At 36.5% G+C, this 69,503-nt stretch overlaps 8 protein-coding genes across 13 annotated transcripts; 6 read left to right on the forward strand and 2 right to left on the reverse strand.

Moving 5' to 3' along the window:
* The first annotated feature begins 1,314 nt into the window (after nucleotides 1–1,314).
* On the forward strand, nucleotides 1,315–3,573 carry LOC116144245 (peptidyl-prolyl cis-trans isomerase FKBP15-1-like). The gene is made up of 6 exons (XM_031429703.1): nucleotides 1,315–1,458; nucleotides 1,660–1,709; nucleotides 2,016–2,078; nucleotides 2,314–2,404; nucleotides 2,545–2,649; nucleotides 3,188–3,573. The coding sequence occupies exons 1-6, from the start codon at nucleotides 1,392–1,394 to the stop codon at nucleotides 3,262–3,264; spliced, it is 453 nt and encodes a 150-aa protein (XP_031285563.1). The 5' UTR covers nucleotides 1,315–1,391; the 3' UTR covers nucleotides 3,265–3,573.
* Nucleotides 3,574–4,053: 480 nt separating this feature from the next.
* Nucleotides 4,054–6,227, forward strand: LOC116144246 (peptidyl-prolyl cis-trans isomerase FKBP15-1-like). Its single transcript, XM_031429704.1, has 6 exons — nucleotides 4,054–4,112; nucleotides 4,314–4,363; nucleotides 4,670–4,732; nucleotides 4,968–5,058; nucleotides 5,199–5,303; nucleotides 5,842–6,227. Exons 1-6 carry the CDS (start codon nucleotides 4,064–4,066, stop codon nucleotides 5,916–5,918), a joined length of 435 nt encoding a protein of 144 aa, XP_031285564.1. The 5' UTR covers nucleotides 4,054–4,063; the 3' UTR covers nucleotides 5,919–6,227.
* Nucleotides 6,228–12,758: 6,531 nt separating this feature from the next.
* LOC116144252 (peptidyl-prolyl cis-trans isomerase FKBP62-like) lies at nucleotides 12,759–16,570 on the forward strand. The gene is made up of 13 exons (XM_031429712.1): nucleotides 12,759–13,125; nucleotides 13,210–13,296; nucleotides 13,797–14,057; nucleotides 14,160–14,234; nucleotides 14,319–14,399; nucleotides 14,491–14,685; nucleotides 14,773–14,865; nucleotides 14,957–15,132; nucleotides 15,242–15,364; nucleotides 15,458–15,604; nucleotides 15,690–15,817; nucleotides 15,942–16,059; nucleotides 16,406–16,570. The coding sequence occupies exons 1-13, from the start codon at nucleotides 12,942–12,944 to the stop codon at nucleotides 16,454–16,456; spliced, it is 1,719 nt and encodes a 572-aa protein (XP_031285572.1). The 5' UTR covers nucleotides 12,759–12,941; the 3' UTR covers nucleotides 16,457–16,570.
* Nucleotides 16,571–20,601: 4,031 nt separating this feature from the next.
* LOC116144261 (probable splicing factor 3A subunit 1) lies at nucleotides 20,602–25,107 on the forward strand. 4 transcript variants are annotated; one of them, XR_004130239.1, is made up of 4 exons: nucleotides 20,602–20,827; nucleotides 21,327–23,628; nucleotides 23,746–24,636; nucleotides 24,762–25,107. XR_004130239.1 is itself a non-coding variant. In XM_031429721.1 (4 exons), the coding sequence occupies exons 3-4, from the start codon at nucleotides 21,466–21,468 to the stop codon at nucleotides 24,013–24,015; spliced, it is 2,433 nt and encodes an 810-aa protein (XP_031285581.1). In that variant the 5' UTR covers nucleotides 20,602–20,827; nucleotides 21,169–21,216; nucleotides 21,327–21,465; the 3' UTR covers nucleotides 24,016–25,107. The 4 variants fall into 4 exon arrangements, 3 of the variants coding, with proteins under 3 accessions (XP_031285581.1, XP_031285582.1, XP_031285580.1); XM_031429721.1 differs by adding an exon at nucleotides 21,169–21,216 and having other exon boundaries at nucleotides 23,746–25,107; XM_031429722.1 differs by having other exon boundaries at nucleotides 23,746–24,043; nucleotides 24,232–25,107.
* Nucleotides 25,108–25,931: 824 nt separating this feature from the next.
* Nucleotides 25,932–28,119, forward strand: LOC116144262 (40S ribosomal protein S8-like). Of its 2 annotated transcripts, none has more exons than XM_031429723.1 (5): nucleotides 25,932–26,080; nucleotides 26,224–26,296; nucleotides 26,738–27,080; nucleotides 27,534–27,712; nucleotides 27,805–28,119. In XM_031429723.1, exons 1-5 carry the CDS (start codon nucleotides 26,077–26,079, stop codon nucleotides 27,887–27,889), a joined length of 684 nt encoding a protein of 227 aa, XP_031285583.1. In that variant the 5' UTR covers nucleotides 25,932–26,076; the 3' UTR covers nucleotides 27,890–28,119. The 2 variants fall into 2 exon arrangements, with proteins under 2 accessions (XP_031285583.1, XP_031285584.1); XM_031429724.1 differs by having other exon boundaries at nucleotides 25,933–26,080; nucleotides 26,738–27,071.
* Nucleotides 28,120–28,531: 412 nt separating this feature from the next.
* Nucleotides 28,532–33,279, reverse strand: LOC116144248 (probable xyloglucan glycosyltransferase 6). Its single transcript, XM_031429706.1, has 5 exons — nucleotides 32,365–33,279; nucleotides 31,417–31,725; nucleotides 30,422–30,712; nucleotides 30,223–30,336; nucleotides 28,532–29,621 (listed from the first exon to the last, which is right to left on the reverse strand). The coding sequence occupies exons 1-5, from the start codon at nucleotides 33,076–33,078 to the stop codon at nucleotides 28,983–28,985; spliced, it is 2,067 nt and encodes a 688-aa protein (XP_031285566.1). The 5' UTR covers nucleotides 33,079–33,279; the 3' UTR covers nucleotides 28,532–28,982.
* Nucleotides 33,280–37,604: 4,325 nt separating this feature from the next.
* On the reverse strand, nucleotides 37,605–40,802 carry LOC116144161 (transcription factor bHLH62). 2 transcript variants are annotated; one of them, XM_031429619.1, is made up of 8 exons: nucleotides 39,475–40,802; nucleotides 39,121–39,351; nucleotides 38,967–39,032; nucleotides 38,800–38,868; nucleotides 38,623–38,694; nucleotides 38,290–38,514; nucleotides 38,104–38,203; nucleotides 37,605–37,994 (listed from the first exon to the last, which is right to left on the reverse strand). In XM_031429619.1, the coding sequence occupies exons 1-8, from the start codon at nucleotides 40,384–40,386 to the stop codon at nucleotides 37,957–37,959; spliced, it is 1,713 nt and encodes a 570-aa protein (XP_031285479.1). In that variant the 5' UTR covers nucleotides 40,387–40,802; the 3' UTR covers nucleotides 37,605–37,956. The 2 variants fall into 2 exon arrangements, with proteins under 2 accessions (XP_031285479.1, XP_031285478.1); XM_031429618.1 differs by having other exon boundaries at nucleotides 37,605–38,203; nucleotides 39,475–40,801.
* Nucleotides 40,803–68,099: 27,297 nt separating this feature from the next.
* Nucleotides 68,100–69,380, forward strand: LOC116144255. The gene has a single exon (XM_031429716.1). It carries the CDS (start codon nucleotides 68,502–68,504, stop codon nucleotides 69,378–69,380), a length of 879 nt encoding a protein of 292 aa, XP_031285576.1. The 5' UTR covers nucleotides 68,100–68,501.
* Nucleotides 69,381–69,503: the final 123 nt, after the last annotated feature.

Consider the following 69,503-nt stretch of genomic DNA (forward strand, 5'->3'; position numbering starts at 1 on the left):
AATCAAATGAAACGTACGTTGATTGTTATGGTGACGGGAAGTGTACAGCTCCTCGGTTGGGTGCTTTGGTTACTAGTAGCCTTATATGATGATTTTGGTTCTTGCTCGCTCTCCACCAACTATCAACTACAATCTTTCCAATTCCTTCCATCTTCAACTTGATTTTCCCGATGACTTGCTTCTTATTTTTCCTTCCTTTATTCCTCTTTCTATATAAATCTGTAAGACAAATTAATACAAGCATCTCGTATCATCTTGAATCGAAAGTTCGAAACCTTCTGTCTCATGCACGCTGCCCACGTGACTTCCTTTACCACTAGGCTCTTTTTCTCTTCCTTGCCTGCCATTTTGGCAAGAATAGCAAGATCTATCTTTAAGCATTTTAAATTTTTGTGAGAAGAAGAACAAAAAAGAAAGCAATGGAAAAATTTAGAAATTTTTGAAGAGAATAAGAACCAAAACAATATTGGAAAATTGGAATGGACATCTATATAAAGCATCTTATAAAATTTGTTTCGAGTATTATTATACTTATAAAATCTTTGTACTCTTCGAACAAGTTTATGAGCCCATATTAAAATTCCTTGAATCCTTAGCAGCAATTGGAAAAATGGTCCAAATTTATTTATTCTTATTCCGGTGGTATAAATGACAAATTCAAATCGATAGAGAAATATGATACATGGTCATCTCTGTACGTTGCCTGACTAATAAACCACTAGGTAGATCTTTCCCCATATTTAACCAAATGATACCAATCTCCTGTTATTTTAGTACTATTTTATATCCTATATAATTAGAATGATCAGAATGTTAACAGTATTGTCTTAAATTATATCAGTATACATTAAAATAAAAAACAAGCAATTTTTTATATTTTGATGCATTTTATTTACAAAATGGAAAAAAAATAATAATCTACTGATATGATAAAAAATTGATCCATTTGTAGGGCACATGTTAAAGAAACTCAATGTTAACATGTAAAGAATAAATAAGGGTTCATTTATATAAAATTTAAATACAGTTTTTTTGTTTTCGAATATAATTTTTTTATAACACGGTTTTCAAAGACAATTTTAAAAACTAGAGTAAAATTAGAAAACCATTAAAAGTCGTTTTCACAGTTTTCAACAGCTTTTAATTTTAAAACAAATTTTATATTTTATATCAAATACATTTTTAAATATTTTTGCAAAAAGTAAAAACAGAACGAAGAGCATTTCCACAAATTTTAATGGGCCAAGGCTCATGTTTTACTGGTTGACCTTTCCTCAATTGGACCATGCATTTAAGTCCACAAACCTACCACTCAGAGTCCATTCTTTATGTAACCCAGATTGATAAAATCAACGCAAAGCCAGTAAAGATTGCGAGAGAAGGACAGCAAGATGACTTTCAGCTCTGTAATGAAGACCGCTGCTGCGATTTCATTTTTGTTGGTTGTCTCCACATTAGGTATTAACTTTTTTTTTTTTTTTTTTTTGAATGATTCTGTATGCGATCATTGTTATCGGTTATTAAATTTTTGTTTTAAGTTAATATAACTTTTGTTCAGTATTTGTAGATCTGATCGTTCACCAAATAATTTTTTCTTTGAATCTAGTATTTTATCACAAATTCAGTTCCGGTAATGGGTTAATTTGTTTTCCTTTTCAGTTTCTGCCAAGAAGTCAGGCGATGTTACAGAGTTACAGATTGGTGTAAAGGTGAATCCTTTCGTATAATTAGAGACTGTAGTTTCTTTCGATTGCCGTCGTTTATACCTCAATGGCATGTTATGTTAGTTCTACATCATAGATTTTTTATGTGTTTGTGGTGATGCCACTGTTTGCCATGTAATTTCCTCGCTTGATTTTCATATCACACGAGTCTTGGATATGCTTACACTGGCATGATATTCTGAAGCATTAAAAGTTAACATGACCTGTTTGATGTTTGTGTGGATTTTGCTTTTCAGTTTCGAAATACTTTTTTGCTCAAATGACATTGTTGTTTTGCTTCTAATTTTTCAGCACAAGCCTAAATCCTGTGACATTCAGGCTCACAAAGGTGATAGAGTCAAAGTACATTATCGGGTAAGTGACTTGCATATACAGATTTCTTTCTTTTTTTGGGAGTTAATGAACCTTCAACCATTACTCTCCATAAACCACTAGGAAACAATTTGTTGAAGCAAATATGCTTTCAACTTTTTATATTAAATTATCTTTTTGAATGTTCATCCGTCAAACTTAACTGTGTAGTTGAATGAACTCATTTTAGAATCACATTGGTTTCTTGACTGAGAATAAATTTCATTTATCGCTGCAGGGAAAACTCACCGATGGAACTGTTTTTGATTCGAGTTTTGAAAGAGGTGATCCAATTGAGTTTGAGCTTGGCAGTGGCCAAGTTATCAAAGGTGTGTGCGCGCTCAAAGTTTACTCTGTTTCAGTGAATTCTTATCTTTTAATTATTTTCTTCCTTGCATATGTCAAGCTTGTTATTTGATGCATTGAAGTTACTGATCCGTCAAAAAAAAAAAAAAAAATTTCTTTGTAGGATGGGACCAAGGACTGTTGGGAATGTGTGTAGGTGAGAAGCGAAAGTTGAAAATCCCTTCAAAGATGGGCTACGGGGATCACGGTTCTCCTCCTAAAATTCCAGGTAATACTTTTACTTCATCCGTTTGTTTCTAAATCTCTTGCCGGTCATTGCAATTAATAATATTATTGTGTGTCCTTGTAAGTGCGGTGATTGGAAGATTTTCATTTCTATGTATGGCTAAGTAACGAATAGTCGAATACCCTACTTTAATGAAATATGGTATGCTTTTTAACTTTATTTCGGAGAATTGTCACTTCCTGTGCGGTTCCCATGCTCATGTAGAAGTTGCGCTGCTCTAATAATATTAGAATTACAGCTACTTTAGTTAGTGCGCCAAGTGATAAATTTGATTCTGTTAGGTTACTGTATACGTAAGTCTAGAAGGATGGATTTTTGCTTTGTACTACTGTTTTAATATAAATCCATTTTAGTGCTTCTAGATGACAGTGAACAAGAGTTTTGATTTCTTACCATACTGATACTATTAATACAGTAAAAACATAATCTGGAGCATTGTTTCTTATTACATTTGATTTTATCTGGTAAATCAGAGAATGTGGTTGATAAGATGTAATAAGTGATTGTTTGAAAATCACAGGAGGAGCAACACTGGTCTTTGACACAGAGCTTGTTGCTGTGAATGGGAAGCCATCAAGCGAGGATGATGAGCTGTAGTCATCATTCAAAGGAGCAGATTTCACTTTTTGTTTTTCCCTTTACCTTCATTTTTCATATTTGGTAAGCTAAAACTAGATTGGAGTCTCTGGTTAGGCCAAACTATTGAATTATGGAGCTTGACATAGCAGAAAGTTACGTATCATGCCACATAATCTTTGTAGTTTGGATCAGAAATCTTCATTACTTAAGCAGTAAGCAATGAACTAATCAAGTTTAAGATAAATGGAATTAGACAATCAGTTCTTGTGAACAATTGCTACTTGTCTCCTAAAAGCTTAACCAAATCAAGGATTTCCGTTATATTCATTTCTCCATCTTGAATGTGCATATATTGTTTACAAATATTCAGTGTTGCATTTTAAAGCATCCCATGATGCTTTGATGTGTCTGATGGGGGTTCTTTATCAAGACCTATGATCCCATTGTGACATAATATTTGGATTTTAAGGAAGTGTTGTAATTTGTGCAGGTGGTTTGTGCACATGAGCATGCATTAAATATCCTCTCAAAGAAGTTAAGAAAAAAAGAAAGAACTTTAAAGCCGGTTGAGAAAGAAGGTGTAGTAAAATATTTTTCATGTAACGAAGAATATCTGAAACAAAATGATTGTACTTAAAAAAGCTATTGCTTACAATGTGTGCCATAACTGGCAAAACTATGCTGAAGTGAGACTGAGAAGTATGCAGTGCAGTAGAATGAGATCGGATGGATGATCCTGCTGACGTGAAGTGAATGACGTTTCCTCTTTTAATAACAATAGAATACATTTTATTCTCATTTACTTTTCAGCTCTGTAATGAAGACCGCCGCTGCGATTTCATTTTTGTTGGTTGTCTCCACATTAGGTATCAACTTTTTTTTTTTTTTTTTTTTGAATGATTCTGTATGCGATCATTGTTATCGGTTATTAAATTTTTGTTTTAAGTTAATATAACTTTTGTTCAGTATTTGTAGATCTGATCGTTCACCAAATAATTTTTTCTTTGAATCTAGTATTTTATCACAAATTCAGTTCCGGTAATGGGTTAATTTGTTTTCCTTTTCAGTTTCTGCCAAGAAGTCAGGCGATGTTACAGAGTTACAGATTGGTGTAAAGGTGAATCCTTTCGTATAATTAGAGACTGTAGTTTCTTTCGATTGCCGTCGTTTATACCTCAATGGCATGTTATGTTAGTTCTACATCATAGATTTTTTATGTGTTTGTGGTGATGCCACTGTTTGCCATGTAATTTCCTCGCTTGATTTTCATATCACACGAGTCTTGGATATGCTTACACTGGCATGATATTCTGAAGCATTAAAAGTTAACATGACCTGTTTGATGTTTGTGTGGATTTTGCTTTTCAGTTTCGAAATACTTTTTTGCTCAAATGACATTGTTGTTTTGCTTCTAATTTTTCAGCACAAGCCTAAATCCTGTGACATTCAGGCTCACAAAGGTGATAGAGTCAAAGTACATTATCGGGTAAGTGACTTGCATATACAGATTTCTTTCTTTTTTTGGGAGTTAATGAACCTTCAACCATTACTCTCCATAAACCACTAGGAAACAATTTGTTGAAGCAAATATGCTTTCAACTTTTTATATTAAATTATCTTTTTGAATGTTCATCCGTCAAACTTAACTGTGTAGTTGAATGAACTCATTTTAGAATCACATTGGTTTCTTGACTGAGAATAAATTTCATTTATCGCTGCAGGGAAAACTCACCGATGGAACTGTTTTTGATTCGAGTTTTGAAAGAGGTGATCCAATTGAGTTTGAGCTTGGCAGTGGCCAAGTTATCAAAGGTGTGTGCGCGCTCAAAGTTTACTCTGTTTCAGTGAATTCTTATCTTTTAATTATTTTCTTCCTTGCATATGTCAAGCTTGTTATTTGATGCATTGAAGTTACTGATCCGTCAAAAAAAAAAAAAAAAATTTCTTTGTAGGATGGGACCAAGGACTGTTGGGAATGTGTGTAGGTGAGAAGCGAAAGTTGAAAATCCCTTCAAAGATGGGCTACGGGGATCACGGTTCTCCTCCTAAAATTCCAGGTAATACTTTTACTTCATCCGTTTGTTTCTAAATCTCTTGCCGGTCATTGCAATTAATAATATTATTGTGTGTCCTTGTAAGTGCGGTGATTGGAAGATTTTCATTTCTATGTATGGCTAAGTAACGAATAGTCGAATACCCTACTTTAATGAAATATGGTATGCTTTTTAACTTTATTTCGGAGAATTGTCACTTCCTGTGCGGTTCCCATGCTCATGTAGAAGTTGCGCTGCTCTAATAATATTAGAATTACAGCTACTTTAGTTAGTGCGCCAAGTGATAAATTTGATTCTGTTAGGTTACTGTATACGTAAGTCTAGAAGGATGGATTTTTGCTTTGTACTACTGTTTTAATATAAATCCATTTTAGTGCTTCTAGATGACAGTGAACAAGAGTTTTGATTTCTTACCATACTGATACTATTAATACAGTAAAAACATAATCTGGAGCATTGTTTCTTATTACATTTGATTTTATCTGGTAAATCAGAGAATGTGGTTGATAAGATGTAATAAGTGATTGTTTGAAAATCACAGGAGGAGCAACACTGGTCTTTGACACAGAGCTTGTTGCTGTGAATGGGAAGCCATCAAGCGAGGATGATGAGCTGTAGTCATCATTCAAAGGAGCAGATTTCACTTTTTGTTTTTCCCTTTACCTTCATTTTTCATATTTGGTAAGCTAAAACTAGATTGGAGTCTCTGGTTAGGCCAAACTATTGAATTATGGAGCTTGACATAGCAGAAAGTTACGTATCATGCCACATAATCTTTGTAGTTTGGATCAGAAATCTTCATTACTTAAGCAGTAAGCAATGAACTAATCAAGTTTAAGATAAATGGAATTAGACAATCAGTTCTTGTGAACAATTGCTACTTGTCTCCTAAAAGCTTAACCAAATCAAGGATTTCCGTTATATTCATTTCTCCATCTTGAATGTGCATATATTGTTTACAAATATTCAGTGTTGCATTTTAAAGCATCCCATGATGCTTTGATGTGTCTGATGGGGGTTCTTTATCAAGACCTATGATCCCATTGTGACATAATATTTGGATTTTAAGGAAGTGTTGTAATTTGTGCAGGTGGTTTGTGCACATGAGCATGCATTAAATATCCTCTCAAAGAAGTTAAGAAAAAAAGAAAGAACTTTAAAGCCGGTTGAGAAATAAGGTGTAGTAAAATATTTTTCATGTAACGAAGAATATCTGAAACAAAATGATTGTACTTAAAAAAGCTATTGCTTACAATGTGTGCCATAACTGGCAAAACTATGCTGAAGTGAGACTGAGAAGTATGCAGTGCAGTAGAATGAGATCAGATGGATGATCCTGGTGACGTGAAGTGAATGACGTTTCCTCTTTTAATAACAATAGAATACATTTTATTCTCATTTACTTTTTGCTTTTCATGTGAACTTCTATACAATTTTTCGAAAACCGGACTGGACTATGAGCCGCTTAGAGATGAAACACATGGGCCGGGTTAAGTGGGTCAATCCTAATATGGCCCGCATTAGAGAGGGTTTAACCCGTATGTAACCCTCGAACGGGCCAGGTTGCTATATGGCAACCCGCCAATCCGACGGGTTGTTATTTGTTTACAATAGCTAACTCGGCGGGTTGACCCAAAAAAATAAAAAAATTAATTATTTTTTTCAAGTTTCTCCCATTTTTTTAATTCTTTTAATTAAATTATTATGATTGAATTCTTACCAATAATTTTACACAATAATATTAAACTATACTTCTAAATCATAAATATTAAAATGTATAAAACTTCGTAATATTTGACACATTGTTATTATTATTTTTTATGGTACGTAAAATATAAAAAAATTAAATACTGAAGTCTTATTCTTAAATTTCCATGTCTTGTATAAAATATAATTCATTCATATGCTAAAGTTTCATCAATTGAATGAATAAATCTAATTTTTCTTATATTACAATTTTATTGTATTAAAATTGAATTAATATTTGAAATGTTAATAAAAAAAATTAATTTAATTTAATTATTGATATTTGAAAAGTTAACTAAAAACAATTACATTTATTCATTTATAAATCATTAATTATTTATTTAAAAAGTTAACTAAATAAAAAAAAAAAAAATTTTGGGTTAACCCAGCGGGTTAGGGTTGGCGGGCTAGGTTGGGCCAGCCATTACCCCAAAAATGGCGGGCCTAACCCGGCCTACCTTTGTTGGTGGGCGGGTTAGGACCAACCCGCCAAAAGAAGTAACCCGCCGCGGGTCGGGCTGGGCGGGTTACTTTTCCAACTCTAGACCCGCCCGCTCAAGGGTCCGGTTTTTTATTTGACCGGTTGGACCATATTCTTAAAAAAAAAATTGTCTCTAAATGTTTGAAATTCATAAAAAAAAAAAACCCCTAAAAATACTCCCTTAAGGTTTGAAATCTATCCAAAACACCCCTATCGCGCGAAGAGACTGGTGAGTGATGGCGGCAGCGACGATCGACGGCCAATCAAAGTTTGGATGGGGCTTTTGCTATATAGGTGCTGGCAAATCTTATGGTGGTGTTAAGGAGTTCTACCGATGCCAGAATTTGCCGGAATTAAGAAGGAAGTCCGACGGTTGCGTGAACTATACGCGAACGGCGAACGGCGAAAGGCTGGATGACGACCACTGAAATGGATGGGTTTTTTCATGAAGATGCCGTCAAGTCTAATGGTGGTATTTTCTCCCTTGAACGATGTCGAAATTCAGCGAGATTGAGTTGCGATTGGACCGTGATTTGACACTATTTCAACAATCCAACCGCAGTTCAATCCTATTTGATTAAAAATACCAGTTTTCAGAGGACACCAAACCGGAGATTCCGTCGACTCTCAGTCGAACCGATCTGATCGGACGGTCCGGTCCGATTTTCAAAACACTACTCCTGTATCAAGTAAAGAACCAGGCACATTTCTACTGTATCATCACTCATCTTCTGTCAACAATTCTTCACCTTCTCAACTCCTATAGATTTTATTTTTTTTTTTCGCATTTGGGAGTAGAGACAATGAAAATCTTCCTTTTAATAATAGTAAAATGTTTCTGGAATTATTTAGATAAATTTATGTAATTTTTTTTTTTTATATTTTAAATCAATATTATTCATGGGAAGGAATCGTCCAAAAATGAAAAAAACTTTATTGGAAATTTTAGATAAAATTAAAGATGTTAAGAGCAGCTTTCTAACTTAAATTCAAGATATTGGGACCAACCGTTCTGTTTATTTAAGATAACCTTGGGATTACGTAGATTTCATATTATAAACAAATTTAATTACAGAATATATATTTTCATAGAATGAAATTCAATGACTAACCATCATCTCATTCCTAATTCTTTTGAGATTTTATTAATTTTAGGGCCGATTGGATTCGGGGTATATAAGATAACGGGGATAATCTTCATTTATTTTGTAAGATTCCTATGTTTGGTTTGCAAGTAATAAAATATTATGATAATTTTTTATTGCAAATAGTGTTTATTGTTGGTAATATGAGGGATAATCTTATTACCTTGTTAGGGGGTGCTATTAAAACATTATTAGGATAATCTAGTTTTTCTACCCATTTTGCCTTTAATTAAAAACCATTTCGGACACAATTGTCCTCAAATGTACTAAATAACATTTACACAGCCCTTACATTTGAGAAATTAGTTAAAATACCTCAGCCACAAAAAAGTTTAAAAGTTAACAAAATACCTCCAGTCACCTAAGACCATCGTTGGCCATGACTCACCATCGCCAGTCATTGCCACAATGGTGCACGACAGACGAGATCTGACCGGTTGTGCACCGGTAAGGCATTTTTCATGACTGGAAACGGCGAGATCTGGCGTTTCTATGACAGTGAAAAGATTAGATCTTTAGCCGTGAAAATGGCATAGCCAAAGATCTAGCCTCTTCACGGCAACATCTTTGGCAAATGAAATGGCCATAGATCTGGTTGTTTTCTGACCATGAATTTGTGATCCATGACCATTTTCAGCTTTACCGGTGCACGACCAACCATATATGGCCAATCATATGCCATTCCATCGATTACCAGTGGTGGTTGGCTGTTGACAGTGACTTAAGGTGGATGAGAGTGATTTTACTATAAATTAAAATTTTTTATGGTTAAGGTGTTTTAGCAAAATTTCAAATATAAGAGATTAAAAGAAATAATTTAAAAAATAATAATAAAAACTACTATTATTAATATTTAAAAAAAAATTTAATAATTTATATAATATACTTACTTATTTATTTATTCTCTCAATCAAACATATTATTTATCCATTTATTTGAAATAACATCTCTTAAATATCCTCCGTAATGTTTTAAGTTTACTTTCCATTCATATAATGTTTCAAACGCCCTTATAAAATTTAAAGTTTTAAACTGATAAGGTACGGGTACAGGTGGCCATCAGGTTATAGACGGCAACACAATAGGAGCCCAATGAAATAATAATTAGGTTGCTATATGGCAATCTGCCAACCCGGCGGATTGCTATTTGTTTACAATAGGGTTGGCCCAAAAAAAAAAAAATTATTTTTTTCAAGTTTCTCTCATTTTTTTAATTATTTTAATTAAACTATTATGATTGAACTCTTACAAATAATTTTACACAATAATATTAAACTATACTTCTAAATCATAAATATTAAAATGTATAAAACTTCGCAATATTTAACACATTGTTATTATTATTTTTTATGGTACGTAAAATATAAAAAAATTAAATACTGAAGTCTTATTCTTAAATTTTCATGTCTTGTATAAAATATAATTCATTCTTATACTAAAGTTTCATCAATTAAATGAATAAATTTAATTTTTCTTATATTACAATTTTATTATATTAAAATTGAATTAATATTTGAAATGTTAATAAAAAAATTAATTTAATTGAATTATTGATATTTGAAAAGTTAACTAAATAAAACAAAAAATAAAATAAAAATCAAAAGTAAAAAATAAAAGAATAGGGTTAACCCGGTCCGACCCGCAGCCTAACTCGAAGGTTAAGGGTTGACGGGCCGGGTTGGGCCAGCCATTACCCCAAAAATGGCGAGCCTAACCCGGCTTGCCTTTGTTGGCGGGCGGGTTAGGACCAACCCGTCAAAAGAAGTAACCCGCCGCGGGTCGGGTCGGGTGGGTTACTTTTCCACCTCTAGACCCGCTCGCTCACCGGTTTTTGATTTGACCGGTTGGACCATATTCTTTAAAAAAAATTAGTCCCTAAATGTTTGAAATTCATCAAAAAAAAAAAAAAAACCCTAAAAGTACTCCCTTAAGGTTTGAAATCTATCCAAAACACCCCTGTTGCGCGAAGAGACTGGTGAGTGATGGCGGGAGCAACGATCGACGGCCAATCGAAGTTTGGATGGGGCTTTTGATGTATAGGTGCCGGCAAATCTTATGGTTGTGTTAAGGAGTTCTACCGATGCCATAATTTTTTGGAATTAAGAAGGAAGTCCGACGGTTGTGTGAACTATAGGTGGACGGCGAGCGATGAAAGGCTGGATGACGACCACTGAAATGGATGGCTTTTGTCATGGAGATGCCTTCAAGTCTAATGGTGGTGTTTTCTCCCTTGAACGATGTCGAAATCCAGCGAGATTGAGTTGCGATTGGACCGTGATTCAACACTATTTCGACAGTCCAACCATGGTTCAATCCTATTTGATTAAAAATACCAGTTTTCAGAGGACACCGAACCAAAGATTTCGTCAGCTCTCAATTGAACCGATCTGATTGGACGGTCCGGTCCGATTTTCAAAACACTACTCCTGTATCAAGTAAAGAACCAGGCACATTTCTACTGTATCATCACGCATCTTCTGTCAACAATTCTTCACCTTCTCAACTCCTATAGATTTTATTTTTTTTTTTCGCATTTGGGAGTAGAGACAATGAAAATCTTCCTTTTAATAATAGTAAAATGTTTCTGGAATTATTTAGATAAATTTATGTAATTTTTTTTTTTTATATTTTAAATCAATATTATTCATGGGAAGGAATCGTCCAAAAATGAAAAAAACTTTGTTGGAAATTTTAGATAAAATTAAAGATGTTAAGAACAGCTTTCTAACTTAAATTCAAGATATTGGGACTAACCGTTTTGTTCATTTAAGATAACCTTGGGATTACGTAGATTTCATATTATAAACAAATTTAATTACAGAATATATATTTTCATAGAATGAAATTCAACGACTAACCATCATCTCATTCCTAATTCTTTTGAGATTTCATTAATTTTTAGGGCGGATTGGATTCGGGGTATATAAGATAATGGGGATAATCTTCATTTATTTTGCAAGATTCATATGTTTGGTTTGCAAGTAATAAAATATTACGATAATTTTTTATTGCAAATAGTGTTTATTGTTGGTAACGTGAAGGGTAATCTTATTATCTTGTTAGGGGGTGTTATTAAAATATTATTAGGATAATCTAGTTTTTCTACCTATTTTGTCCTTAATTAAAACCATTTCGGATACAATTGTCCTCAAATGTACTAAATAACAGTTACACAACCCCTACATTTGAGAAATTAGTTAAAATACCTCAGCCACAAAAAAGTTTAAAAGTTAACAAAATACTCTCAACCACCTAAGACCACCGTTGGCCGTGACTCACCATCGCCAGTCGTCATCTTTAGTCGCCATAATGGTGCACGACACACGAGATCTGGCCGATCGTGCACCAGTAAGGCATTTTCCATGGCTGGAAACAGCGAGATCTGGCGTTTCTATGACAGTGAAAAGATTAGATCTTTAGCCGTGAAAATGGCACAGCCAAAGATCTAGCCTCTTCACGACAACATCTTTGGCTATGAAATAACCATAGATCTGATCGTTTTCTGACAATAAATTTGTGATCCATGACCATTTTCAACTTTATCGGTGCACGGCCAGCCATATGTGGCCAATCATGTACCATTCCGTGGATTATCAATGGTAGTGGTTGACTGTTGACAGTGGCTTGGGGTAGATGAGAGTGATTTTACTATAAATTAAAGTTTTATATGGTTAAGGTGTTTTAGCAAAATTTTAAATATAGGGGATTAAAAGAAATAATTTAAAAAAATAATAATAGAAAATACTATTATTAATATTTAAAAAAAAAGATAATTTAGTAATTTATATAATATATTTATCTATTTATTCTCTCAATCAAACGTATTATTTGCCAATTTATTCGAACTAATCGTACATATATCTTAAACATCCTCGTAATCTTTTAAGTTTAATTTCCATTCATATAGTGTTTCAAACGCCCTTATAAAATTTAAAGTTTTAAACTGATAAGGTACGGGTACAGGTGGCCATCAGGTTATAGACGGCAACACAATAGGAGCCCAATGAAATAATATAACAGTCTAAAAATTAAAAAAGAATAAAAATAAAAAAAGAATAATAAAGTCTGGAAGCAACCTCGCGTTTCGTGACAATTAATCTCTCTTCACTGGAAAGTAGAAACCCTCATCATAGAAGTCTCTGGAACCCGAGCTGCCTCACTCTTACCACCTTCATAAAGCCCACTCAACGCTTCATTCTCATTAACTTTAATCTCCCTTTATCTCTCTATCTAGATCTTTCCTTGTATTTTTAGCAAACTAAGAGAGCCATGGATGAAGACTTCGATATTCCAGCTGCCAATGAGATGATGGACGAGGACATGGATCTTCCTGGCGATGCTCCGATTTTGAAGGTGGGTGAAGAGAAGGAGATCGGCAACCAAGGACTCAAAAAGAAGCTCCTCAAGGAGGGTGAAGGCTGGGACACTCCTGACAACGGCGATGAAGTTGAAGGTACCTTTTTTTTTTTAAATTATTTTTCATTTTTCATTTTTCATTTTTTGTATGATTAATCTGGTGTTGTACTGTGTTATGCAGTTCATTACACTGGAACTTTGCTGGATGGCAGTAAGTTTGATTCCAGTCGTGATAGGGGCACGCCTTTCAAGTTCACGCTTGGTCAAGGTAAGAGATGAGATAATGGCTCTTTATTGTTTTAGTAACGTGTCAGCTGTTAATTTATTGATAATGAAAAGGATTGGGTATTATTTTTAATTAAGATATTGAAGATAATGTGAAGCTCTTGAGGTATAATGCTCGGCATTTTTGGTTAGTAGAGGCTTGAGAAGAAAATATCATTAAGTTGGTTTGTTTAGTCTTAAATGGCGTGACCCTAATAAATAATTCTCTTGACGATTGCGTTTAATATGATTGGAACAACTGGACAGCGTTATTTGATTGTTTTTTGTTGATTTTTTTTTTTTTTTTCAATCTTAAGAGTTTTCTGAGCGGTAGCAAAGCCCAATGGTTGAGGGATTTGAAAAAAAAAAAAAACCAAAATTTTTGTCATGTGCAAGAGGTTATGTTTTTATGATTACATTCTGATAAGTAAGCTGGTTTCGATGAAAGCAATCGTGATTACACATTGGAAGAAGTATAAATTCTTGTTAATGTTTTGTCTGCAGGAAGTGTTATCAAAGGATGGGACCTGGGTATTAAGACGATGAAGAAAGGTGAAAATGCACTTTTCACCATTCCTTCTGAGCTTGCTTATGGTGAGTCGGGTTCACCACCAACCATTCCTCCTAATGCAACACTTCAGTTCGATGTTGAATTGCTGTCTTGGACTAGTGTCAAGGACATTTGTAAGGATGGTGGGATTTTCAAAAAGATTCTCGTTGAAGGAGAGAAATGGGAGAATCCAAAGGATCTGGACGAAGTGTTAGGTATTGATATGTAATGTTGTAATTTCCTCTCGGTTTGTGATCATTGACTATAGCTTTGTTTGATAATTTGGTTGACTATGTATATGCTTATTAATATTGCAGTGAATTATGAAGCAAGACTGGAGGATGGTACAGTTGTTGCAAAAGCAGATGCTGTAGAGTTTACAGTCAAAGATGGTTAGTATCATTTGTAATTTATGACAAGGATTCCAAAATTTGTTTCATATATCATTTCTGATTCGACTATTGTTTTTGTTTCAGGTCATTTCTGTCCTGCATTGTCGAGTGCTGTTAAGACAATGAAGAAGGGAGAGAAAGTGCTTCTTACAGTGAAGCCACAATGTAGGGTTTTACCAAGTGGACCTGATTATGTTGAGATGACATGCTTTAGTGCAATTTACTGATGTTGTTGCCTTTGCCTTTATTATTTTAGATGGATTTGGAGAAAAGGGAAAACATGCTTCGGGCAATGAAGGTGCAGTTCCACCAAATGCCAATCTTCAGATTGCTTTGGAGTTAGTTTCATGGAAGACTGTGTCCGATGTAACTGATGACAGGAAGGTTATCAAGAAGATCCTGAGAGAAGGGGAGGGATATGAGCGTCCCAATGATGGATCAGTTGTTAAAGGTTGGTTTAGAAAGTGGAGATGAATATATTGTGTTTGACTATTGAGTGAGTGCAAAATTTCTGAGACTCTGATCTTTTTCTTGGCAGTGAAATTGATTGGGAAACTGCAAGATGGTACAGTGTTTTTGAAAAAGGGCCATGGTGAGGAAGAGGAACTGTTTGAGTTTAAGACAGATGAAGGTAGTAAGATCATTGGCAATCGTTTTTCTTTTCTTCAGATTTCTAGTTTCCTGTTGATAGTAATAAAAGTATGATCTGACTTTTGTGACAGAACAAGTTATTGAGGGGCTTGATAGAGCCATGATGACAATGAAGAAAAATGAGGTAGCTCTGCTGACTATAGCACCGGAGTATGCTTTTGGCTCATCTGAGTCAAAGCAGGACCTGGCTGTGGTACCTCCTAACTCAACTGTGTACTATGAGGTTGAGCTGGTGTCATTTGCCAAGGTTAGTTGATCTGTAGGCCTGGAAGTGTTTGTGCTCTGACTAAGTTATATGATTATATATATTGTGGTGATGTGTGTTTATGTATATTCACCATTATTGTTTTCTTCAGGAGAAGGAATCATGGGACATGAACACCCAGGAAAAGATTGAAGCTGCTGGTAAGAAGAAGGAAGAAGGCAATACATTGTTCAAGGCAGGCAAATATGCAAGAGCCTCAAAGAAATATGAAAAGGTATGATTTACTTAAAAAGTTGTATGACTCCTTTACAATTTGATCTATTCATTGCTAGGATCAATTCAATTTGTGTGCTCTTCTTATATGCAGGCTGTGAAGTACATTGAGTATGATTCTTCCTTCAGTGAAGAGGAGAAAAAGCAGGCAAAGGCACTGAAGGTTGCTTGCAATCTGAATGATGCTGCTTGCAAGCTAAAATTGAAAGAATACAAGCAGGCAGAAAAATTGTGCACCAAGGTTTGGATGCCCAACTAAATGTTTGCTTCTCATCCTTCTGTCTCGATTTTTTTTGCTGTTTTGATAATTTATAATGTCCATTCAGGTGCTTGAGTTGGAGAGTAGAAATGTTAAAGCCCTGTATAGAAGGGCACAGGCATACATTCATATGTCGGATTTGGATTTGGCCGAGTTTGATATCAAGAAAGCACTTGAGATTGATCCTGACAACAGGTAAATTTGAAGTCTGTGTTGATACCTTTATTTGATCATAGAGAATTAGAGATAGTTGCCTGAATCACCTCTTTCAAAGTTTATTAATTTCATCATTTTTATTATTCTGGTTTCTGGGAATCAGGGATGTCAAGCAGGAATACAAAACTTTGAAGGAGAAGCTGAAGGAATTCAACAAAAAGGAGGCCAAGTTTTACGGCAACATGTTTGCCAAGATGAGTAAATTGGGCTCTGAGTCTAATGTAAGTCTCAACTTCAGACAGAATGGATAAATAAGCAATGATAGAGTCTTCCGTCTTCTGCTTCATATAAAAAAAAGTCATGGCTGAAATCTATTTTACATGCTTTTAATAATAAGATTTAAAAGGATAGAAGTCAAGCATTAATTGGGCTTGGAGGCGGTGGGAGTTGATTTTTGTACCAATATTCGTACATCAAAACTTGTAGCCTAGGATATGGGGTTTAGGCATTCTTTGATGAATAAATTTAATGACTGGAGATCAATGTTTCACGATGACTACTTTGTTATTATTCTGGTTCTGTTCTTCTTATTACATTCTTATGGTTATCTTTTTCTGGAATTTGCAGAAAGCAGAAGCTAAGGAGGCAGAGCCCATGAGCATTGACAGCAAGGCATAAATGGAGTCAAAAAAATCTAATTTTTCTTGGTCTTTCGGCCTAGATAATAAGACCAAGAATGGAAAGTTGTGTTGGACCTTTTATTGCCTGTGAAACTGACCATAATTTTATCAATGAATTGTGTTAACAACATAAAGAAATTTGGTTGCATCTTAGATTTGATAAGTTAATATTTAAATTGAATAAATGTTATTCCTAATGTCAATTTTAATTTATCATAACGTGATTCCATTGGGATAGTGTTTAGTTATTGTTTAACTTCGTTAAATACACCAATGCAAATTGAGAATTTAACGCAATCTAAAGTTGTATATGTCTCAAATAAAATAAAATAATCTTATATGCTACCCTTTCAACTATTTGGCTAAACTATCTGATCATCGAATCATCTTGACCATCGCAAATAAAAGGAAGGCTCATGTTCCCCATTTTTTCCTGTAAAACCCTACATTTTGATTTGAAGAGTAAATACGTTATAGTAAATCAAATTAAATTTTATTCCGTGCTATAACTATAGTTCTCCTAGTCCTTATTGAATTGAGATGTAAAACTTATTTCATATCAATTGCTGTGACATAAAATGAAAGTATAATATGTGTAAACCAACAAATGAAAGTATAATGTGTGTAAACCAACAAATAAAAGGGTTTATAACATCAATTATACAGAAAAGTTTGTAAAATTAGTTTGATTACAAATTTTTTTTTTGTTTTTATGATGAGGTGTTTAATTTAGTTTACACATACTTTAATTAATCTTTCAGGACCTTGAAACTATCGGTTATATAAGAGCTCTAGAGGTTATCTCTATTAGCACCCGAGAAGAGACTCAAACTCATGACATCTTGAGTAATACATCTAAAGATAGACACGAGTCGGGTTAGGACTGGGGATCTTTGTCTCCGAGCCCGACCCCGAAGCCCAAGGGGGTTTCCCGAATTCGGCCTATCCCCAAATCAGGGATTTCGAGGAATCTTCAAATCCAGCCTACGAGGATTTTGGGGATTCCAAAAAAAAAACTTTATAATGAATCAAATGATACATATACTAACACTATTATAGTATTATATTTGTACTATATTAATATTATTAAGGGACTTTATATCCCTTTTTTTTTAGTCTCTTATCAAATTATCAAAAAATGTCTCTTATGAAATGATACATTATATCTATTTGATAAATGATAAATTATGTGTATTTAAGATTTTTTTTTTAAATTATGTGTATTTAAGATTTTTTTTTTTTAAATCTCTTATCAAATTATTATATAGAATTTAAGATAAATTATAAATAAATAACTATGATTATATTCCTAATGTCATTACCATAATTTATTATTAATTAATTTAAATGACTTAATACATATATATTATGTATTTATGATATTAACATTTACAAGTTATTTGAATAAAAAATATGTTATTATCTATCAATAATATCACATATATATTAATTTTAGTCATTTACATATATATATCAAGTAATTTATTTATGTATATTTAACTTATTATATTTAATATAAACAATTTCTCTATTATTACTCATTGTGTATGGTTTCATCGCACGATTATATTATTATAATCACATTTGAATTTGATCAATTAATAATGTGAAATAATTCATTATTAAAGTGGTAATTTCTTGATAAATGTGTTTTTCTTTTACATTAGTAAATAATTAAAATGTGTGTTTTTATATGATACAACTTATTATGTCTCTTCATCCTTATAATAAAATGTATAAATTTTTTGAATATCACATAAAGTTTCTCTTCTTTCTTCTAATTAATTGATAAATTTAATTTACAAAGATTTTAAATGTTGATTTAAGTAATTAATTTGTTCATGTATAATTTATGGTTTCATTGATTGATTTTTAACTATTCAAATTAATATAGAATAAAATGGTTAAACCTGATTAAAAATTTGAAGTAGGGCTATTAATGACAATTAGATTCTAATTAAAATGAGAAAATATAAATTGCATCAAAATAACATAATATTGTGTCATTTAAAAAATTAAATATAATATCTTTTGTATCAAATTTTAACAATATTCAAAAGCATTCACAAAATTTTATGTATAGATATGGGGCGGGGTAGGGCGGGGCTAATTCGGGGTCAGCCAGGCCAGGGACGAGGCCATCTTTGTCCCCGACTTCGAGGATTGCTTTTGCGCTCGAGTCCAACCCAGTCCACAATCAAATCAGGGAATTATAACCAATGGCGGATCCAAGAATTTCACTCGATGAGGGCAAAAAATAAACAAAAAAAATAATAAAACTAATCATATTCATATATTTTTTTTTTTCATTACGATGAGCTTCAACAAAAAGTTACAAAATACAAGTAAAGATCTTCAAAAAACACAATTTTTGTAAAAATAAAACAATTTTTCTACAATTGTCCTCGACGAGTTTCTATATTCTAAAAACGTTGGATAATTATCTCATCGTCAATCGTATCAAATACATTTTTTTCAATATAGGTGACTAAGTAATCATTCATCAATTGATCTCCCATTCGATTGCGTAACCGAATTTTCACAAGATTCATTGCCAAAAAAACCCTTTCAACGGTCGCAGTCACAACTAGTAAACAAATGCAAGTTTTACAAGCTTATACGCTAGCGGATAAAAAATGTCTTTTTTAAACCGAACTAAATTCTTAGTCAAATCACTGATTCCTTGTAACTCAACAAATTCATCACAAGAATGCACGTCAATAACGTAAGTCTCAGCATGGTTCTCAAGTACCATAAACTCAAGTGCTGAAAAATCAGATGGATAAAACTGGGCAAAACATATCAACTTATGCTTGTCAAAAGTAGATAATGAATTACTCATACAAGGAAGCAACTTAGTACTATTCTCAGTGAAACGAGTATTAAGTTTTTGAAGTTGCATATCTATCACTGTATAAAACAATTCAACTCGATAGTGATGCAAATTTGTCATGTGCTTAACTCTCCGTCGTGGCCGCCTTTGAATTGCAAACATACCATACATATTCGAAATGGCAATATCATGCTTTTGACAAAATGAAGAAATTTCACTCATCAAAGATTTTCATCATTCATTTCTCAACAATTGTAACCGTTGTTTAGAGACTTTGACTAGGATCATAGCATTTACAATGTCTTGATCTTTTCTCTGCAATGCTTGTGACAACTCATTAGTAATTGTTAATATATTTTTCATCAAATGTAAGCTAAATGCAAAATCAAAGGAAGATTAAATCTAATAGATTACATGTTTCACCCCTTTGTTCAGGATTTAAACCACCTTCTTCAATAACCTCAAGCACATCACCCACAAAGGAGAACAAAAAGGATTAAGTTTATCTACTTTCTATTGTAAAAATGCCCAGATTTCTCCCCTGCAAATCCAACAGCTTTTATTCCTTTCATTTTCACTCTCAATAAAACTTTTAAAAACTAACAGATCCCTGTGCATAAAAATAAAAATCACAAACAACATATAATAAATATATTATAATTAAAAACGAGGTTTTACAAAAACAAAATCCAAACTACCATGAGGTCGAGTTGTTTTGTTCTCAAAATCTTAAAGTTTTGTAGGAGAAAAATTTAAATTTAAAAAAAGAATTGAGTGGGGGCCATGATCCCCATTCGTCATTCATTAAATCTGCCCCTGATCCCCTTCCCATTCAGGGCAGGTCCAATGAGGGCAACGAACATGCTCATCCCTACATACTCTTGAGTATACTATGTGTAAACCAACAAATAAAGGGGTTTATCACATCAATTATTTAGAAAAGATCGTAAAATTAGTTTGATTATAATTTATTTTTTTTATGATAGGTGTCGAGCTAGCTTACGTACACTTCAAGAGTGTCTAAAATATTATTTTGAAATAAATATTACATATTACTTTTTATATTTTATATTTTTGCTCTTGAAAAATAAAAAAAAACTAAAATTTATCCTAAGATTTAAATGAAATATTAACTTTTAAGAGTATATAATATTTTTTAAGAGTATATAATATTTTCAAAGCGCATTCAAATTGTTTTTTTGTTATTGTAAATCCTAAAATGAATTGGAAATTTCCAGCCAAGTGCCTCTAGGAACAATAAAAACCATCAATTCTAATTACAAGTTGTAATTTCCATTATTTCATTTTTTCACGCCTTCTCTAGATCACCGCCATTTTATAACCTCTCTCTCCATATCGCTCTTCAAAATTATCGTCTACCTTCCCTTGCTTCTCTTAACCCTACATTATTGACTCCTCCCTTTCTCCCTCCCTCTTTCTTCGACAGCATAAATAGATCCGTTCGCAACCTATTTATTTGCGATTTTTCATGTCTTTTTCCTATTTCTTGCAAAAACCCTAGGTGAAACGCTCTAGGTAATCTCCTTCTTTTGTTCTTTTCGTTTTACTTAAAAATAATTGCTGTGGCTGAATGAAAATAGTTCTTCTTTGATGCTTATTTGGTTATTTTAGTTGTCTGTCTCTAGGGTTTAGATTTCCTGTTACGTGCTTAACGATTTCAACTGCTGAAGTGATTATTCCTTTTACTGGATGTTATTTATAGCTCAATATGTGCTTATTTCTGTAGTCTCCAAAGTATTCTAAATTAATAATACTGCTATTTTATTAGCCACACAATCCAAGTTTGAAATCTTTGAATGTCGTCTTTTGGAGTGAAAATATTGATTCTAGTTTAGTGGTCGTGTTTTTGCTTTTAGGAAGGGATTTGGCTACCTGCGCTGTGGGGAAGAGGATGCTGTGTGTTTGTATGTGACAGTTTAATAAGACCTTAAAAATGAGCTGTTTTGGGATTAATCATAGCAGATTGATACGGTCTTGACTAATATGGTTTTGTTTTGTTTTTTGTTTTTTGCAGGAAGATCTTTCTGGACTGAAGTATTCTTTGGGTGAAACCCCTTAAGATATTGCAGATTATTATTTCTATATGAAATTGTTTTGAAACTATTTGCTGTTCCAATTTAAAAAAAAAAGTTTGTAGTTTCTTCCTAGAGTAAATGTTAGGCGCATTGCCAATCCTGCCTCTTCCTGCACCTCCTTCTGATGGGGATCTTGGCCCTCTTCCCCCATCTCAAGTGACAGAGGAGAAGGAAGAGAAACCTTCAAATGAGGAGCAGAGCAAAACTAACTCAGCTCCTGTATCAGTTGCAACCCACACAAGAACAATTGGAATCATACATCCACCTCCAGATATCAGAAACATTGTTGACAAAACTGCTCAGTTTGTTGCTAAGAACGGACTGGAGTTTGAGAAGAGGATTATTGCCAACAATGCAAACAATGCAAAATTCAATTTTTTGAGTAGCTCGGATCCTTACCATGCATATTATCAACATCGGTTGACGGAATTTCGCGCACAGAATCAATCTTCTACCCAGCAATTTCCTTCTCAACCTTTAGATATTGCTGTGCCTGAATCAGCTCCATCTGCTCCCGCTGCTGATAGTAATGATGCTGATGCGAAACCAGATACTGTTGCCCAGTTTAAGCCGACCATACGTAAAGTTCTTGAGCCCCCAGAAGCAGAGCAGTATACTGTGCGGCTCCCTGAAGGGATTACTGGTGAAGAACTGGATATCATTAAGCTCACAGCCCAGTTTGTGGCTCGAAATGGAAAATCCTTCTTGACAGGATTGACTAGTAGGGAGATCAACAATCCGCAGTTCCATTTTCTGAAGCCAACACACAGTATGTTTACATTTTTTACTCAACTTGCTGATGCATATTCAAAAGTCTTGATGCCTCCAAAGGGGTTGACAGAGAAATTGAAGAAGAGCGTTGCTGACATGACAACTGTCCTTGAACGATGCTTGCATCGTCTGGAATGGGAGCGTTCACAGGAGCAGGCGAGGCAAAAGGCTGAGGATGAGATTGAGCAGGAGAGGATGCAAATGGCTATGATTGATTGGCATGATTTTGTTGTTGTTGAGACAATAGACTTTGCAGATGATGAGGATGATGACCTACCTGCTCCTATGACTCTTGAGGAGGTTATAAGGAGGAGTAAGGTAACTTCTATGGAAGAAGATGAGATTCCTGAACCTGGAAAAGAGGTAGAAATGGAAATGGATGAAGAAGAGGTGCAGCTTGTTGAAGAGGGCATGAGGGCTGCTAGTCTTGAGGAGAATGATGATGAAAAAAAAGAGACTAAGGCAAATGAGGAACCAGAACCACCTATGAGAATTGTGAAGAACTGGAAGAGACCTGAAGAGAGGATCCCTGCTGAAAGAGATCCAACAAAGTATGTTGTTTCTCCCATTACTGGCGAGCTCATTCCTATTAATGAGATGTCTGAACACATGAGAATTTCCCTTATTGATCCGAAGTACAAGGAGCAAAAAGAAAGGATGTTTGCTAAGATTCGAGAGACAACTCTTGCTCAGGATGATGAGATCTCTAGAAATATTGTGGGACTGGCACGGACACGACCTGATATCTTTGGTACCACAGAGGAAGAAGTTTCTAATGCAGTTAAGGCTGAGATTGAGAAGAAGAAAGATGAACAACCAAAGCAGGTCATATGGGATGGTCATACTGGAAGCATTGGGCGCACAGCAAATCAAGCCTTGTCTCAAAATATGAATGGAGATGATCAAAATGATGCTGCCAACAGTGACTTCAGAAACCTACCTGGTCCTGCAGCTCCTCCTCCTCGACCTGGTTTGCCTTCTTTGCGTCCTCTCCCCCCACCAGCAGGACTTGCCTTGAATCTTCCTCGTGGGCCTCCAAACACAATCCATTACCCACCTCCAACTAGTGGTGGGATGCCAGTACCTCAGCCAAGGCCATATTCCATGCAGGTGATGCCATCAATGCGCCCACCCACTCCTTCAATGCCAATGACAGGACAGCAACATGTCATGGTGAGTCGACCTCCTCCACTGCCTCCATCAATTTCTATGAATCCATCTGGTATGCCTGTACCTCCCCCACCTGGATCCCAGTTTACGCCCATGCCGGTACCCCAACCTTATGCCCATCTCCAAGTACCTCCACCTCCTTCCATGCCTATGATGCAGCCGCCGCCTTTGCCACAAGGAATGCCTCCTCCGCCACCACCAGAAGCTCCTCCTCCACTTCCTGATGAACCAGAGCCAAAGAGGCAGAAGGTTGATGATTCTATGCTTATTCCTGAAGATCAGTTTTTGGCCCAACATCCGGTGAGTATATTTTTAAATTTGTTTGTTCTCTCCTGAAGAGTTTTTTTCCTTTTTCCTTTTTAACTTACAGTTGAGGAATTTCTACTTGATCTGATTGATATTGTGTTTTTTCTGCAGGGACCTGTTCGCATCAATGTGTCTGTTCCCAATGTTGATGAAGGAAATCTCAAAGGGCAAGTCCTGGAGATTACATTGCAGTCTTTATCTGAAACTGTTGCCAGCTTGAAGGAGAAAATTTCCGGGGAGATCCAACTTCCTGCAAACAAACAGAAATTGAGTGGAAAAGCTGGTTTTCTTAAGGACAATATGTCGCTGGCATATTATAATGTTGGAGCAGGGGAAACACTTGCCCTTTCTTTGAGAGAGCGTGGCGGTAGAAAGAGATAGTGGGTTCCTTAACAGGGGTTTTTATAAGGTTTTTGTTGGAACTTCCTTGTTACTGTTAGAGTTTTACAATTTCCCTATAATATGACCGGAGTCTTTTATTCTACCTTCTATGATGTTATATGTTGGATGAAATATTGTTATTTACCTTTAGAGTAACTATTTGAGACCTCTTATTGGCGTCTTTGAAACTGATGATAAATTTGATATCTACTACAGATCCAGCTTCTTGGCATGTCTCTCAGGTGCAGTGAAAATTAGAGGAGTTCGTTTTGCTTAGGCAGAGCAAGTCATCTACTTATTCTACTATTTAATTGCTCTCTTTTGCATCTGAAGTCAATTCTCTTGAGAATCTATTATTGGCAGTCTTATTATTGTATACATTATCCATTATTAGGAGTGCCTTGGTGTTGAACATACTCGTACATGTTATTTCTTGAGTCTATTTTTAAATTTATAATTGCAAGTTTTGATCCTGGACAATGTAGTGATTTAAAGGCCTTTTATTTATTTTTCTTTTCCTGCTAGAATTCAGGTATTGTTTTGTAGGAAGCATGGGTAGCACCTGGATGTGATGAGTAGACGGTTTATTTAGTTTGTGCCAAGAATCCAAACCTTCATATGGTGCGTCTTGTGTGGAGCTTATGGCTGAATAGAATTTTATTTTGCTTCCATGTTTTGCTTCAACCAGTTTATAGGAAGTAGTGTACTGGTTGGAGTTTTCTCATGCTACTATTTTCTTACTCCAGAAGCTACTTGTTTGGACACTGCAATGGTGTATTCAACTCATCAGATGTATGACAGATTGGGTTGTTTGGTTGCTCTCCATCCATTCTGGCTTTCACCTATGACAAATTCGTGAAGCAGTTCCATAGATTTGTCATTTACTTGTTCTTTGCAGCATTGAGGGGAGTGTAGTTTCACCATGGAGGCTGCCAAGAGATCTCTGTTTACTCTCTCCTTCTATTGGGTTTTTTGTTTAAGAATGCATGCAACTATATATTTTAGGAGATTAATAAGACCAAACCAAGTGAAGTAGAAATTTGTATTTGTGAGTTTAGGTTTTTTAGATGCCTAATGTTTTAACATGTTGCATCTAATCTATGTTTTTTTTTTTTTAATTATTACTATTTATTTTTATATTATCTTATAACGATGGTTGGTAGAACACAAAATAGAAGGAACGTCACCGTGTCATGCCTTAATGCAACAGAAACCTAACATCTCAGTTGAAATTCATATGTTGACGAGAATGATCAATTATTGCTTACTCAGTAACGACTGGGAATTTGAGTGCTCAACTGAATGGATATTGGTATTCCTCGATGCTGAATTTAGAACGCAACCATGTATATTAAAATGATGAGACTTAAATCTTTTATGGAGGACAGGAAATTAGTTAAATTGAAGTAGACAAAGGTTTTGGTTACTACCAACAAAACTTCATTTCACAATCGCATCGCAGCAATAGGGGAGGGTTATAAGTACGTCATGTCTTGTATAAATTTATCGGGTTAGATTTAGAAACCGATTAATCTATAATATAACTGAAAAATATTCTATAACACATCTAAGTAGTTCTAAGTGATGAAAGAGATTTATTATTTACATTGATTTTTGTGGAAAAAGAACGGATATTAAGAGTGTCACTGTTGTTGACACTCCTTTGATTTTTATATTGTGTCATCTTCTTAAAAAATAATTTTTTTATGTAAATAACATGAATTTGAAAATATTAAAAGGTTAATTAAACATGTATGTGACAATTTATTAATTTTTTATTTTAAATTATGTTGATAATTAAAATATAGTTTACTGATATATTTACTAATCACTATCTATTTACTAAAATCGTTAAAATGGTATTTTTATTCCAATATTTTGAGCGCACGCAAAATGTATACAATTCGCTCACAGGCGGTCCTAATTTTCACAATGACGAATATACCCTCCTCCAGCTACTATATTACAATTCTTCCATTGATAAATGAGGCAACTAGGGTTTAGTGGTCGCTTAGCGAGAGGGAGAGAGTGAGTGTCAGGCAGCAGCGGCGCTTAGGCAAGATGGGTATGTTGCAGATCCTCATTCTCAATTCTTCTTCTAATTTCTCCATTTTACTGGAATATCAATACAACTCGAACATAGATTTCTCCTTTTCTTTTCGTTTGTTGAAAATGTTTTGTGACATTTTTAGTTTGTTGAATATTCAGGTATTTCCAGGGATTCTATGCACAAGAGGCGTGCCACTGGTGGCAAGAAGAAAGCCTGGAGGAAGAAGCGTAAGTAAGTACTTCTTCCGGTTTTCTCTTATATATGTTATATGTTTATTTACATATTCATGTTAACCGTTAAGGTCCGTATGTTTATGTTACAGGGTGACTTTTGGTCACTTGATTTGTGGTTAACCTTTAGTTTTACAATAAGAGATCAATGAATTTGTGGGAAAATTTATCCTTGATATTGATTTTCTTCATTATGTGTCATATTTTATGCTTTTCTTTTAGCAGATAAGCGTATATGACCAGGGCATGTACCATTTATGTCTGAGTTTAGTTTTCTGTGTAGGCTGATTTATGATTAACAGGGTTTAGAAACCGGGACCATTATATGGGTGGGCTTTCAGTAGATGATTGAGATATTGATCCCTACTGATCACTTTTCAAGATATGGCTAATTATCGTTTAATGTTTGCTTATTTATCTCATGTTTGGTTGGTTTATTAAGGTATGAACTTGGTCGTCAACCTGCTAATACCAAGCTCTCCAGCAATAAGACTGTGAGGAGGGTTCGTGTCAGAGGAGGCAATGTCAAGTGGAGGGCCCTGAGATTGGACACGGGAAACTACTCTTGGGGTAGTGAGGCTGTCACACGTAAGACCCGTATCCTTGATGTGGTTTACAATGCATCGAACAATGAACTTGTCAGGACACAAACTTTGGTGAGGAGTGCCATTGTTCAGGTGGATGCTGCTCCATTTAAGCAGTGGTACCTTCAGCACTATGGTGTCGACATTGGTAGGAAGAAGAAGGCAGCAGCTTCTAAGAAGGAAACTACAGAGGTATCTATGGTGTTTTTTTCTTCCCAAAAACTTGGAAGCTAAGATAATCATCTCCATATCTGAATGGTTTCCATATATTTGTGGTTAATGTGTGTAGGATATGTTTGCTTATATCATAGTACAAAATGAAAGATTCATGTTTTCAGTTACCTCTCTTGGATACTGAAGTACCAATTATGTTGATTTACATGTTTGTCCCGTTTTATGTTGCACTTGGTTACTTTTGAACAGCTTTTGGACCTCTTTATTTTCGGTGTTTCTGACTCGCCCGTTTGTATAATGATTTTGCTCTGTTAAGGTGATTGATTGCAAATTACTGCTTCTGGTGTTCTTTTAATGGATCAGTAACCATTCATGCTTTCAAAATCTGTGTCATTTTGTTCAACTATTTCTTTCACCTTCCATTTGTTGTAAATTTTCATCGGTTTTTCTAATGAACTGTGAGATGGTGAATAATACCAGGAGGGAGAAGGTGCAGCTGCAGCAGCAGAAGAATCTAAGAAGAGTAACCATGTTGCAAGGAAGCTTGAAAAGCGCCAGAAGGATCGTAAGCTTGATTCCCACATTGAAGAGCAATTTGGGGCTGGTAGGTTGTTAGCCTGCATTTCTTCTCGCCCAGGCCAGTGTGGCAGAGCTGATGGGTAAGTCCTCGTAGGTAACAGGGTTTGTAGAACTGACCTTGTCATGTAGTATGCCTGACTTGGTTTGTTCTTTGGTTTGTATGTATCAATAGGTACATATTGGAAGGCAAAGAGCTGGAGTTCTACATGAAGAAACTCCAGAGGAAGAAGGGCAAGGGTGCCGGAGCTGCTGCTTAGACTCAATATTACCCTGTTTCTGGTGTCATTTAGTTGATTTTGCTTGTTCTAGGTTTGGTTGGCCCTTTGAGCATTGTCATTTAAGAGGATGATATGACTTAGCATAATTAATATGAAACATTTTACTATCTAGGCATTTTCTTGATGACTCTGCCTGTCAGATGATAATTCTTTTGCGGCATTAAGAAAAGATACTATTTTGTTTTGATTAAAGTTTTGAAATTGGAATTGTCATCGTGTTTGAAATCAGAATGACTACTGGTTTTCCATCTAATAATATTAAATGATATAAATAATATTCAAAGTTATTTTCATTTGCTTAGGCACAATATTCATTTTAGCAAATTCATCTCTTGAACTACGTACATATGTAAACAGAAACAGAACATATAAAACAATGATTGTATAGAGGTTTTGTTTAGATGAGTTTAAATGAAGGCCTTCAGGTTCTAAATAAAAATATTCTAAAATCAGGTTAAAAATAAAATCACATAACAAATTAACCTCTGAATTACGATAAAAGAAAATGTTGATGTCATTCTATTGCTTGAACATTTTCTTTCTATAGATCTTGGATTCAAATAAAAAATAGTCTGAACTTTACATTTTGATCTCACTAGAACAAGATATAGTAGTGATATACCACTTCTATGGGAACATCAATTAAATTAACACTGGATAAAATAGTGCAAGTAATCGCACACAATCTGAAAACAATGATAATAAAGAATGAAAATGTAATAATTTGACAATGCTTGCCTCAGTCCACACAGGCAAGAAAGTATACAGAGTATGAACTAAACAAATCAGCCGGGTAGAAGAATCCATTCTCCCTCACTAGTTCTCGAGGTCTCTTTCTTATCTTCAGCAATTGTGAGTCAAATTTACCTTAACCAACGGCCAATCAAAATGATAGATAGTGCCAACTAAAACAATCAAATCAAGAGCCCAGACCTCTAATGGCGGGTGAGATTTTCCTTGATAGCCTATCAAATCAGGATCAACATTGAAATGAATTTCAAATCTGAGGCAGTATCTCCGGGCGTTCCAAGTTATGTTATGGGCTTTCAACACTACTTGACTAGTCGAAGGGTCAACTTACCTGCTCTCCAATCAAATCAAGACCAACAACAAGGAAAGTGATACCTTGAAATAATAGGAAGTAGAAGTGAATTCCTTGAGCAGATAACAAGCTTCGCACCGAAGCAGTTAATAAAATAAATGCAAGAGCAAGTTCCTTCCTATACAAACGATTTCTCTTTTTTACTCCAGCTTTCTTGGTTATCTCTAGTTTGTTCAGCTCATCAAGGCCTGATTCTGAGGAGGACCTAAGGAGACTACTGGAATCTACTAGAGTTTCAGATTCCTTTTCAGCGAAAGCAACAAGGTCTGCTTCTGATGATCTTCCCAACTTTTTAGTAACTATCCACTCATAAGAACTTCCAAAACGAAACAATCCTGATATCATGGCGTTGAACTTGGTAACTGACATGGTATTTTCGAATAGAAGGTAAGGGACAATAAAAGGGAATGACCGTGGTGCTGGAAGGATATTTAAGATAGACATGATTCCAGGCACATAAGAAACAACCCAAGCAGGTAATTCAGCTTCTGGTATGAACATGGTCAGTGGAAGTATGATGCAGAAGAGAGTGAATGAATAGAAGGGCAAGATAAGCTTCCGCAGGAGAAAGAAAAGAAAGATCAAATTAGCTTTCTTGGTCCAACTCACCTGAAATAAAGAAAAGCAGCATTAACAACAGGCATACATTCTTGAACTTAATTACTTTATATCAACAATTAAGGCCACCACAGTCACAAGATTAACCAGTCCATGCCTTTGAATTCTATGAGAGATAATTTTAATATAGATAACCTGATTCAATAACTGACTTCAGAATCAAATATTGGCAAGAAAAACATTTATAATAACATATTCATCCCATCATTGCACAGGTGAAAATGTAAATATGATGAAAAGGGTGTCTCATAATGTCCAGACTTCCCAAAGACTCTAGCACTCAAAGTCCTTATATTCAACTTATTTTTAGTTTCCATTTAAACACGTTCATATACAGATTTTTCTTCAAATCTACGTCAAAACTGCATGATAAAACATTCCTGGTTTATTCGTTGTAGAGAGTTAAATCTGATGTGGCCAGAAAATCCTTAGTAACCTTCTACCTAAGTAAAATCTGTTGAACTTGATAATTTTGCTAATTATCTAGGATTTCTATACCGCTAAAGTAAATTTATCTCACTAAAAATGCCAGCAGTGTTGCAAATAAATCAAATAGCCTGCATATAATCTATAATTATATGAAACTCCATACCTTTGAACGGAGTATATCAACAAAGCACAACCGGAACAACTGCATCGGACCTGAATGCCAGCGGTATTGCTGTTTCTTGTATGCCTCATAGGATTCTGGAAGCTCACAAAGGGACTACAAAAGGAGCATATTAGCCAATATTAGAAACCAATTTTCAAAATGAGAAATAGAACTCCACAAATGAAGATAAATCACATACTTTGACATCATTTAGATATACAAATTTCCATCCACAAAGATGAGCACGAACAGCAATATCCATGTCCTCCACAGTTGTTCGTTCCAACCAACCACCACATTCCTCAAGGGCTCTAATTCTCCATACACCAGCAGTTCCATTGAAACCAAAAAAATTGATGAAGATACCATTGACCTGCTGTTCAACCTCAAAATGGAATGATAAGTTTATGTTCTGCAACCTTGTAAGCAGGTTCTCGTCCTTGTTTACAAAAGCCCACCTTGTTTGGACCAATGCTATATCATCATTCCCCTTCAATAATGAAAAAAGAAATTAATATTCTCTATAACAAAATAGTAATGAGTTAAAACATAATGGAAAAATAAATCTTTTTAGACCAATACCTTAAAACATAAGGGTGCACCCAAATTACACTACACAACTTGAACCTAGGGGCCCCTACACTAGGTGTTAATTAACTCAGCCACTTGAACTAAAAGAATTTCACGATCTCAAGCAATTTATAGCTTTCTCGGTTGAGTTTGAACTAGAGTATTGCTATTTTTTCCTGAATCTAAGCCATTGCAGAGATGAAAGTTCATAAGCTATCAGGTCATTATGTGGCGCATAAATTAACAGTTGTCAACAACCAATAGTGTGTTGAAATAAAATGAACAACATGCATAGTTGCACATTATCAACCAAATTACTGCACCAAGACCAAATGGAATACACTTGATTACAAAGCACCTTTTGGCCACATCCACAATTTCCACATTATAAATAGTTCCATGACTTTGAAATCAGCAGTCAGCACAAAGCATGGCATAAATTGAAATTCCAGTTTATGCCTATTTTACATTAAAAAAAAAAAGAAAGAAAGAAAGAAAAAATATATATATAACTCAATAATCTTATCAAATCCAATATGTTCAGTGTACTTGAACACACAAACTTCAACTTTTAAAACATGCCTGAGCAAATAAAAATTTAATAGACACAGATTGTAGAGTTACCTTGAAATAAGGAATGGTTTTCTTCAAGAAATCTGGTCCTGGCTGAAAATCTGCATCAAAGATTGCCACAAATTCATAATCTTTTACATAATCACAGCCCATTGCAGATTTGAGATTCCCTGCCTTATAGCCTGTTCTTATAAGACGGTGCCTATATAAAATCCGAACACCCCTTTGTTGCCATTTCTGTACTTCTGCCTTGAGAAGGTGCTGCACATCTAAATCATCAGAATCATCAAGAACCTGTATGAGCATTCTCTCCCTTGGCCAGTCCTGGATACAAACTGCAGCAATGGATTGTTGATAAACCTGTGCATCAGTTAAAAAAAAAAAATCAGGAATTAGTACTAAAATGAGGTTAACAAAAAAAATACAAAACAAACAAGAGCAGTTTTCATAACAGTATAACTGCAAAAGTATCTATTGATGTAGAAAACAAAAGAAAGGGTCACAAATGCACAATAAATGAATTTTGAGGGGAAAAGGGCAAAAGAAGTACATTTTAATTGTAGTCAACATGTACTCGGAATTTTGAGTATATAGATGAAGCAAAATCACAGAAGTTAACTACGAGTACAAGTATGATAAATTAAGCAAACATCAATTAGTGTTTTCTCAGAAAGGTTTCTTTCATTCATTTGACCTTCTTTCTCTTTGCTTTCCACAAATACCACCTCATCACAGTCAATTCTAAAGAAGAATTTTACTATAAATGAAATTTCCCACTATTCATGTTCATGCCATTGAATACCACAACAAAGTGATGCATGTAAATTCAGTAACTATGCTAATTTATTAAAAATTAAACGGGCATCATATTAAACATTTCAACTAGCTCAACTTAACCAACACAAAACTTGCTTACAACTATAAATACACAAACTCGTAACTTAATTAAGAAACTAAATGGTTCAATGAAGTCGGGATTCGAAACCTACATCTGCTTACCTCCCTCTCATTGCACATAGGAATCTGCAACAAAACCATGGGATAATCCTCTACATTCTCTCCCTCAACATCTCCAACCGGATACTCCATCACAGCCGTCGGTTTCAGTCTCTTTAACTTGATCCAAAGACATCCCAACACCAATGCCACACGATCCACCGACTGTACCAAAAACAATACAATACACATGTTGGACAAACCCTTTAACGGTGGCCCTAAATAATCGGCTCTAATCTCCAACCATTTGGCGTACAGCAACTCCACCATTAGCTCGGCGGACCCCACAGACGGCGGACTGAAATGCCATCCCTTAAAATACGCAGCTAATTCGAAACAGAGTAATAGAATAACTACAATCAAGAACACTTTTATTACACGGTACAGCTTCGAGTGTGCTGAATCCGACGGTGCAGAATCGGAGGATTTGATTCTTCTATTGGCGGTGCGAAGGAGATAAATTAAGGAGTTTGTGATCCAGGCGAGGGAGTTACCGATTTGCTGGAATTTAATGAGATAGATCCCCGAGAGTTGTCGAGCGCTCCGAGTCCTAACTTCCTTCTCGACAGTCGGATCGGAGTTAGGGGAGCCGATTTCAACGGCAAAGAAGGGGGTGGTAGGATTGGAGACATCAGACTTATCTTGCAAGAGTTCTTGACCATTGTCTCTTTGCTTGTTCCACCATTCTTGAAACTCATAGTTTGGTGGACGAGGCATAGATTAGAAGAAATGTGATTAAATGTGACAATAAAAAGCAATTACGGGTATTTGTTGTTGTTTTGGTGTGTGTTGGTGTTAGATCTGTGTTACCAAGTATGGAAGTGTGATACGGAAGATGAAGGGCTCTGCTAAATTTAGTAAGAGTGTAACCAAATATGGTGGAGCTCTACTCTGCTTTACTTTGCCTTTGCTATGCTTATGTTATGCTATTTTTGTTGGTGAAGATGTATATTTACCAAAAAGGCCATGTTTGCTTCCTTTTTAATCTCCACTTGATGTATGTTATGTTATACCGTAGAGGTAGATCGTGGGGTATGTTGTACTTTTAATTTGTGTTTGCTTTTGCCGATTGGTTCATTGACTTATCATATGGAAAGTGTTAGGTGTAATTTGTACATTTTTTGACATAAACTCCTTTGTTCATAAATTTACACGATTCAATAATATAATAATTTAACAATAATGCACTTGCTTTAGTTCTTAATTATTAGATAAATTAAACTTATTTATTATATCACACTGACATAGACAGTGACGAAGTAGAATATTCTAATCAAAGAGATTAGCAGAAACTTTGAGGAGAGTAACAAATAATTATGAAGTTGAAAATTCTGCAAAATCAGTTCTAGTGAAATATTATGGGTTGGAGAAACCTTTTTATTCCCACTATCTTTATCTGATAGTGTTTGTTGTGGATGTGAGAAAAAGTAGTTTAAGGGCAGTTGAGCATGAGCCCAGTAACTGTCTTTCAAATGCATCTTCCAATGCCAAAAGAAACAAACTCAAAATTTATATAAGTTTCTCGAGAATCTTGTGTAAATACTAAATAGTTGGTGGGAGAAACAAGCATGTTGTTAGTCCTTACAAAATTGATGTAGGACCTTTTAGCTTCAAGAACTGACACCACCTAAACTCGTATGGCTCGAGTTAAAACCGATAAAAAGTAGAGGACAGCAGATATTAATTCGTAGGGCCTACTATGATCAAAATATGCAGGTGGCATTTGAACCTTGCCTTGATTGCTGTCTCTGGACTTGTCTATCAGATTTGGTCAAGTCTGGCCCATTAGCTAGGAGGACACTTCCTCGAAAGTGGAATCTCCTCTTTAAAATGCTTGGTTGACTTACTCACCAGTCCACCACACCAGCCCATTTGGTTATCGTTTTAATTCAATCGTTGCTGTTTTGGGCTTCCCATCTGGCATTCTCATTCGAAAGCTGATAAGAGATATTGGCTTCTCCTGTGCCTTTAAATTGGTTTCTAGATTTAATGAGATTCAAATGTTAGTGATTGTGTAGAATACAACAGCGTTCTTCTTTTAAGTGTGTATATATTTTGACTAGTTTACGCTACTGAATCAGTTTCATAAGCATAGCTTTTGATAAATGAATGAAGGAGATACACGCATATAACTAGGCTAGACAAGCAGTAGTTGGTAGATGGTTGTATCAATTTTAGAAAACAATTGAATTACCAACTTAGAAATTATTCAACTGTCCAAATCTCTTATGAAAATTATTCAACAGGAACTGTTGATTGAATTTCTCGTTTGGGCAGATTAAAAAAAGTTTCACCTACTACTCTTGGTTATTGTGTCCGTGTGATTGCATTTCCTATATTACAAACAGATGATTTGTCACTGTTTATAGTCATTTGAGTAGAGAATTCTTTGAGTTCACATCACAAGGCCCCAAAAAGTCTTGCTTTTCGTGGAAACTGCGTTGTAAGACCAGTGCTTTCCAGTCCATGTTCTTGAAAATTTAAAAACTTGCTAAAAGGTCAATGATTACTTGGGCTTGGGCTTGGGTTTGGGTTTGGGCTGAGAATTCTCACCAGCTGCATCACTCGAATTGGTTGGAAAAGAGATTCAACGAAACTCAAGTGTATCATTCTCAATCCTCTGATTGTAAAATCAAAATCTGAAAAAATTGTTGATTTTTGGTTTCTTCTAGGGAGAACGACATTTTCACACCAAGGATTGATGAAATAGCACTTTTTCACCTGTCAAAGTTTTAAAATGACACTTTCCCATCCTTTGTCAAGTTCTGTTAGTGCTTGACTGAAAAGGTAAAAATATCCTTAAATAGTTTATTTCTTAATTAGTTTATTATAAATTAAAATTTAATTAAGTTAAAATCTTTACTCGATTATTTATTAGTTCAAGTGTAAAGATACTTTTTTTCTTTGTTTATTTAATTAATTAGGAATATTGATTTTTTATATTAATTAAGAAAAATAAAAAACATTATAAATTTAATAAATTATTAAATAATAGTGATGAGATATTGATGACATTATAAATAAATATTAAGATCATTTAATTTAAACAATTTCATAACATTACTCCGAACTTTTTAGGTGGAACTAACAACTTTTTTTTTTGACTTTTTAGCTAATTAAAAATTTTTAAAGTCAAATTTTTAAAGGTACTTTCGTCTTTTTAATAAAATATTAACAGAAAATATAACAGAACCTAACGAAGGGTGTGAAAGTGTCATTTCGTCAAACCTTGGGTGGGAAAATGTAGTTCTCCCCTTCTTATATTAGAATGATTAAAAAGGTTGTTAAAATGAGTCTCTTGTTATTTTATAAAGTCAATATTAAGTAATGGGGCTTACTTTCATGATGATGATCAGTGGTTAAATCAACGGTTTAGAAAGAAGTACTGTAGCGGGACCCAGTGAAGAGGAAGAGGAATAGAATTTCTCCTATCCAGACAGTGTGTAATAAATATGAGCAATCCAAGTGATGAAGTATGACGGTGACACAAATAAAAAATTGCTGATGGTGAGAAACTTCCAAAGTGCAGAAAATAAAAAACACGCTTACAGTTGGAGAGCACGAAATTAATTAATAATGTATGGTTGGTGAAACAAATGATGGGGTTTTGTTTTCTCCCTTACTAAATTAAAGATTAAGCTTTACTATGGTGAAAGAAAAAATGACCCCAAATGAAAAAGTTAAAGGGGTGAATGAATAGTGAACCCTTTATTGAGAGGACACCTACCCTAATCATCACTATAATGCCCCTCAAAAATATAATCATGGTTGTTAAGATCTACGATCTTTACCATTCTTTTTCTGAAGGGGGGGGCTCATTTTTGGTGAGATGATCAAACGCTAGCTAAGCTGATTCGCGGGGACTCGGAAGATTTTTTTTCCTTCAATTAACAACATTGATTTCAGGATTTGAAAATGACAATTGACCTACAAAATTCCCTACCCAAAACTTGTTTCCTTGAACCATCATGCTACTGTCAGAGATAAATTAATAGTAGAATTGGAGAAAGATTTTGTTTGAATAATTTCAAAATTATATGGATTTCAATGTTCAACAGTTGTTTCCAGGTAATTAACCAAATTCAGTCAATAGTGTTAGAATATCAATTATCAAAGGTTAGGATTGAATTTGGGTAGCGGCCAAGATTACTCTGCCCACTCTTTGTTAAGTTACTGATCTTCGTACCAAAAATCTGTCAGGAAAATTAAACCAATCCAACAAGGAATCATTACAAAGAAGAAACAGCCTAAACTGTCATGATTGAAAAAACAAAAATTTAAAAAAAAAAAAAAAAAAGGAAAAAAATTAAAATATGAATCCCAAGACAGTGAGACACGTCGCAAAATGATTGGGCATTATAAAAATGGTTAGAGACAGGACTGTCACATAAACATTTTTCCATTCCACTAGTGTTATGATATTTAAATGGTAATGCAACTGCTCTAAATACACTCCACATTCAAAGAATCTTTTTTTTTTCTGGTAATTAAACAATTACTAATCTGCAGACCAATAATACAAAGGGTGAATTAAAAAATAAGTATGGCTGCAGTGCAGAAATCTTTTGTTGAACCCCAGAATCTGGATTTTTACTAACAACCTCTCACGAAAAGATTAATATAAAATATAAATTTAAAAGGGTATCTTTCCATACCTGAACTCCACTACAATAAGTCTTTTTGTTTTTTTTATAATATATTGAAAAAAAATGTATTAAAAAGTTGGGGAGTTAATAAATATGAATAAAGGTGCATAATTCATTGGGTCTAGTCAGAATCTCACCACTGCCAACCTGGGATTCTTTTTGATGCTTTTATTTGTATATTGTAATGAAACAAAATATTTAAAGTAGTAGTTACAACTTCTAATCTTAGATTGATTGATTTTGATTATGTTACAGTAAAAAGGGAACAGAAGCTTCTGTTTCTGGTTAATGTATGAAAATTACAGGAGGCCAAGATCTGCCAGAAATCATGGTTGACCCCAGCTGAAGATAATCTATGTCCTAATCACCCAAAACCAATGTCCTAATCACTTCAATTTAAGACTTTTGATATTGCAGAAAGGTCTCCAACATATACAGCTGGTTAACACCCGTGTGAATCAAATCCACCAGATTACGCGATCTAACAGTGCTAATTTGATGTGACATATTATAAAAGTTTCATAACAAATATTTGTGAAAGATCTTCTTCTTGTTGAATTCATCACAATGTTGTTCAACAATAATAATAATCAGGTAGAGATAGTGAAAGCTATTTCAATCTAATTATAATTAATTATATCTTACATGTAGAGCTGCTGCTATAAGACTTTGCATAAAAATACAGAAGCGGTTCTAGAATTTTACAGTGGATACTTGTAAGAAAAATCCACAAAAAAAAAAAAAAAAAAGAATTACCAAATCATTGAGAGAAGCTAAAAGTAAGATAAAAACAAAGACAAAAAAGAAAAGAAAAAAAATGTCCTCTTCATTAAGACCTAAGATAATGGCTCCTCGTGTTCTTGTGCGGGTCCAAATTATATTCCTTGTATATACAGCAGCCCTTGTCTTCTTCTGGACCTTGAATTTAGGACCAAAGAATGAATGGTGATTAAAGCTCAATTTTCATCTGGGTTACTTGATTTGAGCCTGCATTGGATGATTACTTATATCATCAATCACAATTTAATACTTTAATAAAAGTATTAATGGTTGTTAAGGACTTGATTTTCAGCTGAGTAGTCAGTCCTTTTATTACCATGCAAGCCCTGTGACGGCAATCGTGTTTCACGGTTCAAATTCTGTCCAAAACCCATCTGAACAATGCTTTGCAGGTCATCCTCACAGAAACTTGGAAACTGTAGAAATTTAGATATCTGAATGAGAAAAATTCCACCCCAGAAAACGAATTTTATTTGGTCACTGTTAAAATTAATTTAATTACCTGAGGGACAGTTTCAGTAAAATGGTCTAGCTGAGGTAGTTGCATATTAAGGTTTCGGCATAGTGCAGTAGTATCCACTGGGTCCACTGGGCATTGGCTCATTGTCCCATTAGAAATATTGCAATGTAGTGCTGGATTTTGCTGGGGCTGGTGCCCTAAAAAGCCTGGCGCCGAGGAATCTAATGGGAATATTGGATGTGGCAAAGGTTTGTTTGGTTGATATATCTGAAAAAAAAAAAAAACATTAATAAAATATAAACCAAGTAAATAAATAATCCAACCAAATTTTATGTAGAAAAAAAAGAAACTTGTGCCACAAGAACTTAAGCTTACATCCTTTGACATTAAGGCATCCACATTAAAATCCAGCCTGGTGTTAACAGAAGCCAACTTCATGGATAGAAACTGCCATTAAAAAAACAATTAACTATTATTAAACAAGGCAACTAACAACTTAAATGTGAACACACACTAAAGAAATTTGATTAATAAGATAAAAGGTTCATTTACCTCAACTTGACGTTGCAATGACTGCACATAGTTAATAATTTCATCAAGCATCAGGGCTTTCCCTGTTACCTGGAATGGAAATTCAAATCAAATATTAGTGAGGAAAGGAAACACAATTGATGTTCTTAAGCCTGTGTGCTCTGTTCAAATTTAGCAATTTTACTCACCTTATTGCAACCTGGGACAAGATCTTGGAGAAGTTTCATTCGCTCGCTAATCTTCTCCCTTCGGACCTGACAAAATGACATAATTAAGCAATATTAACGCAAAGCCTAATTATGGGTTAATGTTGAATTGAGAGAATTGGGTTGTAATTCTCACTCTTTCAGCAAGACTATGACTGTCAGTTGCTTGGCCCCTTCTTGCTCTAACATGAATGTAGTCCTTAGGAGGCTCCGGGGGCTTTGTATTAGCCTTGTTTTGTTTATCATCCCCTGAATTTCTTACATCTCCTTTTGTCTCGTCCTCTGCCTTAACACTGCTATTCTCATTTCCATTCCCTTCATTGGGTTTGCTTCTCTTGGAATTGTTCTTATCATTACCCTCAGTAACCTGAAAAAAAAATAGGACAAATTTTCCGGGTTCAACCAAAAGTAAAAAAGAAATAAAGTTATAAACAGTCGAAACTCAAAAGGGAAATTGATATCAATTTTTGACTTAGTAGTTGAAGAGTACCTTTGTAACTGTGTTTGGTGATGGGGATGGTGCAGGTTCCTTTCCTTTTCCCCTAGAAACAGCTTTTCTTTTCTTGGAATTGAAGTCATTTGAAGACTTTACAACAACCTCGCCATTCGGAACTTGCTCAGAAACTGAGGATTCCTCTTGAGAATTGGCCAATTCAGATCTATCCAGCAAAGGAGAATTTTTATTTCCCTGAACACCATTAACTTGAGATCCAAGTGCCTTGAGAGAAGGAGTACTTGAAACACGCGTCAGCTTGTCATTTGCTATCAATTGACTAGATCTAAAACCAATCTCAGGATTGCTGGGTCCAAACTGATTGGTTCGACCGTTGAAACTCCTGCTGCCAAAGCGTGAAAACCTTGCAGCCCTCTCCGCAAATCCAGGATCAGCAGAGAATTCCGCCACAGTGGAATTCAAAGCCATTGAGTTTCCCAAACTGGGCAACTTGTCTTTAACCAAATGATCCATTATCGGCAAATTTAACTTAGGAGGAGAATTCAAAGGAGTAGTATAACACGAAGTGTTTGTGCTGTTATTGCCATTATTCACAAAAGGAGGTAAAGAATGTGGTGAGATCTCACCGGAATTTCCAATGTTGCCCAACTTTCCTATCAATTCTCTGATCATAAAGCTCTCATTAGAGATGTTTGAATTGGAAGCTACCGGTGAAGACACCATGGAACTCAGAGCAGAGTCAAAGTGGAGACTATGATCCGTTGACTTTTCCCAGCTGGGATTGAAAAAGCACTCAGAAGACTGCTCAGAGGAGCAATTGAGGTCTGTTGCTTGAATTTCCATGGCTGAAGAGAGTGAGTGCCAAGTGGGCATTGTTGATGTGGGTGTTGGTTCAAAGTGCATTGCAGGTGCAGGAATTCCTGCATTTAGATACAACTCATTTTCCATGAAGAACAACAGTTACTACAATTAACTTACTAATAAAAGACCGTGGTTGAAAGAGTTTAACACACAGAAATGAAATAGGGGATTGTTAAATATTGCGTAATGAATAAGAGGTAGAGCAAAAAAGAGAAGGTGATTGATGTGTGGTTGGAAGGAATGAATGAATTGTGGGTTCAATATGATTGCATTTGTATTGAATAGAGAGAGAGAGAGAAAATTTTTAAGTTTGGTAAAGAAAAGCTACGCAAAAGCAAAGACAGAGAGAGAGAGAGAGAGAGAGGAGGAAGGGGAGGTGGGTTTGGGTTGTGATGGAGTTAAATAGCAGAAAAAGAAAAGGTGCTGTTTGACCTTTTAATATACAAGTAATTCATTTCTTCTCTGTCTTTCTCCGTAAAAGGCGGAAAGAGAAGTGTTGCCGGCCCTCGAACGTTAAACCACCTAATATCTCTTTCTCTTCTCTTGAAATACTGGGTCTGTTTCTTTCTCTATAGTCTCTATAATCAATGCCTTGAAAATAGATCGGGGAAGCTTTCCCATTCTTAGTATTTGGATAGGGTTGATTTATACTCAACTACCTAAAGTTTATTACCGTAATAGACTCTGAATCAAATCAAATATATAACACCCAGAGCAGAGGTGTGCTCAATGGACCGATTGTGTCCATACCCTAATTTAAGTAACTATGTTTACGCACTTTTATCTAATATTTTTGTCCATTCTCAACATGTCATATCATATCTTATCCCTGCAATTAATCCTTTTACGCTATGTAAAATTAATGATATAAACTAAACCCATCAGATTTGAGATTTAACCTAAAACCATTTCTTTTTAATGCTATGCACAGTATGGTTTCACCGAAAAAGAATTAAATGAGTGAGCTATAAGTCCAAAGTCAGTTAAACTGGAAAAATCTTATCTAATATATATGTGCGGACAGAAACATACATGCATCAAGAAAAGGCCTGCAAATTGGGCATATGATATGGGCAATCTCATCTCTCGGTATAGGCTTCACAACAGAGAGTTGGGTACCACTGAAAATGCATCAATGTCATGGATTTAATAAGGGACCAACATTGACCTGAATAAAACTTTTGAATGCATTCCTCTTGGCTCTTGCTCATTGGTTGGAAAAGTGGTTTTCCCTCCTTATTTCAATATTTTAATTATTAATTCTTCGCTTCATTGACAATGGGTTGCTTGCTCCATAGACAATATATTTTACTAGGCCTTACCGCCATCTCGGGCTTTGTACTCGTATCTCGACTCTCAATAGATTTGATTGTCCCTTGACATTATTTTTCTCATAAAATTAGAATGAGTATTAAATAAATAATTAAGAGTTTTTAGTATTAGATCTAAACTTGTATACTTTAAAAGAGTAAATGACTTTTTTCCACCTAAATACTGGTTTAATGTCACGTTCTCACTTTTCCCACCCAAATATTGGTTTAATGCCACTTTCTTACTCACATACTTTTAAAATACTATTTTACTACCCAAATTTATATTCAACTTCTGATTCTGGCATCGTTGCGACCTCATACCACCGTCATTCTCTTTCCAGACCATTACTCACCAAAACCCCTCAAACCCTAATCTTGTCAATTGTTAAGGCAAAAAAATGTCATCGGCCCCAATAGACCCAAAAACGAAGATACTTTCAACAAAGCTCGGAGCCGTAGCTCAATTCTGATTAGGCTCCCAATAGAGTTTACATAATAGGTCCGCTCAGTACACCTACCATGTTGCTCACTACTTGGCCCTAATCAGCAAAGGCCCCGATTTGTTTAGGCCTCATCATCAGCTTGTCTGGGCCCAGACCCTTTGATCCTAGGCCGCCTATTGGACTTAAGGTCTACTTGGAGCCTAGGGTTGCCTACTTACTCTGGCATTATCAGAACTCTATCGAAGAGATCCATTACTATCCTAATTCGTCTAAGATTTGTATCTTATACCTGCTGGGACTCCCTTTCTCACTAAGGTAAGGGAGTCAAAGGCTCTCGCTTTTAACAAAACCTCAACTCCTAAGGACTCATAGTCCTATTAGGACTCGAAGATCTTACATCTGCTATTTAAACAAGAGGCCAACCCTCCCACTATCATGAAACATTACACCTTCTAACCTGTAGTCCCCACCCTTGAGAATTTTGCATCACAGCTGTAGTTATAGTCTCTGACTAGACTTTTGGTAACCTTCTCTTTCCCCAACCCTCACTAAATTAGCCTCATTCAGCCTTGCTGACTTGAGCGTCAGAGTGCCTAAGGCAAATACCACCCTAGTGTTTTTCATTCGCTTCATGCTTGTTTTCTTACCTGTACAGGTACAGCGGATTGCTGGTGGCCTCAACCTCATAGGATCAGATCCTATTTTTGTAACAGTAGATTTTTTGCATCTACAGTTTGGCACCCACCATGGGGCCTCTAGCAATCATTTGTCTTTCAAACCCTGCTTCGCAAGGAAACTCCCTATGGCTGAAAATTCAAATAAGACCAATCCTGGTCTCAAGGCCAGACTCGAAGCTCTGGCTACCCTTATGCAACAACACTCAGACAAGGTGGCAGCACTGGAAGCCGAAAACGTCGCCATCCGGATGGAAAACGCCTCCATCCGGGCCGAAAATCAGTCCCTGAAAGAAAAGGTGAGTCAATTTTATGACCTTGAGCTTCAACCTTGTCAGGTACAACCCAATCGATTCCATCCATGTAGCCTCTCCAGACTCCAGATCACAGACTAACCGCCTCGGATACTAGATCGCGTCAACTCTATTCAACGCTAGTTGATGATTCAGCCCATAATCCAATTGAGCGAGGACTGCCAACATAGCCACTTTTGGTCGACCCACTCCAGGCGCGAGATCAAGACATCCAAATAACAGAAAGCCCACCGCGACAAGAGCCACCCATACTTGCCGTCCCGCCTTATCTCCAATCAACCATTCCTACCTAAACCCCACTCAACTCACCCCCGCGGGTCGAGTGGGCTCCCTCATCTTCAATCCACCCTGCTCGAGTTCATCCATCCCCACGGACCAAGTGACTCCCAAATAACCCTTTTGATAATTCATGCAGGCCAAAACACCCGATCAGTCATTGTGGGAAACACCCAACCTGAGGGAATGAATGGAGATCCAAATTACCAAGCGGCACATGATGGAACGATTCGCCAGACTACCCCACTTGACTTGACCCAACGAAATATGCCGAGTGCGAGTCATATAACAAACCAAGCCAACCAAGCCGAACTAGCGGCCTCTGCCTTGCCCATGGAGCAAATATTGGCCAAAAGATTAACCGACATATGTAATACCCAAGATATCAAAGGTATGTTCCTAACTCAAAATAGTCCTTTAGATGTTAATTTTATGTTAAAAAGCATAAAATCTAACTAAGGGCAAAATAGTCAATTCATTTGGAACGGTATGAATCAATTATCCATAGAGAGGCTTAGGGGCAAAATGGTTATTTTGCCTATGGATAAGCATTGAAAAAGTCATGGATGAGTAGGCTTCATTGCATTTAATGGCATTAATTAAGTAATAATTATGTCTAGTGTGAAATGACCAAAATGCCCTTATATGAAGAATTAAGGACTTATGAGTTATACAATTAAAATAATTGGGCCAATTGCATAATTTTGGAAAATAAATGAAATATTTTCCTATAAATGAGATGAAATTCGTTCAAGCCAAAGGAGAGAGCCTTTCTTCAACATTTCTTCCATTTTCTCTCAAATCTTCCATGAAACAAGCTTTCTTTCTCTAGGTTTTCAAGGAGTTTTGCATAATTTTTCAAGGAGAACAAGATAGGAGCCTTGGATCTTCAATTTGAAGGGTTTAAGGTAAGGATTAAAAACTTTAGTTTTGATGTGATTTGAAGATTTGAGGTAGATGTTGAGGTATAATGTTATATATGTAGGATTAAGGTGTAAAAGAAGTCAAAGGCAAAGGATTTGTTGGAGGAAGTCTTTAAAAAGGTAAGGAAGAACCTCCCATGACTTTAGGGTTTATGCTAGGGTTTGTAGATTTTTATGAAACCTTAAATTAAGGCTTTAAGGCATAGAATTAGTTGATGGCAAGTGTAGTTGAACTCATTTATTCTACTTATTGCCTTGAATTCATTATACATGAAGTTATTGCTCTTTATGTTTTATGAGTTGTTATGTTTGATTGAAGAAAATGAAGTGTGGATACTGATTGTGGCAAAAATTGTAGTATTGGAGGCCACATGGTGTTGAATGGTTGCTATTAGAAGTGTTGATGTGTTGTTTGCATTAGCTTACAATGTTATAGCAATAATGGATGATTATGGGAATGAGATTTTACACTTCCTTTAAGATGTTAAAGACTATTAAGGGGAGGTTTATTTGATCCATAAGTTAACCTATTGGTTAATGTCAATAGGAATTGATGTGGCATAGTTAATATGAAAATTCGGATTTAGTGGGCTTAGGGGTTTTGTTAACCCTGCTTCAGTATTTCGACCATAACTTGAGTTATAAAAATCGAAATGAGATGATTCTTGAAGCATTAGAAAGCTAAGACACAGACCTATAACTTTTATGTTTATGCCAAGAGCCAATTCGTTTGAGAAAAGGATGGAAAATGGCCTGAAGCATAAACTGGTTATTAAAGTTTAAGATTTAACATAATCAATTCTTATGATTATGAATTGATTATTAATGTATTATTGTAATTATGCCATGTACTAATGTTTACCCATTAGTTAGATGATCTTTGAAAGATATACATGGTCATGATGTCAATGCATGATTAATGTTATGAAATGGCATGAAGATGCAATGTAATACATGTTTTAAGATGATGTATGTGAGCAAGAGGTAATGTAAATGGGTTGATAATCCATAGATGAATTAAAAGTATTAAGCTCACCAAAATATGTATTTACATGCCATAAGATGTTAGAGATGCAAATAGACATGATAGAGATGCATATAGACATGATGGAAAACGCGTAAGCATATCCTCGTATACCGGTTGAGGAAAGATGAATATATGCTTTAGATGCTAAATAACGCGTAAGCACGCCTCCCGATGATATGAGCTCTAGATGAAATTTGAGGCTAGATGATATGAAGTGCTTAAGATGCTAAGAAAGGTCCGATCGGCTAGACGTTAAATGTTTCATATGCATTTAGTTGCATTACATGAGTTATGATGTTATTTACATCATGAGATGATTTATACTCATGTTAGATGATTTTAGATGTTATGTCATGATATGTGATGTGTGTGTACTATGTTTACATACTTATTTGTATGTGTACACATTGATGTTTATATAGCCATGGGATAAAATGATGAAAAGCATATGAATTAGTAATAAAAGGGGAAGTATCCCTAGATGTAAAAGATAAGTGATGTGTTAATAAATATGTTTAAATAAAGATCAAATAGTACATTCAGAATGAAACAGATCATTCCTTACTGAACGATTAGCACTCACCCTTTCATTGTTGATTGCTTTGCAGGTAGACTAGAAGCGAGGGATGCTAGAGACAGCGGGACTACACATGAGGGGAAATGATTTATTGTCATCTCGATGTTTTTATCTTGATATAATTAATGTAAATGATAAATATTTGTGAAATACCTTTGGAAGTTTCCACCCTATAAATATGTTTTGATCGTGTAATTTCTTAAAGTTTGTAAATTATAAGTTTGGATCCTGCGTGACATTTTATATGCATGTTTTGGATATTATTATTATTATCCTTATATAGATTTTTTCTAAATACAACTCGTTCTCCAGACATGTATCCTCGGGATTCTCATTGAGGGATATTTAGAGGATACCTGACTGGAGGGGGTTTTTACAACATAGAGGCAATGATGAGGCGTATACCTGGAGTGTCAATTCCAACCAAAAAGAGTCAACCTCACAGCCCAATTCACCCTTTGTGGATGCAATTGCGCTAGCCGAGATGCCATACAAATTCACCATCCCCAGCATGAAGTCTTATGATGGAACAATCGACCTGGATGACCACATAGTCTCATACAAGCAGTGGATGTTCGCCGCCTCAATACCCCGAATGTTGAGGGAAGCTTACATGTGTAAAAGCTTCAGCTCCAACCTCTCTGGACCAGCCCTTCAATGGTACACTAACCTTCCAAACAACTCAATCAACTCATTCGCCTAGCTCACTGACACCTTTGTTGAACAATTAGCCAGCAGCAAGAAACTCAAGAAGCTGTCAACCGACTTATACAGAGTCTACTAAAAGAGAGGGGAGTCGTTAAGAGAGTACGTCAGCAGATTCAATAAAGAAAAAATCTTCATCCCATCTTGTAATCCAGAGACAACGGTAAAAGCTTTCAGAAAGGGTCTCCTCCCAGATGGACAATTATACAAAGACCTGACAAAACTTGGCTGCACCATAATGGAAGACGCCTTAGCAAGAGTAGTGATCCAGATCAGATGGGAGGAAGACGAGGCGAACCGAATGAGGCATGCTAGATATGATTACCATTACCAAAGATGGAGTGAAAGAAGGTCAGAGTCTAGATCGTTTGAGCCCCGTTGTCAACCCTTTCCCTGCAATCCAAGCATAATAAAAAAACCATATGATCGCCAGCCGACCAGAGCCACAGATAGGTCATCCGGATCAAACCAATTTAAGATTCCAAAATACAACCTCAACGTTGAACCAACTCAGGTCGTGACAATCATGAAAGGGATAGGACTTATCGTAAAGTGGCTAGCCAATCTCAATCTTGACGTAAAGAGGGACACGATCAAGTGGTGCAAATTTCACGGCGATCATGGTCATAACACCGTCGATTGCATTGCCCTAAGATTGGAAGTTGCAGTACTATTGAAGAGAAAACATCTCTGGGACCTATTGACAGATAAAGGGAAGAATACAGTTGGCCAAAAAAGCTCGAAAGAAACATCTCCCCCTCCATAAGAACCGACACCAAATGGATTTTGCTCCATTATCTCTAGAAGGTCAGGAATTAGTGGGGTGAGTTATTCCTCCGCTAAGCATTACACTCGAGCCAGCTATCACCTAGAAGTTTGGTCCATCCATCCATCCATCCATCCATCCCTTCGGGTGCATACCAACCAAATCATTCAATTTGAAGATGATGAGCCAATCACCTTAGCCGCCCCTCATCACGATGCTCTAGTCATCTCCCTCTAAATCGTCAACGTCTTAGTTAAGAGAGTATTCATAGACGACGGATCCTCGACAAACATCCTCTTCCTTGAAGCAGTGAAAGTCATGGGACTGGATGAATCAAACATCAGCAGATGCCTAACCATCCTGGTCGGGTTCAGTTCTGACCAGAAGTACACCATCGGTGAAACCGCCTTGCTTGTCTATGCCAACAGAATCAACAAGCAAACCATCTTCCAAGTACTTAATTACCCCTCATTGTATAACGCCATCTTGGGTCAACCCTGGATCCACGACATGAGAGCTGTCCCATCCACCTTCCATTAAACTATCAGGTTTCCAACAAAGTGGGGAGTAAGAGAAATCAAGGGCAATCCTAAGGCCTCCAAAGATTGCTACAAGAACGCCTTCAAAGGCAAAGGTCATGCTTCATAGCAACTACAATCTTATCCAACCCTTCCAACTGAGCCAGATCAATCATCCACGAAAGAGTTGGATGAAGTGCAGATACATTCAAACCACCCCAATCGAAAAACTCAGATAGACTCTTGCCTCAAGCCCGAGATAAGAGAACGACTTATAGATTTCCTTAAGCAAAATCATGATTGTTTCGCCTGGTCCCATGCAGACATGATGGGCGTCAGCCCCGAGGCAATCGTCCACCACCTTCACATAAATCTGGATCACCCTCTAATAAAGTAGAGGCAAAGGAAGTTCACTCCAGAGCGCAACCGGATCATCAATGAAGAAATTGACAAGCTGTTGAGTAACAAATTGATCAGAGAAGTCCATTATCCTGACTGGCTAGCAAACGTGGTGGTCGTGAAGAAAAAGAACAGAAAATGGAGAGTCTGTATAAACTTCACAGATCTGAACAAGGCATGTCCCAAGGACTCTTTCCTACTCCCGCATATCGACATGATGGTCGATGCGATAGTAGGTCACAAACTTCTAAGTTTTATGGATGTCTTTTCAGGGTACAACCAGATTTTAATGCACTTGGATGACCAGGAAAAGACAACTTTCATCACAGAAAGGGGAACCTATTGCTACAAAGTAATGCCGTTTGGTTTTAAGAACGTTGGGGCCACCTACCAGCGGCTAGTCAACAGAATATTTGTCAAACACCTTGGAGACACCATGGAAGTATACATTGACAATATACTCGTCAAGTCCCTTATGGCCGAGCAGCACCTCAACCACCTCAGCCAAACATTCGCCGTCCTAAGGAAACATAATATGAAACTAAACCTACCCAAGTGTTCGTTCGGGGTCTCGTCAGAAAAATTCTTGGGGTACATGGTGACTTAGCGTGGGATAGAAGCCAACCCTGATCAAATCCAGACAATCCTCAACATACCATCACCAACTTACATCAAAGACGCCTAGCGCCTTGTAGGGCGAGTAGCTGTCTTGAGCCGTTTCATCTCCATATCTGCTGGCAATTGTCACCTCTTTTTTGCCACACTCAAGAAATCCAAGAAGTTTGAGTAGACCCCTGCCTGCGAGGAGGCCTTGCAACAATTAAAGAGGTACCTAACATCTCCCCCACTTCTTTCCAAGCTCGTGGTTGGGGAAAAGCTCTATACCTATCTGGCGGTCTCAAAGACAACCATCTCAGCAGTGTTAGTCTGGACAATGCGAAGTAGCTACCAGTTTACTATGTAAGTAAATCACTCCTTGATGCCGAGACACGATACAACCAATTGGAGAAATTGGCACTCGCCCTCGTCCATACATCCAGAAAGCTCAGACCATATTTTCAATGTCACTCCATAGTCGTCCCCACCTCCTTCCTACTCAAGAAGAAACTTCATAAGCCAGAGTTATTAGGCCGACACACCTAATGGAGAGTAGAGCTTAGTGAGTTTGATATATCCTTCCAACCACGCACCGCCATCAAATCCCAAGTGTTAGCAGACTTCATTACTGATTTCACTCCTAACACTACCGTCCAAGCGAAACAAGAGTTATTGTGCATGAATAGCGGGTCGTCTTCAAAGTAGACTCTCTTAGTGGACGGCTCAAGCAATGTGAATGGAAGTAGGCTCGACATTGTACTTATTACACCAGAAGGGGATATCATCCAGCGGACCATACTGTGTATGTAACGCCCCACTTGAGGTACGTAGCTAAATTATGTTGCATTGCTTGAATGTTTATTGATGTGTTCTCAATTTAGCTTGTATGTTGTTATTTTTGGTTGGTTGGCCCTTGGTTGGATTGATAGTTAGTTTGGTTGAGTGTTTGCCCTAAATTTGGTTGAAACTTGGCGAATTTTGGAGTTGCAGTCTTCGCCTAGGCGAGGAAGAATCTTTGTTACGGCGACGTAGGCTCTGTAATTCTTCGCCGCGGTGATTGAAAAAGCTTCGCCATGGCGACGGGCCGGTTGAAATGTGTAATGAAGTTTCTAGATAGTTTTTTTTTCCATAGGGGTAAATTGACCATTCTACCCCTATTTAGCAGGAAAAGTGGGGAGTGAATTATAAGGAAATTTCATGGAGAATGTGTTAGAGTTGGGGGTGTGAGTGTAAGGAATTAAAGGACAAGGATGGAAATTCCAAGAAAGACCAAGGGCAAAATGAGAATGCATGTGTAAAATATGAGCTAAAAAGGGATTAAGCTTAGGAAACCCTTCATTTTCTCTTCTCTTCTCCACCGCCATTCCCATTCACCATTTTCTCTCAACTCTTCATTCCATCTTTCAAGGATTTTAGAGGGCCTTTTTGAGTAATTTGGGGTAGAAAGATACTCTGAAGCATCTTAAGGTAAGAATTCTTACTTTAGATGTGAAGTTTTGCTTATATATGTATATTGAAGTCTTATGGTGTTATTGTGTAGAGTTATAGAGAAAAGACAAGCTACCAAAGGAAAAGAGAAGTGCTAGTGGAGTCACCCACTCATAAAGTAAGTAAATCCAACCCAAGTTGAGATTTAAGAACTCCTTTGAGTAGAGATTTGTGGATGCATGTTTATGTTATGTTATGGAGAATTGAGTTGAGATGAGTATGTATTTCATGGTTGTTGGTTGCACTTAATTTATGAGAAGTGTTGATGGGTGATGTGAGATTGTAATTTGAGATTGAGATGAAGTTGGAGGAGCTTTGCATGAATCTTTGTGGGAGTGTTTTCCTTGACAGGAATTTAGAGTTTATGAGGGAGTTTCCTCCCGTTTTGGATGGTTAAAGAGAAGAGTAGAGTTATAGATAAAGTAGAGCTTTTGTATGCATATGAGTTGTTTGATGAAATGCCTAGGAGAAGTATGAGCATGAGTAGTAAACCTTAATTCTTGCAACATTGCATATTGGCATTTCATGAGTGCATTAATAAGCATGAACCATCCATATGCATTTATTATGCATTGAGTAGAGAATTTTGAGAATAAGCTACTCTAAGAGTAAAGAGAAAGAGAGATTTAGCACTAGAGAATAAAAGAGAGAAGAATAGAGTAGGTTGTGCGATGGGGAACCCATGAGTGATGAATGAAGTCAAGCAGAGTGGAACATCGGATTCCAGCCGTGCCTCCGATTAGATAGGGCAGTGATATTCAGAGAGAGAAAGAATACACTCACGTGGCCAAGGGTTCCGAATCCATGCATAACCGAGTCCGATCGACAGAGAATGGGTAGAAGTCACGAAGAGTGGGTTGGTGCTTTGTGAACTCCACCCGGCCGTGCCTCCGGTAAGATGAGGCCGTGACATTCAAGTGAGAAAGAATGAGCAAACATGAGAAAGAATAAAGAGAGAGAATGAGTAGGGTCACGAAGAGTGGGATGAGTACCCAACCATGCCTCTGGTAAGATAAGGTTGTGACCTACAACAGAAAGTTAATAGAAATGAGCTATGAGAAAAAGAAACAGAAAGAGAAAAAGAGAGAGTAATGTAAGGAAAGAATTGAGAGATAAGTCACGGGGGAATAGAAGAGTAGAGGATTTACTTACTGAGCATTATTTGTGCTCACCCCGTTGTTTTCTTTGTGTTGCAGGATCTAGGTGAGGATGCGGTCGGATGGGCGTCGGCAAGCGAGGAGCAATAGCTACACTGTCCACTGTTTTTGATGACTTTTTGTAAATGAAGCTCTATCTTGTATAAAGAATGTTTGTATTTAATAATAACAAAAAAAAAATTGGGCCCAACTATTTATGTTATCATACATGTATATTTTATGAGTAGAAATGAGTCGTTACAGTGTAGGTTCAAGTGCACAAACAACGAAGCCGAATACAAAGCCTTTATCGTCGGACTTTCTCTGGCCAAGGAGATTGGAGTAAGAAAGCTGGAGGTAAAGTCTGATTCTCAACTTATAGTTAACCAGCTGCAAGACACTTACCAGGCCCGAGACTGGAAGATGACAACTTACTTGAACTTGGTCAAAGAAATCCAGTATGCCTTCGAAGAATTCTTTATCACCCAAGTCCCAAGAGCAGAGAACACTTATGCTGATGCCCTTGCCAACCTCGGCTCAGCCCTTCAAGGCTCCTCCCAGTCATCAATCCCACTACTATTCCTCTAATGGCCAGCCGACTGGAAGAAACATCCAATAAGCAAGTTGCCCAACCTGAAGGAGCTTAAAGAAGTAATGGATGTTGAACCAGCTAACTCCTAGATGACCCTTATAATTAGATACTTGGAACATTATGAACTTCCATCCGACAAGAACGAAACACACCGCCTGAGAGCAAAAGCTGTAAGATTTACCATATAGAAGGGCCAACTCCCCAGGAAATCATTATCTAGCCCCTATCTCAAATGCATAAGCCTAGAGAAAGCTAAGTACGTTCTCGCCGAACTCCATGAAGGCGAATGCGGGAACCATGCAGGAAGACGCAGCCTTGCCCATCGGGTGATCACCACTGATTACTAGTGGCCAACTATACACACTGACTCAACATCCTATGTGAAGAAATGTGATAGCTGCCAAAGGTTCGCCCACGTCTCACACCTTTCACCTGAACGACTCAACTTTACCCTCACATCTTGGCCATTCATGAAGTGGGGGATAGACATAGTTGGAAAACTCCCGACCGCACCCAAGCAACGAGTTTTCATGTTGGCAATCACCGATTATTTTACTAAGTGGATCAAAGCCGAAGCACTCGCCCAAGTTAGAGAACGAGAGGTAAAAGCCTTCATCTGGAAACATGTCATCTGTAGATTTGGAATATCGAGGGAAATAGTCATCGACAATGGATCTCAATTCATCAGCTCAAGCTTCAAAGACTTCTGTGACATGTGGGGGATCAAGTTTAGCTAAAACAATCATGCAAACCTTAAAGAAGCGCCTATAGAAAGCTAAGGGCGCATGGGCAAAAGAACTATCAGGGGTCCTCTGGTCCTATCGAACAACAACTCGTTCATCCATTAGCGAACCCCCTTTCTCCCTCACATATGGATCCAAGGTAGTCATCTTAGCCAAAGTATCGGTCCCCTTGACCAAACTCTAATGGTCAGATGAAGAAGCCAACAACCAGAACCTTTGTCACAACTTAGACGTAGTCGATGAACTACACACGTGAGCAAACATCCGCAATGTCATCTACCAGCAACAGGCTGCTTGACACTACAACCGTAATGTCAGAGTAAGAACTTTCAAAGAAGGCGATTGGGTCTTCCACAAAGTCTTTCAAAATACTAAGGAGATCAACTCTGGCAAGCTCGGCCCTACCTGGGAAGGACCCTACAAGATCGTCAAGGAAGTAGGAAAGAGCGCCTACATACTTAAAACCCCCGAGGGTAAGGACATCAGCAATAGTTGGAATGCAATCCACCTCAAACGCTACTATTTTTAGTCAGATTTGTCTCAGCGTCAAGTCTTTATTCTTATTTTTATTTTTTTTAAATGATGAATGGGCTTGTCCATCTCCCTCACCTTTAGTTGGCCTCGTGGCCTGAATTCAATAAAAGAACTATTTAGCGATATACTAGCATTCACCTTCAGTTTACAGTGACTCGGCCACATCACCGACTAATTCACATTCATTCAACCTCACGACCTGAACCAATAAATTATGAACAACAAAATTACACCGTCAGTTGGCTCAAACCGACACAATAATTCATCGACTTACACCTTCAGTCGTCCTAGACTAACATAACAATTCACGCAAACTCACACCTCCAATTGGCTCAGACTGATTCATCAACTTACACCTTCAGTCGGCCAAGACTGACTTAACAATTCACGCAAACTTACACCTTCAGTCGGCTCAGACCGACTCATCAACTTACATATCCAGTCGGGCAAAGACTGATTTAACAATTCACGCAAATTTACACCTTCGATCGACTCAGCCTGACCAAAAACAATTCAATGGCTTACAAGCAACACTAGCTACTCAACCACTTGGCTTTGTCCACATCACAAACACAATCAGTCAGCTCAAACTGGTTACATCGGTTCACGCACTCAAACTAGACCACGCTGACTCGATTACAAGGTTTCGCCTAGACAAGATACATCTACAAGACGATTACCTAGGTAAGAGGGTTCAACCCCCACACATACAAACAAACAATCCATCCATCCACGAAGAAAGCAATAAAATGGAAACATAAGCTGAATCATAAAAGCCCCAAACGGCTAAGTATCAGATATAAAAAGGCACATATGCCATGAAAATGCAACTCAGGCCCCAGAAATACATAAGGAAAAATAAAAATAAGCCTAAGAGGCATCATGCCCCACATCATCAGTACGAGTCATCTCACCCATCTCCAACTCGGTCACCCTATCACCGATCGCAATAGTCGTCCCCGTAACTTGGTCACCAGCATCATCGTTAACCGACCGTCCTGGTTGACTAGCGAGATCGTATACATGATCATCAACCTGCTCCTCTGTATAATCCACTCGACCAGCAACCTCCTCCTCTTCCATCTCCTGCAAGAGCTGGATGTCCTCATCCAGGTTCCAGTGGGCAGTGTTCCCAGCCTTGTATTCCAGCATCAGCTCTCCCTTAGCTCTGATGATGGCGCTGTCAGTAATGCTGAGGCACTGCTCCCTCAGCAACTTAACCTCCGCGTTCTTCTCAGCCAGCTCCTTCTTTAATTGCTCCAGCTCGGCCTTGACCTCCCTCACTCGCTGGCTCGCTACTAGCTTTCCTACTCAGCTTTCTAAGCTACCACCTCTCGGTGTCACAGATTGGCATTGGATTTAGAAACGTCTTGTATTCTCTTCTCCTGTGACACGAGGATTTCCTAAGGTGCATGCTACTTGTGAAAGCCTGCATAATAAAACCATTTGATTAGTGTTTAGTCACTACAAGTACAGTAAGATAAAAGCCCGGTTCATACCTAGAAAGAACGGGAAACACCCCAATCAGCAGACGCAACCGCGCCCATCTGATTCGATCGGCTCTCATCCGCTGGGAACAGGAACGAATCAGCCAACTTGCTCATGGAAGCAGCATCCGAATAGGTCAACGCAGAGGCTGGGATACTAAAAATAAGTATCTCAATCTCCTCATCCAAGACCACCACCTTGGATGACCTAGCTTCAGTCACGGCTAGCTATTTGGGTGGAGCCACAACCATATCCTCCACCTTCCTCTCCTCCCTAATCAGAGAATCATTTTTTCTCTTTTCATGACACCTCGCGCTCGGGACAGTTAACTTCTTCATAAGTCTCTTTGCAATTGTAAATTCCTTAATAGTTAGTGGGTTCAGGCTCGACTTAACAAACAAAATATGAGTGCAGTAGTGAATGAGCAGCACACTCTAAGTCTGCCTCAACGAAGGGAAAATGATACCTCGTTGAATTGGCCTAACTCCAGCCCACAAGTGACTCACCCTCAAATTCGCCTCGTCCAACACTACTTGTCAATCTCTCTACTCCCTAGGAATGGCAAAAACCTTTCTAGTCTGCATGTCCAAGTCGTCCCCACTCTGTCCGGCCTGATTGAAATCATGATCTGTAAAGGAAAAACAAAATAAGACTTTAGTAATCAAAGCACGAGTAAAGATTAAGTTTTTCACCAGTTGCCCGCCAGGTATACTGTATCTTGCCTTAGCCTCTCTCTCCGAAGACTGCTTTACCCTTCAAAAAGAAAAAGCATTCCTTCCAGTTCTTATCATTCGACCGAAGGTTGGTCACAAGATGGGTCCAATCATGCCTGAGAGTAACAGTGTATCTAACCTTATCTTTGTCGCTCTCCTTTAGGAAATAGGAGTACAACAACTTGTGCAGTCCGAACATCACTTGATTCTGCACGCAGAGGACCTCTAACACCATCAGCAACCTCCACCCATTCGACAAGATCTGAGTCGACGCAATCATAAAATGATTCAAAACCTCCCAGACAAGGTTGGATATCGAAAGTCTTAGCCCATCATGGAACCACTTCTCATAGACACACACCCAACCTCTTGCCTCCCAATCGACCCTCTCGTACGACTTAGGGACCCTAACCTCAACTGACTCTGGAATATGGTACATAGTCCTAATCCACCACACATCGTTCTCCTTCAGCAAGGGCGGATAGTTCTTATTAAGTATCCCGCTGCCAGGTCGACTCGGCTCGTCCTCGAAGCCACCACTGGTAGAAGGCGAACTCTCGAAACCGGAGTCTTCCCCACTCGTCCCTTGCTCGTCTGGATCATCATCACTTGGAGTAGTACCGCTCGGCCTATGAACAGCCAATTCACCCTCTTTAGTATGCCGATCGAAACATCTCCACCCTCCGGCATTACTACCATCGTTGGGGCCCTCTCGTACTCATTCCCAACCTCCACCTTTGCCCCGTTCGAGTCACCTGATTCTGACTACAACATATATTTGCTTAACTCACCTGACTCGACCAAGGCGATCTACCGTATCTCTAACAAGGTTAATTGCTCCACCCTTCGGCAAACACAATTCCACCCCCTAGCTCGGTCAGGACGATAGATCGGTACCTCCAACCTACTAGTCTAACTTGTAGTGTCAAAAACACTTACTCGCCCAAAACAACCGACTACCTAACATTCCAACCTGCTGGCCTAACCGTTAACTCCCATAATTCAACTCGATCAGGACAACCGAGTGACCTCACCCAAAAACTTCGAGTGACAATGCCTCACATTCCTCGATCCGGATGACTGAATGTCCTAGCCCCCCAATTTTCCTTGTCTGCAACCTCCACTCAACCGTTGCACGCAACCCGGTCAAGCCGACCAAGCGAGTCGAACCAAAATACCCCATATCTTGACTCTGTCTTTTATGTTTGTCAAAAACCTAAGCACTTCGAAAAATCAACCTAGCATACTTCACGCCTACCAAAAACAAATCAAAACTCAAGCAAATCACTCCAAATCTCTCTAGAAATTAAACACAAATGCAACTCCTCCAAACTAGACATACAAACAGCAATAAAACACTCCAAAACCAGAGAATCCCCTTCACAAGCAAACCTAGAAGACCTAAATCCCTTTTTTTTTTTTTTTCTATATATTCGAAACCTCCTCAAAACAACAAGAATACTACTCTAGAAACCAACCTAAAGCAACAGTAGACTCAGAAAAAAAAAAATGACTCAGAATAACTGGTTACCGTGAAGAAACGTCGGAAAATCTCTAAAGCTCTGAAAGTTCTCCCTTACAAAAGACTTGCGAAGAAACTCTTTAGTGTTTGAAATGAGAAAGATGAAATACCTAAAGACGCTTCTGGATGGCATTTAATGATTGTCCCTTCAAACAGGGTCACGTGGCAAAACCTCGTTTTGCCCTAGGTGACTCAACTTTCCAAATTCTCGCCCAAAACAGGTTAAAATCCTGACCTTACACGCGTCACTAGTTCAGGCACGCATGTACCTAGAAGTATGACGATTGCGCTTGCCTTAGTATCATTATTCGGTCAACCTAACTGGGCGAGTACACCTCCAATAAGCGTTAATGATTCATCTCATTACTTACTTGATCAAACGCCTTTGACACTTCATATCCATTCGCTCAGTTTGCCCGACCGAATGGGAAGCTCCAAACAACCAGTTCGCAACACATCATTCGGCTCGATGCACTGACTGATACAAGCTCTCATAACATTTCTCACTTAGTTCGATGCTCCGAGTTAGGGCATTTTCAAAGGGTATGTTTCACATCCTCTCACTCGGTTCGATGCACTAAGTGAGGACACCTTCACAGGATGTGCCTCACATCTTCTCACTCGGTTCGATGCATCGAACTAGGGCATCTTCACGGATATTCGCCTCTCCCCCTCACTCGGTCCGATGCACCAGGCGAGTTCTTCAAGGCCAACTCTTCTTTCTCACTCGGTTAGATACGCTGAGTGAGGGCATGTTTGTGTTTCGCCTCCACCCCCCCACTCGGCTTGGTATACCGAGTGCATCACCTACAGTAAAAGCTATACTATTCGGTTTTGCGAATAGAGAAGCAGCACATTTACATATTCAACTAGTCGATCATGAAGGACGACTAAGCACATCTTCACACAACATCTACTCTATAAGCTAAGCACTCCTTAACTTAGAGAGTGGGGGGCAAACTGGTAGGGCCAAAAAATGTCCTCGGCTCCAATAGGCCTTAAGACAAAGACACCTTCAACAAAGCTCAGAGTCGTGGCCTAATTCTGATTGGGCTCGCAATAGAGTTTGTATATTAGGTCTGCTCAGTACACCTACCCTGTTGCTCACTGCTTGGCCCCAATCAGCAAAGGCCCCTATTCGTTTAGGCCTCATCATTAGCTCGTCTGGGCCCAGGCCCTTTGATCCTAGACCGTCTACTGGACTGTCTACTTGAAGCCTAGGGTTGCCTACTTACTCCGACACTATTCGAACTCTATCGAAGAGATCCATTACTATCCTAATTCGTTTAAGATTAGTATCTTAGATTCGCTGGGACTCCTTTTCCCACTAAGGTAAGGGAGTCAAAGGCTCTCCTTTTTTACAAAACCTCAACTCCTAAGGACTCACAGTCCTATTAGGACTTGAAGATCATACAACTGCTATTTAAACAAAAAGCCAGCCCTCCCACTGGCACGAAACATTACACCTTCTAACCCCGTAGTTCTCACCCTTGAGAACTTGGCATCACAACCGTAGTTATAGTCTCCGACTTGACTTTTGGTAACCTTCTATTTCCCTAATCCTCACTAAATCAGTCTCATTTAGCCTTGCTGACTTGAGCGTCGGAATGCCTATAACAAACACCACCCTGATGTTTTTTGTTCGCTTCACGCTTGTTTTCTTGCATGTGTAGGTACAACAAATTGTTGGTGACTTCAACCTTATGGGATCAGACCCTATTTCCGTAGCGGTAGATTGTTTGCATCTACATCGACCCTATCAATCGCAGACAATCGAACGATTAGGGTTTGCGTCTCCTAAGTCGAATTCTGATCAATCTCAACCACCAAAATCCAATATTCCACCATCAAAAGACTAATCGGCATTCTCTCTTTGAAAGTCCCAATAGCCTGGACCAATTTTACTCTCTATTTGTCACTGAAATATAAATTTGGGTATTAAAGTGGTATTTCAAAAGTCTATGAATAGAAAAATGTCATTAAACTATTATTTGGGTGAAAAAAAATCAGTAACTCTTTCTTAAAATATATAACAAATAATTTTCTTTTCTTTTCTTTTTTTTTTGTAAGAAGTGTTTTCAAACTAAATTTAATTTCTGTTTTGAGTTTTTTATATATTTAAATAATGTAAACAAGTAAAGAATTATGGTCAATGAAGTTAAAACTTAAATACCGTACATATGTTATATGTGTTTATTTTATTAATATAGTCATTCACAGTGTAATGTCAAGTGGGATAATTTCAATGTAAAGTTTATTCCTTTGGAAATTATATATAATGTTTCGTCTTCCCGTAATTCCATATTCCAGGTTTAGGGTATATACACAAGAAAGCTAATTTTATATGTAGCAATGATTGGAGTCAACAATAGAGGTGGGGTGGTTAAAAGTCAAAGTAAATTAAATACAAGTATGATTTTTTATTTATTAGGCGGTTAATTTTGATCTGAGAATTAAATAATATTCTCAACGTGGTCAATCATTGCATTAAATTCCCTCTCCCCGGTTAGCCCGGATTTGGTCGGGTTCACATAACAGACCGACTATCTTATTTTTATTTATTTTCTCTTTCTTATAAATAAATAACTTTATTTATTTCTACCTGTATTTTCAACTATTTGTCGACATCAGCACATACGACATATTGGAAATCAATTTTTTACCCATTCATCATCGCGGTTATTAGTGAAATCAACTGAATTCTTTGACAGCGTAAATCAAGTACTCGTGTATAGCGTGTTGTACTCATTGTTACGAACACATAATGATATACAATAAATATAGAGTAACTTGAAAGAGATGATGGCATTTTCATTATCGTCAATTAAATATATAAGTCAAATAATAAATGGTAAACGACTTTTTTTCTCACCTAAATAATGGTTTAATAATATTTTTTCACTTATATATTTTTAAAATATTATTTTATTATTTAAATTTATATTTTATTTTTTATTCTGGCATTGTTACAACCTCACACCACCACTATTTTCTTCTCCGATTATTATCCATCAAAACCTCTCAAACCTTATTTTGGTCAACTCTGTCAATTGCCAGCAATCAAGCGTTAGGGTTTACGTCACCACGCCTCTCAAGTTAAATTTTGATCAATTTCAACCATCAAAAGACTCATCGACCTCCCATTTTCAAAAGTCTCAACAGTCTCAACTGAGTTTACTCTTGTTCGTCTTCAAAACTTCTCAAACCCTATTCTTGTCAACTTTGCTAATTGCCAGCAATCAAGCATTAGGGTTTGCGTCACCGCCTCTCTCAAGTTAAATTTTGATTAATCTCAATCATCAAAATCCAATCTTCTACCACCAAAAGACACATTGACCTCTCCTTTTCAAAATCCCCAACCGTCTAAACTGAGTTTACTCTTGTTCGTCTTTGAAATATAAATTTAGATAATAAAATGGTATTTTAAATGTTTGTGGATGGAGAAATATCATTAAACCATTATTTTTTGTGGCAAAAAGCGGTTAACTCAATAATAAAATACCAATCTCAGTTCATATTTCCTAACTTTTGGAAGAGACGAAAAACAGGCTAGTTGAGTTCTTTCACTTTCGTATGTGTACAAAAACAAAGAGCATCTAATCTAACCCAGAATAAATCACCAATATCAGTGGTTGGAAATGGAGATAAAGACAGAACACATACAAGACAAAGAGTAATACATAACAGAACCCCTCAACAACCTTATATTTATTTATGGGAAAGGTGTTATTATAAGTTCCAAAGTTGATGTAGCGTGTTGTGATTATACTAGTATGAATTGTAAAGTTAGCATACTTAAGTCTCATAATTTACTCATAATTCTAAAAGGCTTCCATAAATTATAATGGAACTCTTCATGGTCCAAAAATAATTAATATTAAATAATAATAATAATAATAATCCGATGTTTATCTAATCTACACAGTTAAATTTTGAGATCTTATTATTAGCAAAATCTCTTATATTATAATTGTGATCAACTTTTAAATACACGTACTGCTTATTCATAACAAAGTAAGATTCTGCAATTGATAATAATCAAGAAAGGCCCCATAAATAGTTTGTTTATGGGGACACTAATCAATAATCATGATTCTCCCCCTAAATAATAATAATATTAATAAAATATCTGCTGTAATCTTTTAGAAGAATTACTGGATGACAAATCTCCTTAACAGCATAGATTATATGAGGTAAGATCTGGAATTAAATTCCTTCATATTCTGGGCCAGTTTCTTAGTTAAAAGTTGCTGTTCATGGCAGACGACCTAATTGTCGGTAAAGCAATTGAGTCACAACACAAGGCATTGATATATTAGGCGCTCAGCTCAAGTCACTTGTAGTTGTGTCTCACCGCTCACATATCAATACGTGTTGAATGATTAACTACATCTTGGGCGAAGATAAAATTCGTCTTTTGCTATCTCCAACAATTGCTACTCTACCCTAACTCATATTGTCTCCAATATTGTGATAAACTCAATTATCCTATGTCTACTTCACTTGTAGAAATATTGCAAGATTAATTTTTCTAGCATGTGGTTCGACCAAAGACTGTCTTGTATGTTATATTATATTTAAGACAATGAAAATAATATTGCACAAATATCTATATATAATATACCCATATAAAAGTCCAATTTACATCGTATAGTACTCATCAATTTGTTGCAGATTCATCACCCTTTTTCACTTCATTTAGAGAAAAGAATCAGACTTCCTCTAGTAATCAGAAAAAACAAAAACCCAAGTGCAACTTAAAGGCAGTGGTTAGGTGTAGAAGATGATAAGTTGGACATTAAGAAAAGAGAGTTGCTACTATACATCCATTTTTGTCACGTATCTTTCAACTTGAACCAGAGAATATCCCATTACTAATTACTTGATATCATTTAATATTGGAAGTAGCTCCTCTTGGACTTGACACTCCAAAAACCCCATTCAAAGAAAGAATTAAATCCATGGCAGCTGCCGTCACTTTCTTCACAGCACTTTTTAAACCAATAATAGTAAGACCATCATCAATTCGCTTTGCCAACCCTCGTGAGCCACATTCGTCATCCATCAATGAATTTTTTTTTTCTTAAAATCCTCCATCAATATTGATCATCTTGTTCTTTGATTTTGGCCGATTATGTAGATGGTCCGACACCATGAAACATAAAATTAGTTATGAGTTAGGCATGTTTGATGAAGGACAAGATAGCGAAAATTAGAAGAAAAATAATGCGTCGATGAAGCGCATAAAATTTCCAGTTGATACACAATTACACATTACATGGGTAAGGTAATATATTATAATTTCGTGTTGAAATTTATGTTAATTGTGTGCGTGCATGTATGCATTTGAATTTCTGGTCAAAATTCAACAACCATTTTATTACTTGTGTGGTATGGCAAATTGGCAATTGCCATGGCTGACCAGGCAACTACTCCACCTCCACCGTCCTCAATGTTGATATTATTTTGATTTATCAAATAATATTCATTAATTACTGTCAAAACTATGGGTATACGAAATCTCTGTCAACCCGGCCCCGGCCGCAGCAATATGAGAAAATATTTCACAACAAAACAGGTAAAAATTCATAATTAATTACATGCACGCACGTAAAGTCGCGTAAACTATATATATATTGGGATAAAATTAAGGTTCATAGCATGTATTCAAAATCTTTTTATGTGGCAATCACATAAACAAATATTATTGGTATTGGATTACTCTACATTCTACAATAAGACGTCGTTTTCTCAACATGGCCTCCGCAGGCTAATGGATATTAATTATTAAGTGTTGAATACCTTTTTGATTATGGCTGAGTCTTTTATTAAGTTCCATCATTATCAATAGAAAGTTACGTTTTGTTTATCCTAAAATTTTAATTAATTAATTTTTTTTTGGTTTACTATTAAAGTCGTATTCAGGCATACGTTCCTGTAAAGCCAGTGAGAAACATATTTTCCAGCGCAAACAGGCAGTGCAGGCCAGCTTGTTGGATGGCAATTAGTAAAAATTGTTATGAATTTCAATCTATATTATAATTTATACACATAAATATCGTATGTTTACAAATACTGAATAGGTTCTCTTCTTTGTTGGTCTGTGCCTTGTCTTGTACTTAGCACTACATAATTAAAATTATAAATTATGAAGAAAATATAATATGAGAATGACTATAGCTTAAGACAAAGAAAGAGAAGATTAATATTTGTTTAACTTAGGTTTAAAGATGATGGTAGTGTAGTGCTTTAATTAATTTCATTGTTTATTAGCTCATCAATTTATTATAAAATAATATCCTCTTTGCTTTTTTTGTGTTATTATATTAAAGAGAATAAAAGAGTATTTAAACTAAGTGGTCGGTGCGTTGTCCAAAACCAGAAGTTTGTAAAACTAGCGGCGTGACCTTCTACGAAAGGCCCCAAATTAAATATATATTTATCTGAACCGCAGTTAGAATCGTCTGGTTCATTCACAGGCCAATAATGTCTTGGTTTTGTTGCAAGAATAATTGGTCACTTTCACTTCCAAAATGTTGATAGAAAATGGCCCAAATATGAGTCATCCGACTGATTTTGGTGGAATTAAAATCGTAATTACTGTGTGCATGATTTAATAAAAACCAACAAAATAATGTAAAATGCGTTTAAAGTAAAAAACACAAACAATTTTTAGAATTGTTCAACAAGTTAAAATTTGAGTCTATGTCCATTGTCATCTTATTATTTTTAATAGATTACAAGAATAATAATAAACTTGCATAGAATAATTTGCTAACCCTGTCTTATTGTTGGAGGGGGTTTATATACAAATTTGTTAAAAAAAAAAAAAAAAAATTATTTGGATTGCAATCAAATTCAAATTGCAATTTCGATATTCCTGTGATTGTGAGCTAAGATCGCGTTATCATTATTGTTGATTTGATCTCTTCCAAAATATCCGAGATTTGAGCTTATCCTTGGTTTGTCGAACAATTGCCAGAGTTGGTCATGACTAGCTTGTACTTTGTCGATTTATATCTGGACGAGCTTATGCTAGGTCGGATAAGTGGTGAGTTGAACTAATTATGGGTCAAACTATATTCTCACAGGCTTCCGACTTCTCCAAGCCTAATGAATTAGAACAACTCTATATTGAGATTTAATCAAGTTTAATTGTTAAACACAAAAAGTATTTCTTCCCTTTCAAATAAAGAAGTGTGTATTATTTGGAATATCATTTTTAATAATAGATGCAATGAAAATGTCATCATGTTACATTGTACGTGGTTATTTGTTATGAGAAAACTTATAATATTTATTTATTGTAAGATGTTAATGCCATGATTCCTTGATCATATTATATAATTTGAAAACCTTCGTGTTGAAGGAAGAATAAAGTGTGAAATAAAACATGGCTAAGTGTTTGGCATGAAGATATATGCTCATAGGTACTTTTCGTTTTAAGGTTCTTATTATGCTTGTTTTTTCTTGATCACTCTACCATTGTTTATAATGCATCAACCTTTTAAAGAAAAACAATCAAGCACTTGGCAGCCCTCATATGATAGTATTGAAAGCCCAGTGAACATTTCATTGTTTAAAAGCTCAACATCGACTGTCATAAACGTGGGCTTTTATGGTGAGAACGTTCATGGGCCATTAATGGTTAACCTTTGGGCTAAATAAAACATAAAAGGCCTAAAGATGAATCTCTTTCAATTGTAACCATTTGATATGACTGAGAAACTATGTGTATGTATTTAGAAGTACCGAGTTTAGATATTTGGAGACAATAGAATTACTTATCACAAGGCCCGATTGAAATTTGATATTTTTATTCAACCATGTAATGTAAGTTTGGTTGGAATTTTGGGAATATATTAGTAGATAAAATGAGTTACCAAGAATTTGGTAATGTAAGTTGTGTGTTTAATTAAACCACCTACCAAAAGGTGAGCAGTTCTTTAATGAGAAGGCCATCGCTGTGGATTTGAAGGGTGGGGTGGTATAAAAGATAATGAAAACTTTGAAGAGAAGGATATACGTGGAGGTAAACAAGAATCCAGGTACGAGTATTATAGTAATGTTGCCATGATGATGCAGTAGTTAAAATAAAATGTTGAAGTTTCTGCTTTTCTTCCATTCTGCTGTTTAGTTTATGAGGTTGATTTTGTTGTTTATATCAGAACTCTTGTTGCCATCTTAATCTCAGCTTGGTTGAGCTTCTCTTAAATAGAGTAATGTTAACGGCCTAATGCAGCCCTTGAATCTTTAATCCGAGGCTTCAGTCTATATATATATATATATATACACTCTCAGTACGTAATGTTTTAAGTTTCAGAACAATATTAGTTACATGTATGATGTATATTAATTCGAAGGTAATGAAAGGGGATATATAAGAAAAGTAATGTTAAGAGTTGAGAGTCGAGAGTATTTTGTCATTGCCAAGAACAATTATTAAGTAAAATATATATGATGGAGAAAATGACTCTTGAAGAATATGAGCAAGTCTCTTTCGGCATTGTATTAAATATGCCACAAATGTCAAGAGTCCAAATTTTATCGTTTTAAGTATCATCTGGTCTGATGATGATGATTGTTCTACTTAAAATAATAATAATCCTAATTAAATACACCCACATTCACGCTAGTGGCACTATTTTTATTGAGCCCTCCTTCTACATTTCTGTATAAAAGTATAGGAGTAGACGCTATTTTCCCACCCAAGGTTTGGCGAATCTACAGTATCCACCCCTTATTTCATAAATTACAATTCCCACCCTTAAATTAACAAATAATTATTTAATCTAATAGTTAAAAGGTAAAATCATCATTTCAAAAATAAAAATTTCAAAACAACCCTTCATTTCTCAAATTCACCCCACTGAAAAATTTCAAAATAACCCTTCACTTCTCTAATTCACTCCTCTGGTGATTTCAAGTCATTCCAGCTTGTTTCCGGCACAATTAACCCCTCCTGACACCACCATTACAATCTCCTCAACCCCTAACCTCCTCGCCTGATTGAACCCCCTAACCGTCGGTCGTCGCTTTTAGTGTTAATCGGCATTTCATCCAAATTTCGGCAAGTCCTGACAGTGAAAACCACCCTCAAGACCACTAATAGCATTGTTGGCTTCCCCCCACCAAAACCCCCAACATTGCCGACTACAATTGCCCGTCGATAGTAGCCACCTCTCCCTTAGGTTTTTGCATTTTTTTGCCCATTTCCAGCTAAATTCCAGCACCTCACCGATGTGTAATCGGGTGAAAAAGTTAAGGGTTTTGGTGAGGAGGATAAGGCAATGTTGATGGTGGTGTCGGGGAGGTCCAATGGTGCCGGAATCAGGCCAAATTCTTGGCTTGGCCGAGATTCTTTGAGGGTTATTTGAGAGAAATTTGAGATATATGGGTTATTTTGAGAAAAAAATAATGGCGTTAATGTAAGGGTGGGAATTTTAATTTATGAAACCAGGGGTGGGAATGGAGATTCGCCAAACCTTCGGTGGGAATATGTCGTTTACTCAGAGTACATTTACAATTAATAATAATGCAGGAAGATATGCCTCAAATTCTGTTATAAACTAGATTGAGAGAATGAAAGGCCACGTGAATACGGACTTTATGTCCCCAGACCCTTAACCCATTCACGGTCCATCCTTTATTCAATTTTTTTATACCAGATATATAAAGAATATTAAGATTTTATCCACCATTATTCATATTTGATTTTTGACTTGTCGAAATTTCTTTTATCTTCATCTGAAAATAATATTATTTATTTAAAATTTCTCTTGTCCTTGTAACCGTTCATTCTAATTTATTGTTAACTACAGTATTTTATAGTTTAATGATTTTATCTAGTCTTATTATTCACTACTGTAAGTTTATTATGCTTTTTTTTTTTTTTATCTTTTATTCAAAATTATCTTCTCTATAAAAGTTTATGGCTGGCATCATTTCTCCAGGTTAATTATCTCTAGGTAATACCGTAATAGAGTGGTTTGATATAGACTCTTTGGTATTACTCAGGAGTCCTGAGTTTATTTGCTAATAGGGGTAGTCATTAGAACTTTTAACCAATTGATAGTTTCAGGGTCCTAAGAAATTAGTTGAGGTGTACGTAAACTGACTTGGATACCCTGGTTGTTAAAAAAAAAAAAAAAATAAATAAATAAATCTTTTTCAAGGTTACCACCTTATTCAATGGTCACCAATAAATCAAAATTTGACATAAATAATGAAAAAGATTTCCCATATAAAGTCTTAAGCATTGATGATGATTAATTGAAAAGATGTTGCGAGATTAAGTTCTGGGTTGATATAATTAAAGAGCCATCATACACGAATACTATCTTCAATGCATGAACATAATTTTATTCATATTGTATATAGAATCATAGATAAAGGAAATTACAATTTGATAATTTGCAATTTCTTTCTCTTCTACACTCATGAAATAAAAAATAATAATATAGAATTTCTAATACTCTTATTTAAAACACAAATAAAAAGTATTTCTAGCATTTCTCGTAAAATATATGACTGGAAGAAGAGATGAACAGCAGTTTCTCGAACTTCGAAACATTTTTAATTCATCTTTATAGTTAAACGCTCTAAGTACATGTGATACATATGGTTTTGTATTGTATTACAAGTTATAGTATATTCTTACATTTAAAATTATTATAATACAAGTTGTAATATATCTTCTTGAAATATTGATTTAATGTGATTTTGACACATTAAAAATCATATCATTTGAGATATATGTTATTTTGGGGAATTGTGTATATAACATATAGAACAACCAATGAATTATTTCAATCTAAAAACAAAGGTACATTAATGTAAAATTAATATAGGATGATAATCTTAATGTTAATGATAACAAAATTGAAATGACAAAATGGTACTAAAAATCTTTTACCCTTCCCTTCCTCGAAGAGTCAGGATCTAACTCTTAAGCACAGCAAGGGTCGGGCCCGCACATATCTCTCACCAGTCACCATCAGTTTATCCAAGTTTCCAAATGTCTGTCTCCTTGAAACACCCCTACCTATCCCACACAAAAACCTACTACAAATCATATCCGTCCACGTCACAACCTGTAAGATCGGAATAAACCCTCAGGTGCCGTTGGATATGCTGTCACACGTACAACGCAGTCGGATACTATCCGGTATATCCTTTCGCACAAGTCTCTGCTTTAATTACAAAATTTAAACACCAATAAGATCAAACGCACAACAACTAATCACAACACTTTAAACGAATATTCCAAAGCAAATTCCCCAAACACAATTTTGTTTATCACAAACAAATCTATTTCTTTATAACTCTCTAAGATATTTCCTTTTTCTTCTATATCTCTTAAGCCCAATTAACGTTGCCAGCCTACCCCGAATATAAGTCTGTTGTGAGAAAACACTTTTAATCACCTCACTGTTTTGGTTTTAGAACTAGAAAATGGCAGGATTTGTGAGAGCAAAACGAGTCACCGATCCACTCAACGATAAGGTTAGGGCTCAAATCGTTGGTCATCAACTCAGTTATGTCAGCAGCGGAAGCGAATACTCAGCCGCCGATGATGACTCTCCGTGTTTATCAGAACTCGTTCACGATTTTCTTGAAGACGAGTTCCAGAGTGAGTCCAAGGGTTACGATTCAGATTCTGATCCAACCGACTCCGTCGCTGACTTCACAGATAAGATCGAGGACATCCTCAAAACGAGGGCAAGCAGCAATGTGGATTTATATAAGAATCTACTACAAACTCATGTCTTGAAAGCAATGGAAATGTTTTCGTGCTTGAGACTGCAAAAAAGTGTTTTCAGTCGTAAAGTCATGACCTTTCTACGCGAACTAGGCCACAATGCGGCGATCTGCAAGACGAAATGGAACTCCTCTGGCGGCCTCAACGCCGGCAACTACGAGTTCATCGATGTGGTCCAATCAAATTCGTACAAGTTGCAATACCGGTATTTCATCGACCTTGACTTCGCTTCCGAATTTGAGATCGCGAGACCGACGAATGCATACTCGAGATTGTTACAGTGTCTACCTAGGGTTTTCGTTGGCAAGAGTGAAGAGTTGAAGAGTATCGTGAAAGTGACGTGCGATGCCGCCAAAAAATCTCTCAAGGCAAGAGACCTGACGCTGCCTCCCTGGAGAAAAAACCGCTACATGCAAAACAAGTGGTTTGGTCCTTACAAACGGACCGTGAATCCAAGTCCGACTGGTTCTTTTCCTCCGCCGGTTGTGCGATCGGTAAATAACGGTGTTAAATGTAGGTGGGTTGGGTTCGACGACGGTGTAAACGGCCGTTTATTTCTCCGGTCTAGATGAATATTCGTCTTTTAGTTAATTAAATTTTTTGTAATTTTAATGAAAAAAAAAATGAGTAAAGCATAAAGCATCTGGTGTAACGCGGCAAATGCACATCGTGTACGTGACGGCGCACGATAGCTG

The sequence above is a fragment of the Pistacia vera genome, unplaced genomic scaffold (assembly GCF_008641045.1).
Source record: "Pistacia vera cultivar Batoury unplaced genomic scaffold, PisVer_v2 Contig44, whole genome shotgun sequence".
In the NCBI taxonomy this organism is placed as follows: Eukaryota; Viridiplantae; Streptophyta; class Magnoliopsida; order Sapindales; family Anacardiaceae; genus Pistacia; species Pistacia vera.

What these genes read in the sequence shown, in the direction of transcription:
- LOC116144161 (XM_031429618.1), bottom strand. Translation starts at nt 40,386, where the DNA reads ATGGAAAATGAGTTGTATCTAAATGCAGGAATTCCTGCACCTGCAATG. An exon ending in CACCAAACACAGTTACAAAG is followed by an intron (nt 39,352 to 39,474) that starts GTACTCTTCAAC and finishes TTTTTTTTTCAG; the next exon opens with GTTACTGAGGGTAATGATAA. An exon ending in CATTGCAACGTCAAGTTGAG is followed by an intron (nt 38,695 to 38,799) that starts GTAAATGAACCT and finishes TTTTAATGGCAG; the next exon opens with TTTCTATCCATGAAGTTGGC.
- LOC116144246 (XM_031429704.1), top strand. Translation starts at nt 4,064, where the DNA reads ATGAAGACCGCCGCTGCGATTTCATTTTTGTTGGTTGTCTCCACATTA. An exon ending in GTTGGTTGTCTCCACATTAG is followed by an intron (nt 4,113 to 4,313) that starts GTATCAACTTTT and finishes TTTCCTTTTCAG; the next exon opens with TTTCTGCCAAGAAGTCAGGC. An exon ending in AGTTACAGATTGGTGTAAAG is followed by an intron (nt 4,364 to 4,669) that starts GTGAATCCTTTC and finishes CTAATTTTTCAG; the next exon opens with CACAAGCCTAAATCCTGTGA.
- LOC116144262 (XM_031429723.1), top strand. An exon ending in GCCTGGAGGAAGAAGCGTAA is followed by an intron (nt 26,297 to 26,737) that starts GTAAGTACTTCT and finishes TGGTTTATTAAG; the next exon opens with GTATGAACTTGGTCGTCAAC. An exon ending in CAGTGTGGCAGAGCTGATGG is followed by an intron (nt 27,713 to 27,804) that starts GTAAGTCCTCGT and finishes ATGTATCAATAG; the next exon opens with GTACATATTGGAAGGCAAAG.
- LOC116144255 (XM_031429716.1), top strand. Translation starts at nt 68,502, where the DNA reads ATGGCAGGATTTGTGAGAGCAAAACGAGTCACCGATCCACTCAACGAT.
- LOC116144248 (XM_031429706.1), bottom strand. Translation starts at nt 33,078, where the DNA reads ATGCCTCGTCCACCAAACTATGAGTTTCAAGAATGGTGGAACAAGCAA. An exon ending in AAACCATTCCTTATTTCAAG is followed by an intron (nt 30,713 to 31,416) that starts GTAACTCTACAA and finishes TCATTATTGAAG; the next exon opens with GGGAATGATGATATAGCATT. An exon ending in TTGATATACTCCGTTCAAAG is followed by an intron (nt 29,622 to 30,222) that starts GTATGGAGTTTC and finishes TCTTTATTTCAG; the next exon opens with GTGAGTTGGACCAAGAAAGC.
- LOC116144252 (XM_031429712.1), top strand. Translation starts at nt 12,942, where the DNA reads ATGGATGAAGACTTCGATATTCCAGCTGCCAATGAGATGATGGACGAG. An exon ending in TCTTACAGTGAAGCCACAAT is followed by an intron (nt 14,400 to 14,490) that starts GTAGGGTTTTAC and finishes TTATTATTTTAG; the next exon opens with ATGGATTTGGAGAAAAGGGA. An exon ending in CCTCAAAGAAATATGAAAAG is followed by an intron (nt 15,365 to 15,457) that starts GTATGATTTACT and finishes TCTTATATGCAG; the next exon opens with GCTGTGAAGTACATTGAGTA.
- LOC116144261 (XM_031429721.1), top strand. Translation starts at nt 21,466, where the DNA reads ATGTTAGGCGCATTGCCAATCCTGCCTCTTCCTGCACCTCCTTCTGAT. An exon ending in AGTTTTTGGCCCAACATCCG is followed by an intron (nt 23,629 to 23,745) that starts GTGAGTATATTT and finishes TTTTTTCTGCAG; the next exon opens with GGACCTGTTCGCATCAATGT.
- LOC116144245 (XM_031429703.1), top strand. Translation starts at nt 1,392, where the DNA reads ATGACTTTCAGCTCTGTAATGAAGACCGCTGCTGCGATTTCATTTTTG. An exon ending in GAGTCAAAGTACATTATCGG is followed by an intron (nt 2,079 to 2,313) that starts GTAAGTGACTTG and finishes TTATCGCTGCAG; the next exon opens with GGAAAACTCACCGATGGAAC. An exon ending in TTCTCCTCCTAAAATTCCAG is followed by an intron (nt 2,650 to 3,187) that starts GTAATACTTTTA and finishes TGAAAATCACAG; the next exon opens with GAGGAGCAACACTGGTCTTT.